At 41.0% G+C, this 72,089-nt stretch overlaps 1 protein-coding gene across 2 annotated transcripts; it reads left to right on the top strand.

Annotated features, from left to right (window-relative positions):
* The first annotated feature begins 31,752 nt into the window (after nucleotides 1–31,752).
* Nucleotides 31,753–71,147, top strand: LOC111665381 (prospero homeobox protein 1-like). 2 transcript variants are annotated; one of them, XM_023420369.2, is made up of 8 exons: nucleotides 31,753–32,176; nucleotides 33,901–33,973; nucleotides 36,044–36,456; nucleotides 36,669–37,295; nucleotides 37,785–39,017; nucleotides 43,970–44,077; nucleotides 53,114–53,308; nucleotides 67,023–71,147. In XM_023420369.2, exons 3-8 carry the CDS (start codon nucleotides 36,106–36,108, stop codon nucleotides 67,206–67,208), a joined length of 2,700 nt encoding a protein of 899 aa, XP_023276137.1. In that variant the 5' UTR covers nucleotides 31,753–32,176; nucleotides 33,901–33,973; nucleotides 36,044–36,105; the 3' UTR covers nucleotides 67,209–71,147. The 2 variants fall into 2 exon arrangements, with proteins under 2 accessions (XP_023276137.1, XP_023276138.1); XM_023420370.2 differs by lacking the exon at nucleotides 33,901–33,973.
* The last annotated feature ends 942 nt before the right edge of the window (nucleotides 71,148–72,089 follow it).

Raw genomic sequence — 72,089 nt, 5'->3', positions numbered from 1 at the left:
GATTCAACAGCATTCAATACAAAATTTAAAATGATGATTTAAGAGTCACTGGTTTAGCTACTGTAGTTTAATGAAACCTCAAATGTCTACATTATGTATCAAGCAATTTATATTTTAAACCGTCTTCTCAAAGAACAATCTGAAATATCACACACAAATGTCCCCTTTGTCTCGCCAAGATGTTTCCTGTCACAAGAAGTTCAAGCAGCCCAGCAAAACTCTTTTTAAAACGTTCACCCTAGTCTAGCAAGGACAGGAGAAAATCAAAGTATTTTTACACGTCCAAGAAGCCATTGTTCTCATCAGGACAGGTGTTTTAGTTGTGAGAGTTTCTCTGTCTGCCTCGCAGCAGTCGTGGCTGTAGCAAAGCTCTGGGCAAAGGGAAGTGAAGGGCACTGCTAGCTCTAGGCAAAGCCCAGTAGGTAGCTCACACAATACAGATACACACAAACACACACACAGGCATCAGTTCACTTAAAAAAATTTTTTTTTTACAGTTGTGTAGAGTACATTGAGCAACAACTAAAATAAAAAAAGTGAAAAAGAACTCTGAGATGGCTGAAATGAAAAAATTAGCCAATCACTGGCTGAAATTTCAAATTAGCATAATGCTGCCACACATCGCTCCCCTCCTTTACACCCACAGAGTTGAAATAGAGATCCAAAATGCCTCAGACAGAGACTCCACGTTTGAAACTAGCATAAATTACTTATTAGGTGAGAAGCAGCAGTTTCAGACCCTTGATAACAAAATCTTGTTGAAACGTCTTCACAAAACGACCATTGACTGGGACTCATTAAATTACATTTATTAATTAGGGAATTTATGTGCTTTTAGCACAACCTGCTATGTGCTGAATTACTCTTGTGTCACTGGGAAACACACAGGAAATGCAATGAAAAATGTCTAGGATTAAGAACAAATTTCCAAGAAGAGGCTGGCCTGCGCTGAGGTTTTGTTTCCTCATGCTAAAGAGAAATCCACCGAGTATTTTGTCATTGTTGTAGTCATTTCTGTTGTCGGAACTGGTCTTCAGTGCTTCTGATAATTGAGATAATTATGCTAATGCTAACGGCACCTGATAACCTGCCTCAGTTCATGGTGTCAGCGTTTCTCATGTGAACCGAGACACTCGGCGAAATGTCAGCCTGCGCCTCAGTGTGTGTATATACGTGTCGAGAAGCGATGGCTTGAGATAAAGGAGAGTTGGCCACAAGTGCGCAAAAAAACACACAAACATGCACACACACACACTCACACGTTCACATTTGCATACTTTAACACACACCCAGCTCAGATATTAATTAAAGTTCATTGCTTCGGTAATTAGCAGGGCAGGATAATACCAATATGTGACTTATTGCCCCCCCAGGTTCAGCTCTCCCTCGAACTTTAATTGAATGAGCGACATTAAAAACTTCACAGGCCATTTGGCAAGGTTGACTAAACAGTCATAAACACCAAAGGAAACACTTGAAGCACAGTCGAAAGGCCTCTCAAAAACTATAAAAAGTGTCCTCGTCCACTTGCTGTAGAGAAGCCTTAATCCAAAGCCCGGGTTCTGAATAATGTACTACAAGTTACCAGTTTATTGGGAACAGAATTCACAGCTATGCAAAGACAATAGTTTTGGTTTTGTTGTCAGAGGTAAATCATTGCCTCTCTGTTTATTAGATTGCAATAAACTTTGTAGTCACTCTACCAGGTGCAGAAGAAAGAAATGTCAAATTTAACAATTCTTGATTACGCCCATGATTTTAATGTTTTTACCAAAATTCACTTAAATTTACAACATGCAAGTGCTGGAGATCAAGCTCCTGCTAGCTTGAGATTCATAAGCAAAACACTCGGTACAAGAGGAGTAACAGACCAGAAGAACGTTCACATATTGATTGACAGCTGTGAGCTTCCGCCCCTGACTTTGGCCTCCTCTGATTGGTTAGAAGAGCAAGACCTGTTCAAAAACTTTAGAAGAGAACATCTCTGCACTACAGCAAAGCAGTTCAATGAGTCTGGGTCAAAACACAAAGCTGGTGTCGGGGTGTGTTTAACAAGACTGATGAAAACAGCTAATCTGGTCACTCCAAATTAAAAAATCCCAAATTTCATTTCTGAAGCTCTGTGCGCCATCTCACTCAAGCAAGCAAGCAAAAGTGTACATTTCAAAATGTTGAGTTCATCTGAAGTCTACTTTTCACTAGAATGTGTGTAGTTTGTAACGTATTGAACTTTTCTTTAAATCATGAGGCCTGTCAATTACCTAACTTGATCTTCAACAGCCTCATTCTTTTCTGGCTCACTCTTCCTTTCTCTCTCTCAATCCAATCAATCATCATGCCTATTGTGGATCTGCTGTCTCATGCTCAAATCTTATACACACATACACAGACACTTATACAGCCTCATGTAGACATATACAAAGGCATGCACACAATTACATACACACAGAACATACTGTTTCTGCTGCGCCTTTGTGCTCCTTTAACCTTGAGGTCTGCAAGCGCCCAGCTGTGATAATCTCTCAGACTGCCTTCATTACTGTTATAGGACACAGACACAGACACACACACACACACACACACACACACACACAATAAACACACACACGCAGAGACAAGCATCAAGGATGCGCACATACATTCAAGCCCCAACACGAACACACACAACCCTGGTAAGAGGTGGAACATTTAAAAGCCATCTTTTTTTTTTTCTCACTATTGACTTGGATCAGCATTAGTCTCATCAGATAGTCACAGCAGTGCGGTTTGTGTGTGTGTGTGTGTGTGTGAGTGAGTGTGTGTGTTATTGGCTGTCCTCCCCCTAACTGGCTAGACGGACACAGCCTCCAGGAATGTCAGACCTCCAACCTGCATTCTGATGTGGGCACCCGCAGTCCCTTGTACACCGTCGCCCATCATGCGTTGCTGAGTGAGTGTGTCTGTTTATGCACGTGTGCGTCTTTGTAGGTGTGTAGTTGTGTGTGTGTGTGTGTGTGTGTGTGTGTGTGCGTGTGTGTGTGTGTGTGTGTGTGTGTGTGTGTGTGTGTGTGTGTTTTACTCATCTTTGCACAGTTGTCTGAGTGGCCCTGGGCATCACGGTAACCAGACAGGTACAGAAACAAAGTGGAGAGATGGGGAGGAAACTTTCGACAACACATCATTAGCTAACCTGGGTTTGGTGTGTGTGTGTGTGTGTGTGTGTGTGTGTGTGTGTTTGTATAAATGTGACTCCTACAGAGACCAAATATAGAAAATGATGTTGAGGTGGTTGGTTGGTTAATATGTCAGCAAATTCTAAAAATATTCATTGATTTTTAGCCCTAACATGTGACTGTGCATACAGCAGATGCATAGTGGAGAGGTTAGACTATAATATATGGTGTGTATGTTTGTGTGTGTTGTGTGCGTCTGCCCTTTAAGTGCCAGTGACAGTGGCTTGGCATGCGATCTGCCCTGCCAGGCAGTCACCCTGCCATTTTACCTTTCGCTTTCATTTGCACTTTTCCTTGCCTTTCATCCCATCCATCCCCTCTGCGACACTACCTGCAGTTTTGGAGAAAGTTTTAGATGACTCATTCTTTCATTCCTTCAATCTTTTCAGTAGTGTGTGTCGGTCTCAATGAGTCGTGTTTACCTCGGTCTGCTTCCATATTCTTTCAAAACTGGCAGAATGGGAAAAAAACATTTGACTCCTTATACTTCAGTACTGAACAAAAAGCCGGATAAACATTGGAAGTTCTAATTAAAGATAAAAATTGAAGGTGCAAGAGGGTAATGACCTTGACTTTCAAAACTGGAGAGCAGCACCAAGGCTTTAAAAGCTCTTAGTTTTGGTTAAAAGCAACAAATTATCAACTTTAAGTGTTCTCAGAACTTCTAACTTTGGTGAGAGTTGCAAAAACTTTTTTCAAACCAAAATCGAACCATTCCCCATTACATTTCATTTAAAAGCCAGTGCTGACATCTCATAGGCACATCAGCTGACAGTATGTACCAAACACAGGCCTACGCATTTTAACAACAAAATACGCTGGTACAATTTGTCACTCTAAAGTAAGTAAAAAGTCTGTGAAAAGGAAAAGAAGAAGAAGAGTTCAACCAATCATAGCACCAGATTTGTTTCCTTTGGCTGCATTCATCTACGAAATAAATATTCGCAAGCTAGGACGACTGACAAAGGAGTAATATCATTTCAACAGGATCTGCAAATCGACAGCAACACATGACTTTGATTTTGTCGCTCTCGTTCCCCTCTCTCTCTCTTCACTCCGGCTGGTTCCTCAAGTGAGGACTGTTCTTTGAACCCCTTTGCAAAAGTAAACAGACTGGGGAAGATGTGGAAATTTGAGATTGTGAATTAAGTTAACGTTAGTATGTATGCTGGCTTTCTCGTTCACCAGTCATTTAAGTTGGCAATGTAAATTATTTTGTCCGTGTGTTGCCGATGGTCAAACGTGACTTTTTATAGAATTCATGACATTAATTATTGCAGTAAACCCATAATCATAGTGAACAGAGCAGATCACGGCACCGCCGGCTGAATAACAAAGATGAGTACATGTGCCGGCAAAATTCCTAGAGTTAAGAGGAGAGACGGTCATGCCTCCGCATCCCAGACTGCAGTGGTTTCTGCACAGTTTGCACTGATTTCAATATCAATCATCAAGGATCAGCAGGTAACAATTGAACATCGAATGATATGCTTTTAAGAGCAATGTATTGGCAAAACTGTCAATTAAAAGGGATAAAATCTCTACAAAAATGGAAATACTAGATGTATGTAGGTATATGCCCAGAATAAAAATAACATGAGGTGCTCATGTTAAAGTTCTGAGGGAAGCATGTATTAAGCTCAAGTAGGAATATGACGGTAACGGACCAAAAGAAGCTGTAACACCCCTGCCCCCAATACGTTATGGCATAAGGTGAACTTTCTTCAAGGTTGGGAGATCTGCAAACATAATGATAAAATATGGTGATAAAATAAGCACCATTTGAGTGAGGAGCACAGGTCAGTGCCATCAAGCCCTTGCTTCACGGAGGAGAAGTAATGAGAAAAAACTCATAATAAAAGTTAAGGAGAGCAGTAGAATACCTCATATTTTCACAATGCAAGCAAACCATTCAAAAGACATCTCTTCATAGATACAGCACACCTTTAAATGAAACTTCATTCAAATTTACAATAAGAGGAAAGGAGGGAGCAGCAGCAGAATATCTTTTCTTTCTTCAATGCGAAAAAAATCCTTAACCTTAAAATCTCTGAACCTTACATTTTTTACTCAAATGGCAGAAATGTCAACCACAGGACAATTAGATTCTCGAAGAAAGCTTCTATGTAACCAGCATTGGTTTGGTTTTCAAATGGTTTTCAGCTGAAGACATTGTGGCGGTACACGCTGGTTCTCGCTGGTCCACAGCACCATATTGGGCTTGGGGATTGTGCTGTGGGTGTTATGAAAATTACACCTACAGTGTTCAGCTTTGACTACTGCGTTACCACCACAAATTGTGACGCAGTGTGATCTAGTTGAATCTTTACAAACTACAGGTGCATCTCAATAAATTAGAATATCATGGAAAAGTAAATTTATTTCAGTAATTCAATTCAAAAAGTGAAATTCATATATCATATAGACTCATGACACACAGAGTGAAATATTTCAAGCCTTTATTTCTTTTAATTTTGATGATTATGGCTTACAGCTCATGAAAACCCAAAATTCAGTATCTCAGAAAATTAGAATATTACATAAGACCAATAAAAAAAAGGATTTTTAATACAGAAATGTTGGCCTACTGAAAAGTATGTTCATGTATATGCACTCAATACTTGGTCGGGCTCCTTTTGCATGAATTACTGCATCAATGCGGCGTGGCATGGAGGCGATCAGCCTGTGGCACTGCTGAGGTGTTATGGAAGCCCAGGTTTCTTTGATAGCGGCCTTCAGCTCGTCTGCATTGTTTGGTCTGGTGCCTCTCATCTTCCTCTTGACAATACCTCATAGATTCTCTATGGGGTTCAGGTCAGGCCAGTTTGCTGGCCAATCAAGCACAGTGATACCATGGTCATTAAACCAGGTATTGGTACTTTTGGCAGTGTGCAAAATTTACTTTCATCTGAAAAGAAGACTTCGGACCACTGAGCAACAGTCCAGTCCCTTTCTTGGATACAGCACTCTGTGACCTGCCAGCTTCTTTAGCAATGACCTTTTGTGGCTTACCCTCCTTGAGGAGGGTGTCAATGACTGTTTCCTGGACAACTGTCAAGTCAGCAGTGTTCCCCATGATTGTGTAGTCTGCTGAACCAGACTGAGACCATTTAAAGGCTCAGGAAACCTTTGAAGGTGTTTTGAGTTAATTAGCTGATTAGACTGTGACACTGTGAGTCTGCAATATTGAACTTTTTCACAATATTCTAATTTTCTGAGATACTGAATTTTGGGTTTTCATGAGCTGTAAGCCATAATCATCAAAATTAAAAGAAATAAACGCTTGGAATATTTCACTCTGTGTGTAATGAATCTATATAATATACGAGTTTCACTTTTTGAATTGAATTACTGAAAGAAATGAACTTTTCCATGATATTCTAATTTATTGAGATGCACCTGTAGATTCACAACAGTTTATATTTGTTCAAGTATTTATGAGCAATACAAATTAACCATTTGAAGCTTGGTTTGAAATGGTCATACAGGTTTCTTTACCAGCTCAATCAATTTAAGAGAAAAATAAGCCAGCTCACAATTCATGGCTGCATAAAAAGAGTTCACATTCTGAAAATTTCAAAAAGCACATAAAAGACAAGGTAATGACCTAGACAGTTGGGGTTGGAGAATCTGTAAAAAAAAACTTGCAGAAAGAACTGCTGTGAGCTTGGTGCCACTGATGGGACTTTCCTCTGACTTTGTACTGAAGAGATTTTAATTATATTTTTTCATTTCCCAAATTTTATTGAGAAACCTTTTCATCTCTTCATCCATTGAAGAGAAAGCAAATAATGAAATTCAAACTTTCTCACCAGCAGCCGCAAATAAAGATTTTGTGTTAATCCTTCCAAGGCAAGTTTCTCAACCTTTGGAACAGCATTCAAAGCAGTATAAACGAGTCTACCATAAACAAAAACATGTGAAAATCGAGGATAAGTGAACCGAGTGAGTTCAGTGTACATGTATTTAGACACAAAACGCCAATCTTCTCTCAATGCCCTGACAGCATCCTTGGAGAGATTTAATTTTCCCTCAAGTGCCTGCCTCCCATCTCTTAGAGAACTATGTTGTCGCTTCTCCACAAGGTTCTCCCACTCGGAGGATGCGTCTGTCTTCAGTCGGAGTTCAAGTGTCTAATCTTCTGTGTCTGAAGGTCAGCGTTTGTATGCTCTCTTAAGGGTCTTGACTCAAACAAATGAGGCAAGAAAATTAATCGGAGGCATTGTATGAAGTTTTGAGGGTGTGTGTGTGTGGTTGTGTGCGCGCAAGTATGAATGCAAATTATCATGTGTATGTGTCCAACTTGAGCCGGTGGAGGCCGAGCTCAGCTGCTCAGGTCCTGGGCCCGATGGGATTGAGCGAGGGATGAAAGAGAAACATAAAAAGACGGGAAGAGAAAAGGTGAAAGAGGGAGACCGATCACTGTGCAGAGCGGAACATTGTTCTCTTGATCGCAGTCAGAAGGTTGTGTGTGTTTCTGAGTGTGTGTTCTGGGTCTCTATACTTAATATACTATACTGTTTGTGCCTGTATTCTGATGTCTGTTAGGACTTCCAGAATGTCTTAGCTCCATGTAAGAAATTCCTCAGACAACTGACTCCAATGTCAAAATCACAATTCTGGGGTCAAAATAGGGAAATGTAGTGAGGACAACCTGCTTTTGACCTCAACATGTATTTCTAACGTGCCTTTGGGCAATACATTTAAGCCATTTCATGCATTTAGGTTAAAAACAAATCCAACAGTAGAGGAGTGTGGTTGTTAAGAAGATGAATAAAAAGCAGGGTGTTGAGGAGAAAACATACAGATTAAATATTCTTCTTGTTGTCATATACATGTAAATAAAGTTATGCACAATCATTCCCATGCGGTTTGGATAAAAAGGATGTAGCTCCTCTGTGTAATGTAGGTGCTTTAAAGAAGCCATTTAAGGGGAGGCAGCAATCTGCACTCACTGTTCTGAAAATCAAATATGATAATCTGTAGTTTATGTTTCACACTGGGAATAATCATAAATTTTTGTTTGTTAAACTACATTTTTAAATTTTGAATAGTAAAAAAAAAAAAAGGAGAGGACAGTGGCTGTTTTGAAAAATGTTTTAGCAGGAACTGACGACTGTACGGGAGCTTAAAGATGTAAAGTGTAAAATAAAAATAAAAAAGGTTCTTGTCAACTTGATTTTAGTTAATGAAGCTTCTATGCACATCCTCAATCACACGGAAAATTAGAAAAACAGAGATCTAGGTGGTAAAAGAGAACAGGAGGGGCACACTTTTTCATCTCTCTCATCCATCCATCCTGCCTTTCTCCTCTCCTCTTTTTATCCTTCGTTCCCTCACATCTATTATTCAGTCCATTTGGCAGACAGGTTCACACCTAAATAAACCTCCAACCATGTTGTCTCTCTCTCCTTTTACCGTGTTCTCCTCATTACATCCACAGCACTCTTTTATGAGTTAATTCTTCTCCGTCTCCATCCACCTACAGTAGAAGTCCCTTCTTCTCAATTGACAGATTCCTGTCTGTTTAAGTAATTTTGTTTAATTTCAAATGTTTTTATGTTAGTGTAGGAGATGCACATGTATTTTAAGGAAGGGGGAAAGGTGTGGACACAGTAAAGAAGAATTTGTCATCTCGTTCAATATTGACATTTACTTTATAATATGTGTTTGTATTGTCATCTGCACTGAATGCTAGTTATAGTCTCACTTGTTACTATCCTCTGCCAACTGCTAACCTTAACCGTAAAACATTTTGAACCATCTACAACTCCTTATCAAGGCTGATATTGTCATTATTCCAACTCTAACCGAACCCAGCCCTGCCCACAAAACTGTCTATCAAGACAAGGATGTAGAAAGTAAACATACCCAGAGAGTAGCTGGGCATCATTAAGTAGTGAGTCAGCCTCTTTAAGCCGCAGCTCAAGAATCAACAGATCAATTTTCTACTGGAATTTTCTACTGCAGACGATATGGATGTTTAGAAAAATGTATGAGGGAATAAAGAAATGAAATTACCATCATTAACTAAGTTTTGTTGCCCCTTTTCTCAGCTGCTGTGCTCAGTTGGATGTGAATTTAACATCAACTGTGATGTTATCTTAGACAAATGTGTTGGCATGTCAAAGTGACACACCCACATTCAGAGCTAACACTGGGTTTTCCCACATGTGCCGACTCCAGATGGCCTCAAAGAGATGGCAGGTAATGCCAACATCACACACACACACACACACACACACACACACACACACACAAAGTAATGACCCACCCCTGAGACCCCCCCAAGCCGGTTTCATGCTGGGATCAAAAACAAAGTCTAAAAAAAAAGAAGGGGAAATGAAAAACGGATGGCGGTGAAGGCTTTACAGAGAGAGACAAATTTACCTCACCTACAATAAGAGGAAAAATGGAAAGATCTTTGTGATGACATCAAAGCTATGCCAAGAGCACTTGCACATGCATGCTAACACACTCACGCACACACGCACGCACGCACGCACACACACAACAGCTGAACAAAATGAGAATTGAAAGAATTTTTGCTTCTACAATCACAGCACAGGCCAGCTTAATGCAGCAACTGACCCATTACTAAGGCATTGTGACTTGTCATAGCAGGAACAGCACAGGTGGAACTAATAACACTAACGATGGCTCTGTTCCATCAATTCAATTAGTCGTGCTATTTGTGACACCTGTGTTTGACAAGTCAAAATGTCTGCTGTAAAAGGCCTATTGTTCAAAAAGAGCACATTCCATATGACTGAAAAAAGTGACACAACTGAATTGCACAGTGATGCATACACATCAAATGTTCTCTTGCTGATGACTCACTGTCTGTTTAATGTAATAATTTTATTACATTAAACAGAATGTGACCACTTAAGGAGACAGGAGCACGATGATGCCATGATGAATATTGTGCATTACAATTACTATGTCAACACTATGCATGCAGCATAAATCACTGGGACTGTTCAGGTGAGGGTCTGTCTCATGTCTGGGTCACAAACATGACTGATCATCATATCCTCATAATTACAAGATTTTCTATCAAAATTATTTGACACTAGGTCGCATACGGAAGTCATCTGATTTCAATGAGAGTAATGCTCTTCCATAGCAGAGTAAAAGTTAAAAATGAAGCCTCCACTGAACACAGCTGGATTTTAGTATCTTTCTGGTCAGCCCTCTGCCATATTACTAAGCAAATTTTCAAGATACAGTATGTTGTCCCTCACTAGACACCATAGGAAAATGACTTCTCCCTTGTAGGAGCACACTGACCTTTCTGTGCTGGTAAAGCAGAGCAAACATTAAATGACAGAGCTAATTGTTTCACCCCAGAGTCCATTCTGTCTCTCTCATTCCCCTTTACTTCGACCAGCCCCTTCCATCATTTCTTCTAATTTCTCTCAATTACCGTCTCCTTATGCTCTCTCTCATGAGGACGTGTGTGTGTGACCGCGCGCACGCACGTGTGTGTGTGTGTGTGTGTGTGTGACCTTTCTGAACTGTATGGCCATTTATGGAGATTAGATAAAGTTGCCTCTTGCGTGACTCATTGGCATGCATTAAGCGAGCACAACAACAACAACACACACACACACACACACACACACACACTCACGCATGCACACAAACAGACGTACACAAGAAGACCATCTTAAATCGAGGATATAGGACCAAATTAAGGGTAAAAGCGCTCTTGGTTTTCTTCTTTTGTGAGACATCACCTGATTTTCAAAAAGCCATGTTCACTGTCCTTTTCCCTCTCTCTAATGGATTTTTGATTTTTCCAGAGCATGCAACATAATTAGCTCGTCTTTCTTTTTTATTAATGACACATTTGCTCTTTTCTTTTCCCTCGCTGTTGTTTATTCTTGCACTAAATTGGAGAGTGAAGAGGTCTTAAAAGTGCATGCCTTGTGTGTGGCAGCATGTGTAATTTGAATATGCTTAGGGCTCATTATTTTATTCCTATTTTTTTGTTTTTTGTTTTTGTTTTTTTAATAAAACCTACATAAATTTATCAGTGTGTATATTAAATGAAAAGCTGATGAAAATTTAATAAAAGGAAAAACAATGACGCAAAAATCTAAATTATGGAATACCATTTGCAGTCAAGACACTAGAGTTCAACCATCGATTGTTTTAACTAATTTTGAGACTGTGGTGCATAATCAGCAGCTCATTTGCATTTTCTTCCAATTTTTCTTTTTGCTATTATTATGGGCACAAGGGGACATTGTTTAGTGTAAACTGAAGTGAACAGTGCCTTCCTGCAGTAAGAAGCATAACCACTTTGTAAGAGACAAAATCAAGGTAAATCAGTTTAAACCAATTTGGTCTTTTGAAACATTCGTAGAAATGGTTAAGAACTAAAAACAGTGAGCTTTTAAAACATTTTAGAAAGTGAGAGAGGTCTCATGGATCAATGGGGTTGTTGAAAAATCAAAGTACACACATATACATAAAAGACACACATTAATGCAAATATGAGCAGGACCAACATGGAGAATTTCCCATGCAAGCCAAACTTGCAATCCCATCGTGAGCCTGCGAGAGCACCACAGGACTTGCAAATGCATTCGCAACTTGTGAGGGGGCAATCATTTGTGATACGATGAAAGTATATCTCATGTGAAACGCATGGACTGTGGATGAGAAGCAAATGAAATGGCTGCGAGGAAGAACAGCAGCCTCCACGTACCTTGCACTGCCACTGACATCGACATACAAAGAGCTTCCTCCCACTCAAAAACGCGAGGAAAGATGTGTTCAGCCAGTGAAGGAAATCAAAACATGACACATTTGTTTACTATGTGACCGTCGCTGATTCAGCTGGGGTTGAATTACTATGAAAATACACATTAAGTAGGAGGTGGGAGTGTGCGATGCCATACTGCGTGCCCACATGGGTGCTGCTCTTATTCACTGTGTATCTACTGTATGTGTATATGGTTGCATGTGTCTGCCTCTTTTTGATTAGTGTGTGTATGAATTGGCCGTCCTGCAGGTGCTCATGGCTAAAGTCACTGTGAGTGTTTCACAGTTATACGGTGAGGACACTGACATTGTCATGCCCTGATTCACACATGGGAAGGTCAGTACATACTGTATATATACAGTACTCGTTTTTATTGCATGTTTTTCTCAAAGGTGCAGCGACTAAAGCTTTGACACAAAGCACATCTTCGGTGTGAACCCAAGCGATTGTGATGCAATGAAGTTGGAAGAAGTTAGAATAGTAGCAACAACAACAAATGAGGTGGAAATAAATACTTCCTTCATTTTGATCACAAAAACACTTTATCTACCTAAACTACCAGCTTTGACCAAATGTTTCAATGTCTTCCCAGCTGCATCCCACTTGGCTCTGCAACACAAAGCCTCACTTGGCCTTCACTTTGAAGCATTCACTTTCATATGCTGGTGACAATTCATCCTCCCTACCAACAAACACTTGAATCTTTTGTTCCTTTATTCCTCATTTCATTTTCACTTCTTATCCTTAACAGACCTTCACACCGATTCCTTTCACCACCAGGTACAGCTCTGTCTTTCCCTCACACGGAGCTCTGCTACACAGATATCTACGCAGAATCGCACACCGAGACACAGACACCCAAATGGAATCAAGCAGAGCTTCCCTCCTGGGTCCATGTCCCACTTCCTCGCCAGGCAGTGCATGGCCATACTGCCGCCGTGCGACTGACGGACTTCTGGCACAGAATGGCAGAGTACACAAAAATCCCTCTCAAGGAGCAGATGCTTGCTTCCTATTGACATATGCCCATGAGATGGAGCAGGGTGGATGGGAAATGGAGGGGAAGGCAGGGCATATTAGAGGAGGAAGGAAGAGGGAGGAGGGTGTTAATCAGCAGGAAAGAGGAGAGAACAGAGGAAATAAGGATAGAATAAGAGAAATGTAAGAAGAAAGGTAAGAAGTGAAGGATCTGGGGAGCAGTCTCAAGTTGTTATATACTGTATATTTATGCTTTTTCAGATCAGTTGTTGCATGTTAAAAATCATTCTATGAATTTTAAATTCTTGCCTCTATTATTTTGAGTCAAATGTTACGCTATCTGTCAGACTGTCATGTTGGTTATGTTGAAGCCATTAAGGATGTGGATTTAAAGAAACGTTCTCATTTTGTAATAAATAAGAGCCCAGGGCACAGGGTCAGGTCACAGTGTCAGAGGAGGGAGTGGAAGAGAGCCGGAGACGACAGTGAGCTCCTTCTCAGCTAAATATGAACAGATGGTGCCGAGTGGTGAAAGAACAGATACGATGAGATAAGACAGGATGAGGGGATTCTGGGTAAGAGTTGCCACATTTGTATCCTCTCCATGTCATCTTTTCTCTTTGCATCATTGCTACTCTTTATAAAAGGGTGCATTAACCATATTTTACTCCATTGGGAGATGGAAATCAAAATATGTGTGCTGGTCAATAAAAGGTATGGAGAAACTTGTGGCTCCGGCAGCCTGAAAGCAGTGGTGGAAGTGGTGTTATGTGAGAAATGGACAATAATGATAGATACCAATAAACACTTTAAATTGATTTGAATATTTTCCAAGGACAAGGTTTTATTGTGTGAGGAATGTACATGAAAATAAGAGTCATGATCTGTATTCAGAATCAGTATGTTTCATCAAAGACTCTTTTCAAAGACCTCACATTAAACTGGCCTTGGTGTTTCAATCTTGTCCAGAGAGAGTATTAAGTCAAAAGTATATACAAAAGTCTTTGATTGAAAAAAAATGTGTCACCCAAGTTACAAAAAAAGAAAAGAGACTTCTGTCTAGTTTTACTACTAACTTACTTACTTACTAGGATTTGGTTATGCAGCTAGTTACACATTTAGTTCTTCCCTTGGGTTTTGAGATATTCATCTATGAGATTTCTGCCATTGCTTCAATACAATGGTGATAACTGTAATTACATGTTGCTCACAGAATCAGACTCAACACCAACATGTTGACATTTACAAAACAAGACATAGGACATATTAAAATTGCATGGAATTTAAATGAAAAGTCTGGATCAAAGTTATTACAATTCGACCTGAGCAGAATCTCACTAAGTCGATATCTTAATACAGATCAAAAATGTCAATCTTATAGTGGTGCTAAAGCAAAATGAGGGGATCTTCAAAGTCAGTGGGTTTCATGACCATAAATGGCAATTCATGAAATAGTTGTTGAGAGACTTCAGTCTGTATCAAAGTGATAGATCGACTGACGATTACACTTAAAAACTTCAGCAACGGCATCCCCATAATTTACACAACACAGAAGTAACTAGGACATTGTTAATGGAAAAGAAACATGATGCTGCAGAGTTTTTGAATGTAATTTTTCATTGCTCTGAGCACCACACCTCCATAGTAACAGGATGATGACAGAAAGTTCTGAAAAAGTAAGAAATGAAGAAGGAAGAAAAATCTGGCCACATAAATCAAAGTTATCTGGACGGCTACATAACATAACAAACCTTTAAAATCTGTTTCTTTTTCTGGTTTTCTTGCCATATTTTTTCTCAGCGCCTCATGTTCCTAATCATTCATCGTCAGCTCTGACATTTTGAAAAACGTTTGTCATTTACTTTAAGATGGTAAACACACTAAATACTGTACATACAACCAGTGCACATGTCTTTGCGCACACACACACACACACACACACACACAAACACTTCCAACAACCAAAACTGCTGCAAGGTGAAATCTTTTCATTAAAGCAAACAAACAGGAAGGGAACACACGCACACTTATAGAGCACCGTAAACAGCAATTCTAAGTCTTTCATTAATACGCACAAGAATTTAATTAACAGCTATTGATAAGCTTTGTCTGTCTTAAGGACATGTTTGTTTGTGAATATGTATATGTGTGTGTGGGTGCGTGTCTGTGTATCTTAAGGACATACTTGTTATGCAGTCATTATACGGTGATCTTCTTGATTTGTCAAGCATGAAGAGGAGAGGCGCACATACACACTCGTACAGTGTAAGATATAAACACGGTGCGTTGACGGATTAGATGGGCGTTTTTAATCATCTTAATTAAGCCTAATTGTTATTTGTTGAATATGTGGCATTTATAAAGATCACAGGGATACAAAGGCAGATTGAGCACTAATTAAAATCCTCTAACTTTTTTATTACAAGAATCTGTTAAGAAGTGATAGACGTTCAGCCTTGGTCCAGACAAACGACAGGAACACTGTATATGAGGAAATACTGAGCGAGTTTCAAGAACAGGCGACCAAGTATGATGCTACACCAAAACATTACAGTGAACTTCTGGATTTGAGACACTTTTTCTATAGTCCTGCCTTTGAATTGAGGATTTTACATGAAGTTTCATGACTATGAACATTTACACACTTACCTTTTGAGGTAATAAAAAAAACGTACGGCACGGCAGAGTATACAACTGAAACGGAAACCTTATATACGATTACTGAATACTGATTCTTCTATTTCCAACACCTGCAGATGTTATGATGTAATCTTCAATCAGAATCAGAAGAAGACATGACATTTATGATTCTAGTCTGGTACATATGTATAACATCTAAATCTTGCTGAGTTGAATATCTCTTATTTGGACCAATGGGTAACAAACTTTTTTTTGGCTTGTCACCTACTTAAAGTAAAGCAGTCTCTAGTCAGATTCCTGTGTGATGTGAGCAGTTCAGTGATCCCCCCGACACTGAGACTTGAAGAGGTGACTCAATTAGTCACAAAAAGCAAAAACTAGAGAGAAGTCCGAAAAGAAATAATATGAAATTGTGCAGCAGTGACCCAATGAAGGGATCCCTGCCTCCAGGCTGGAAACGACGGGATGAGGTTATTGGCAAACACGTATCTGAACATCATAAACTTTACTTTCAACAGTAGAGCGCGACTGCTACCAGCCACAGTAAAGACACTGAGGTTATTTAATGGGTTTTTGTACTTTAAGATACTGATATCACAAACACCTGAGCTGCATAGAGGAAATCATTAAGGTGGTTTGTGTTCAAGTTGTGTTTAATAGGCAGGGGAGTCTGTAATTGGAAAGGAAAAGTTTATACTTCACATGTAGATAATTGTGAGTGTGAGTGTGTGTGTGTGTGTGTGTGTGTGTGTGTGTGTGTGTGTGTGTGTGTGTGTGTGTGTGTGTATGTCATAAGATGAATGTCTGGTTCTTCTGTGGCTGGCAAGAGTCTTCCTACAACAGTAATTACAGACTCTCGTCTCTCTGGAAGATGATCCAGGAGAGCATGCACGCACGCACACAAACACACACATGCGTACACACACACACATGCTCCTGCCAAAAGACAACACCCCAGCACTCCCCTTCTAGTTGCACCTGAGGAAAGAATAACTGTCACCACACACACACACACACATCCTTGCACCTGAATACACTCACGTGCCAGCAAAAGGCCAGTACCGTCTGTTCCTGCCATACACACACACACACACACACACACACACACACACACACACACACACACACACACACACCCTGTACACACTCTGTTCTTATTCTATTTTTTAATTTTCTGTCTGATTTTGTACCATTTATGAGTTTATTTGCAACAAACAAATATTTTATTAGTGACTCTCACAGCAGCATGTTTAGTGTGATTTAAGATGTTGCTGTTGGTGCTGTTGGCTACGAGCCTCTCACAGATCTGTATAATCAAACTATTTAGCCTCTTGTGTGACGCAGCCTCTCATTTGGTCTTTTGCATATTGTTAAGGTTATTCATAATTAGAGCCCGACCGATTTATCGGCCGATATTGTCCTATCACAGATATATTGGTATCGGCGCATATATTCTCTGATATGCGCCGATATGATTACTTTTATGAAGAAGCAATAATGTAGTGGAAATGCTCAGTTCAAGTCAACTTATATAGGCAGCATTTTATCTATATTTGATCCTTTGTTTTCATTCAAGTTAAAAAGAATATACATATATTATATTATCTTATATATATATATATAAAATATATAATACACACACATTTATATTATAATATATATGCATATTTGTTCTTATGTTTTTTATTTATAGTTATTTATTTTTATAGTTATTTTATTTAATTTCCAGTGAAGTTCACCATTTCAGTGCACTGATGTCATTTTGGACAATAAAGTTTATTGTTCAACTGTAAAATATCCTGATTTCATTACATAACTTTTTCACAAGTGTTATTTTTTGTTTTGTTATATATATATATATATCGGCCAATCTGCAAAAATCCAATATCGTTCGGGCTCTATTATTATAATGCCTATTCATGCTGAAAATATAAAAAAGCTTTTGTGTTAAATATAGAGGCCTATACAAGCAAGAACCTTCTGTGAGTCTGATCTGCATCACAGTTTTAAATGGACATTCAGACTCCACTGTTAGATTCACAGCTGTGGCAAGTTTGACATAAAGGTGAATTTTACATTTATTTACTCATTTGTCAGATGCTTTTCTTCAAAGCGACTGACAAGTGAGGGACAACACTAAAGCTTCAGTGAAGTAGGAGACCTTGGCGTAAGTACTTAGTACTAAATCTATTAATAAGTGCAAGGAGATAAAGTAAAGAAATGACTTGAAAGTGCTTTGTGCGTGCTAGTTAGGCATGTTCGGATGTTACATTGAAGGTGTTAGGAGAGCAGGTGCTCTCAGAAGAGACGTCTCTTCAAGAGATTCTTGAAGATAGAGAAGGACAAATTTTCTCATGTTAAATGTCATATGATGATGCAACAGCCCTTGTAGAAATGGCTTGGTCTTAAACTGCAGCTAGTAATTAGAATCATTTTTGTCACAACCCTTGCAGATTCTTGTCACTCGATTTTTGCTTTGTCTTTCTTCACTGAAGAGGATAAACACATTGTAATGTCATCTTCTCTTATATAATCCGCCACATTAAGACACTCTATGCTTTATAAAAAACACTTGTACGGAAACCCTTTTGGATATCCAACAACACATTGTACAAACTGTTTTTTCCTGCAACAGCCGGGCCTTACAGTCGTACTTATTTTACTGTATTTACTTTATTTTACTAGATAATTAAATCAATTATAGTCATGTCTTAAACGAAGGTAAACATATATTGATGTTAAAACGATACCTGCAGCATTGAAAAATGTGTCTAATCCAATGCAGTGATTGATGTTTTAAGTGAGACTGTTCATGTGTGTTAGACTAAAAACAGTGGGCAGGTGTGAGTAAACACACAAGAGAGATGATATGTGAGTTGGTGGAGTGTGTATGTGCACATGCAAGTTAATTGTCTCAAGGAGTTACACAAGCCTTCATACATCATTAATGCAAACATACACACGTTTAGCAGGTTGCCAAAGTGGCGCCTTACCCAGGGGGTGCACGCACACGCGCACACACACACGCGCACACACACACACACACACACACACACACACACACACACACACACATTTAGCACGTTTCACACCTTGTTTAAAAAAAAAAAAAAACCCAAAAAAACAATGACTGAAGAATCACAGACAGATTGAAGATGGGAGGACAGGAGGAGGAGGAGATATCAGGATGAGGGAGGAAGACACACCTGTTATTAGCTTTTCTCCAGACGGTCGATCGGATGGAAGTGGGGACAGACGGATCAAAGGAGGGACATCGACAAGGATGAGGTGGAGACAGAAGGAGATCCTGGGAGAGAAAGAGAGAAATCGTACGACATTAATAATGGATGGCAGATCCTTAGAGACCATGTTCAGACATTAATAATGGATAAGTCTCAGCTGGAGGGGGCAAGGGAACACCTCAGCAGAATTTACCTGAGGAAAGAAGAACGGCAAGAAAGTATTCGAATGATGTTCCTTTAAACCCATTCGCTGCGTGAACTTAAATCTAAAATTAAGCTCCGGTCACAAGATTTTAGTTGTTACATCATGTCATGAGTGTTTTCATATCACTGCCCTATTATGCTACCTCCTTATTCCCTGTCAACCACCTGAACCCTACATGAAGAAATGGGAGTCCCTGAAAGGAAATAACATATTGCATTACATTTAGGAAAACTTTCATAGCCATGACAGCAGTTAGTTTCATCATCTGGCATGGTTTCAAACTATGTCTGTTTTGGAAACAACAAAAAACAAAACATCAGTTTAAATATAGTTGTAGCATTTACTGCAAAATGGGAAAAACGGAAACCAAAACCTGCAAATCTGTAATTAAGATCAGTGGTCATTTCAATCAGAGGCTTGAAATGATCATGATTCTGAATTCCCTACCGAGTCTGATTTTAAATGAGCTGTGAGAAAAGCTGTTTTCAGACACGTGGTTACACTGCAACCCTTAAAAGGACAAAGTAAACCTTCAATTGAAATAAAATGATTAAAAAACACCAGAACATTTCCTGAAAGACCCCAGAGCTGCAGTTTAAACTTTCCCAACGAGGGTGGTTATATGCCAGATTGAAAATCAGACGAACTCAAAAACTTTTGCACATACACACACACACACACATACACACACACACACACACACACACACACACACACACACACAGACAGATGCTTAAACAAATGTGAGACAAAAATTGCAGATGCTCCTGCACACACATATTTTGCACACTTACAGAGATACAGACTAAAACGCACAAATTAACACACACAGTTTGGTTTACTGCCAGTTCTTCATGACACTGAGAGGGGAGAAAGAGTGCTCACACACACACACACACACACACTTTCCACAACATTGTCCTGCTGCCTCTCTCTCCCTCTATGTCTGTTACATCCTCTCATCTTTATTTTACACACTCCCTTCGTATCTGCACACACACACACACACGCACGCACGCACGCACGCACGCACGCACGCACGCACGCACACACACACACGCACAGGCAAATGAGCAGCACACTTAAACTAAATGGGTGGCCTGATGGTGAATCACTGTCATTTAGCAACAAAGACCTCAGCTTGTTGTCCCCTCATCCCCCTCTCTCTCTCTTCATCTGTCTCTTTCACTTTCGCTCTCTCTTCCTCTCTTTTTGGCCAATATGGGTGCGTAATTGTTGTTGACACACACGCACGTCCCACCACACAAACACAAGTATCTCCACATTCACATGTACTATCAACGACGTGTACATGTGTGAAACCCACACGCCGTATGGGTGTATAATTACAGTGAGTGAAGCAGCACTAAGGAATAATTACAGAGGCTGGTTGCTGTTGTTGTTGTTTCCAACAAATAAACCAGAACACAAACAAGATGGAGGGGTGAGCGGTAGGTCAAGCCATCTCTGTGATGACGCTGTAATACGGCGCCATCTCCCATATCTGGATGTGTTCTCTTTCACTCTCTCTTTCTACGCTGTATGGACAAAAGTATGTGGACACTAAACATTACACCTATATGTGTAAGTATCTCATTCTAAAACTACTTTTATTAATGATTTAACCTATTGCTATGACAGCCTCCACTCTTCAGAGAAGGACTTCCACAAGACTTTTAGAACCTGGCTGCGGGGATTTTCTCCCCATCAGCGAAGCTGAGCAGTGACGTTGGGTGATGAGGGCTCGCTCACAGTCTGCTATCCAGTTGATCCCAAAGGTGTTGGGTGAGTTTGAGGTCAGGGGGCCTTCCCAAAACTGTTGTACACTGTCAGATTAACATTCCACTTAACTGGAACTAGGTGCCGAAATCACATAGATCCCAGATCAGAGTTGTCTACATACTTTTGGCCATATGCTGTCACTTTACTACTTTCCTTTTCTCTTTTTCTCTTTTGATATCTTTTTTTCCACTTCCTTCAAAGTCTAAAAGTCCACACTAACTCTTTCTCCCTCTCCCACACACATACATACATACACACACACACACACTCACTCACACACACACACACACACAAAAGACACAGTGCCCAGGCAGTCACCTGCACTGAAGGTAAATGGAGTGTGAGGTTTTACTGGTGCTGTGATTGCGGGGTACGGATCAGGAGGAAATAAGTGTTTGGTTTGTTTATGTTTATGCTATCAGACAGCAGGTGGCGGAGTCAGCACACCGCCTCTTGACCTGCACTGGGGAGAGGCGTGGACTGAGGAGTGCAAAGCAGGAGGGTGGGAGTCGAGAGTGATAGTCGCAAAAACCTACGTCTAAACATTTCTCCAAATAATTCAGACAGGAGGGAAAATGTTGACAAGTGAGATGATGACTGACAGGAAAGACTGTAAATGTACATGAATCAACAACAAACTGTCACAGGCTCAGCTAAAAGTGAATGCTATAGGAACATCAGTGCTGATATGCACAGATAATTATGTGTTTCTGTGTCAGTGCGGCACTCTTGCATGTCCATCAGAATCTGGCAAAGAATGTGTGTGTGTGTGTGTGTGTGTGTGTGTGTGTGTGTATGAGTGTGTGTGTGTGTGTGTGTGTGTGTGAAGCGGTAGGGGAGGTGCGAGGTTGTGGGTTATCCCACTGTGTCAGAGAGAAAGAGAGAAAGAGAAAAAGAGAGACGGAGGGAGCTCTTGCATGTAGAAAAAAAAGAGAGATGAAAAATGGACGATAAACGAGTGCAGTATGTGGTGGCTTTGTTCTCCTGAAGGGCTGGGTTCACCAGCAGATGAAGAGCTAACTCTTACTGGGAAATCACAGCTTGGCACAGGTCTCTGTGTTTCATTTGTTTGCTTTCTATCCCTTTATTCCGTCTCCTAACCCTTACTTTATCAGTTTTTAGTCTCTTTATCAACCTCTTTGCCCCTTCTCTTGCTCTTTCTCTGCCTCTTTTCCTATTGTTACTTAGTCGCGCTTTTATCTCTAAACCATTTCCCTCTTTGCCGACCTACCTGTTTAAACTTCTACTTTACATTTCCATCTAAGTGCATCTAGTATATCCCTACACCCTAAACGCCAAATTTTCACCTCCCTCTATCTATCCATCCATCGCCTCCTCCTTCTCTCCTACTTGCTCATCATTAATATATAAAGCCTTGTCCTGTTGGAACTAACAGGGTGTTCAAATCCAATGACAAGCGTATCGCCCCACAAACACATATGGCCAGAGTGTGACACTGTGGACAGCGACTGTAAATATGGCTGTAGAAACAGACTGTGAGAAAATAAGGAAAAAGACAAGAGAGGGAATTTGTATGAAAAAAAAATACTGAGAACAAACCGACTCTAAAGTTACTGCGTGGCTTTTCATTAAGACAAAGAAAAAAGATTCCAAAAATCAAGTTGCATGTCGAAATACATTGTCAATAATGATCAAAAATGCCTTGGAGCCTTAATATGACACAAACAGTGAGGAGACATTTGCTGCAAGGATCAGACACATTGTTCTTTGTGTGGCAACAGGTAGAACGTCATAAGAAATCAAGAAATAACTGAGTTTTTCAAATGCAGCAGGACAAGATCAGTGCAATGCCAGACCACAACTTGTGTGCTTACTTTTTGCAACAAGATGATCCTCTTAGAAACGCATTGGCACCGATATGTGCAATTTCAGCCTTATTCTCAAAAACACCCAGAGCACGCAGACATCATTCAGCCCAGTTACATACACTGCATGAACCTGAGCAATCGGCCAACTATAGAGAGTCAACCCTTTTGAAGCACTCATAACCTTATTAATGATAAAAACTAGTTACTATAGATACAAGGAGAAAGAGAAGGAGATGCTTGACAATACTTTCAGAATAGATATTTTGTTTTTGTACTTTGATAATCAAATGTTAAAACCAAAGACAGCTCAGTAAGGCATGCTCACTTTTCCAATCGGGTGTATGGAGGGCTCATACTGATGTTGGAGTGAAGGACAGAAAATTAATCTGTTATACAGCCCTCTTGAAAAAACATTTATCTTCTGAGAGTTTCAAATTAAATGGTATAATTTTACCTACAAGCAGGCAGAAGTAGAGGGGGGAGATGGTCGGAATGACGGTACAGAGAAGAGCTTTATGCTTTGCCTTTTAAAAGTATACGGCTATCAATGATGTTATTAATAATGAGCAATGCAATGTTACAATATTAGTACAGATATTATATCACAGCATTTGAAATGTAAGAACGTAAAATAAAGAAAGGAAATTCACTATTAAATATAGAAATAAAATAAAATGTGATGTGATGTGATCGTTCGAGTCACATCTTAAATACATTCCTTCTAGACATGTTTACTTCAGCTAGACTGAGCTTTACCATATAATTACCTTGTTACATTAGCTCATATATGTGTATGCACATGTGCACGCATGCCTGAGTGTGTGTGTTATTGTATTTAATACCCTAACAACCTTATTACTTGCCATGTTTTTACCTTAAACTTCTTCCTTGGTTAAACGGGAGCACAGATCAGCTTTAGATCAGCCCCAGGCGTTTCCTTACGTGCTGAGTTAAAGGGGCGGGAGGTAAAACTCTGTAATTCAATTTCAATTAACGGAGAGGAGGAGAAGAGGAAGCTTTAATTGACTGTCGTTATGGCAGAGCTGTGTGTGTGAGAGTCAGGCTGACCGTGCGCACACACACACACACAGACACACACACACACGCACGCACGCACACACACACAGATGTCCTACTTTCTCTTTGCTTGATTATACAGTTACGTTATCCAGTCTACATTGGGGCAATATGGGTATGGAGTCAATATTTATAAAGGCTTTTTGCATATTTGAGATTACCACTGTATTGTATATACTAAATTATTACATGAAATCAAATGTAAATTAAATCATTTTTGTTTGTATCTGTATATTTAAACATTTAGCTTTCGACTGAGTTTTATTTACTATATTTCTAAAAACTGGTTATGAACAAGGTACATCTGATAATAAAATGCTTGAGGGTTAATTCGTTTTTATCTTTTGTGATTTTTATTAAATAAAAAAAGTCAGTAAACTCAAACTGTTTGCTTAAGCTACATTCCCTGTCCAAAGCTTATTCTAATGTGCCAAAGGCTATCATTATAATACCCCACGCAAATATGGCAACATTATTACACTGAGGACAGTTTCATCCCCAAAGTGATGGCTACTCAAAAACGTCCTGAAAGTCCGCCCCGTGTTGCCTGCCTGTCACATTGTGTACAAAATGACACGGGTCAATGAGTAGATTGAAAAAAAAAAGAGATAGAAAAAGCCCCACAGAACTGCTTTTACCAAGTTTGTTTTTGCTCTTTTTATCCTTTGTTTGTTTGCATTATTTGTGTGGGGATTTTTTATTCGGCATCTCCTCGTCCCTCGTCATGCTTTTTTGGCTCGGCTACAAGGCTTTAATGAAAGCATTTCAAGCAAACATGTTGATTTTTGTTTCCATGGGGATCCAGAAGGCCTGACAATGTCACTGAGGCTTCGGCCAACAGACTGATGGAAAACACTGCTGCTTTTTTCCATCTTTTATTCACATTGTGTCCCTCTATTTCTCCTCAACTCTCGACGCCTGACGCACCTTCTTTTCCACTCTACTACTTGTCTCTCTTTCTTAGTTTATCACTCTTTAACAATTCCTGTAACTCTGCCTCCTCCCTTCCATCTTTCCCTTTACTATTTGGTTTTCCGTATCCATGTTTTATGCAGCCCCTCAACTCAGTTTCTCTCTTTTTCTCTGCCTTTTCTCTCTTTTCTCCTCTTTCCTTTTCTGTTTCAGACCCTCTCTGTTCTGCTCACTCTGTCTTCCTTTGTTGTCGTCTATGTGTGAAGAGCTGTGATAAATAAAGACAAACACAGCAGTATACATGTGTGTGCATGCGCTTGAGAGACGGACGCCAGCTCTCTGATAGCATTGTTAGCCTCTCCACCTCTCCTCACTCCGCTGCACATCCAGCTACAGGCTTTCTTCCCCCTCTCCATCCCTCCATCCACCCAGGCCCTGAGCCAGGAAGGCGGCTTCAGGGCCAAGTCAGGCCAGGTCGGAGGCTTCATTGTGGGGCTGCAGGGGGCGTTGGTGCTGGGGGATGAGGACCGAGGATCCAGGCCAAGCCCCGGACCCAAGACCCTGATCTGGCTTGCCAGCCGGCCCACTGAAGGGCCTTCGTGGCTCGGCACAACATCAGGGCAAGAGGGGAGGTGGAGGCTGGAGGTCTCAGCAGCAGTAATGGCAGTGGCTAGATTAAGACCTTCCCCTAGAATCAGCACAATGGAAGAGGGATACAGCGAAGCTACAGACACACACACACACAAGCAAACACACATACACACTGCCTCTATTCAGCCTTGTCCATGTCGTCCATCAGGCAGAAAAACATGAATAAATACATGAGCAGTGTAGAGCTCCACAGGACTGATAAAAAGAAAAGAAAAACACACATGAATTACAGGAACTGAAAGAAAGAATAGTAAATTGAAAAAAGGGGAACAGATGAATAATTTTGATGGTTTTGTACTGCAGTAATTGTGCTGGGAGAAAAAAAAAACGGGGGAAAGGAGGATGATGAATGACGAAAATCCTCCAAGTCCCTGAGCTCAGGAAATGGAATAATTATGAAAAGTTCAAGTTAATGGCAGAAATTAACTTTCAGATGCCTAAGAGTTGTTGTAAAAGTAATATCAGGTTTACTCTATTACAGTGATGACAACAGTGGCCTGGTTGTTCTATTCTATACACAGGCAGAGAAGTGTTTTGGTGATTAAAGATAAGAGAGAGAAACATTATGCAATAATAAAAGACAATTAAATCAGCGTTTTGACGATGAGCCAAAAAGTACACTGCTACTTTTACTTTCACTACAACTGATTGACCACTACAAATCCCTTCTTTCACCATTACCGCTGCTACAGCTCCACCGAATTCCACAATTAGAGTTTCAGTCCGCGGCTGCTGCTACTGCTACTACAGCGCAAGTATGACTGCTATTACATTTACTGTTGCTGGCACTAGTGTTACCCCACTTCTGCAACTCGCAGTTTGTCACTTGAGAACACCTGACTGGACTAAAGTACCAGCTTCTTATTAGGACTTTCAGTGACTTTTGTTTTTGAAAAAATCATCATCTGCTCTAAAAAATACATTTGTAGGCTTAATGTTGGAGCACCAGATCAGCTTGTACTAAGACAACTCATTCACACATTAGAGTTTTTCTCCAGCACGAAGCGATGAAGACACCATTCTGGATATTCAGGGGAGGCACAACACAATGTCTGATTCTTAAAAACGTAAAATAATAAACTAAGACAACATTAAGAGTTGACTAGAATAACAGCTTAATACAGTAGATCATTTCCCAGGAGATGAAGGGTGCATCAAGTAGAATTTTTCAGAGCACTGCAAACACCAATACCCTTATCTAATTTGTTCACATAATATGCAGACATTTTGAATTTCTTTTCACACATTATTCAAGGCATTAAGAGAGTGGCAGGAGAAAGGAAAGCTGAGGAAAAACAGGCAAAGAGAGAAGATGATGTGCATTAAAGTTCACAAAGTATAAATAAACCTAACCATTGTGCCTACTCAGTGTAACACACTCTGTGTTGCTTTATTGAGCGCTACTCATTCTTTGTGTCATCTAATGTTCATGTTTTTGGGCACAGAGGAGAGGAGAGGAGAGGAGCCTAGATACCTGGTAATTTCTGCAATAAGACCTTTTTACCACCTCTTACCTCTTCACCTATACTATATGTTACTTCTGTGGTCAAAGTGCGTGTGCATGCACGTGCGTGTATGTTTGCGTCACTCCTCTCAGAAAAGACCCTGGGACCCTCCTCGACAGTGAGAGCTTTTAGCTCTTCTTCGCTAATGTCCTGAATAATGGCATCTTGATGGAGAGAGAGCAGATGAAAAAGAGAGGAGAAAGAGAGAAAGGGGAGAAAGAGAGAGAGAGGAAGAGGGGACAGGGAGGGGGAAGAGATGGAGTAAAAGACAGAAAGAGAAACCACTGCATCCATCTGTCTTTACCTCCAGACCTCCATCAGTAGCAGGCCTATCATTATTCCCTCTCTCTGCCTTTCTCTGCCTTTTTATTTTCATTATTCCCTTTTTGTCTCTTTTTTCAGCATGATGATGATCCACAGAGATTTTATTTGCTCTTGCAAAAAGACACATCTCAACTTGTTTGTATGTATGTGTATGTATGTGTGTGTACGTGTGTGCGCGTGTGTGTTTGTGCGTGGGTGTGTGCACGCGCATGCCTGTCCACATGCAAGATGTAATTTTGTGACATGCCAACCTTTTAGCAAAGGGAACCTCTGATGGTTTTTAGGAAGAAAAGGGAATATGCTGTTTTTCACTGAAGCCACTACAGTAGTCCCTAAAGATGCAGAATCACTAATGGCTGCTACGTCTTGGCTCCTACAAAAACACCGACTCTACTGAAGTCTAGACAAAAAGTTTGAGGTATTCAGTTGATATGCAAAGCCCCACACATTAGATCAATATTTTTTTTGTTATGTGAATTGTTTTAAATGTTATATTACATATAAGAGAAGTACAGTTTGGTGTCGCATGGTTGCCAACTTGCTCTTTCCACCTCAGCTTCACCCAGACTTCCTCCACCTTTGTAAAAAATGAGATTTTCTGACATCAGTGAGACAAAGAGTCAAACTAACCCCAAAACCTCTGCACCAAAAACAGCCCTTAAGACATGTAGAGCTGGCGTCACTGATGCAGTGTGCGTGTCTTCTTCAGTCAATGGTTGAAACAGAAAAGTGGAACTGGAATAAAACTGTTTAAGACTTGCAAGATAAAACTGGTTCCTGTTTTGTGCCACAAAGAAATGTAGCAAATTTTCCACCATATCTGAACCTGTGTTAAATGACCGATCATCCAGGCGTCTCTACAATATACTTGCTTCAAATGTTTGATTTAGTCACTTGTCATGTTAAAGCGTTATATGGAGCACCTTTAAACCTCACTCTGTTGTTTCAAGTCTGCTCATTAAAATGTGGTTTGGGGTGAGATTCCCTCCGAGGCAAATATACAGTATGTGACTACAGTAATGTAAAAGTGTCAAAACGATGCTGTGTACGCTCAGTATTCAAAGACACTGCTGAATAAACCACACACACAGTGATTAAATATTGACACTGATTACTTAAAAATGTTACATTCAAAAGGAAAAAGAATGAGAATAGAGCGCTCAATTGCAAAGCTACCTCAGCTGTTTTTTTTTCATCCTTTTGCTGTCAGCTGAACATGAAGTGTGTTGTGCAGTCTGACCATGACTTACATTTGTTTGGATTGTCAGTTTGGCTCTTTGGTTAAATCCTGTAATGTTAGCAGCGGCCGGGTGATTAAAAACCTCACTGTTGGTACTCGGGTTGTCGGGTCACTCAGGGATGTCTGCGTTCAACTGCAGCGGATAAACTGCAGGGACAGTTCAGGGGTGACTGACCGTGACCGAAACACACACACAGAAACACACTCGCAATCCCACACACACTCTCTCTCTCTCACTGCTCACACAGTTTCCACCTTCTTTTCTCTCTCACAAATGCAAGCACACTTGCTCCATGTATGTGTATGTGTGTCATCCATTGAACAACACACTCTCTCTCTCTGTCTCACAGAAACACTGATGGGGGTCAATGCCACATCAGGCAAGTAAACATAGGGAGTTCAACTAGTTAAACATTAATACATTTTTTCTACTGTACAACTGCTGCAAATATTTTCAATACTCACCCATTTGTTTAAAATAAGTGAAAGCACATACTTGTGAATATGACCTACATTTCTTTTTCTTTTTTTTTTAGATTCTTTAAAAATGTGGCTGTTATGTAGCAACACCTCTCTTGAGAAAAAAGACCAGTGTTAGTGTTATAAATTTACCAACCGCTCTCCTGCTCTTTTTTTCTGTAAATTGCCATTATTTCCTTTTTTCCACATTGTCTCATTCCTCCCGTTTTCAGCAACAAAACTGTCCCATAAGCAAAATTAAAAGCTGCCCCCTCCTCTTTAATGAGATAAAAGGATTCTTCAAGGACATCCACACACATACACACACACCGCCCCGTCTTATTTTGGCCTCACTCTCAGAAAATCGGGGTTTTCCCCCAAATATATATTTCTACATAATCCCAGTAGCCATACTCATGTCATAGAAACTGGACTTTTGTTGTCTTCTCTAAACATGCGCATTTTCTCCTTCTCCAGCTGTGGCTCCGCTGCAGATGCGCGGCTGCACGCACACACGCGAAGAGGAAACACTCAAGTTCATATGAAAGTTACCAAACTGCAAAATGGCATCACCCAGGGCTCCGTGGCTCAAATAGGTCACAGCTTTAACAGCACATTGTTAATTGGAAAAAAAGAAAGAAAAAAAGCGAGCTTTGTGTGTTACACGATGGTGAAGTTCAGTTGCCGTCTCTGTGCTAAATAATTGGCAAGAGATCATTAGACAAACAGGGCCCGTTTGCCTCTTCATGCAAGGACAACCTGCGTAGCACGAAACACACCTCTGTCTCCTCGGGGGAAAATACTTACCGGACATTTCTGGAGTTTAATATTTGTCTTTTTCCACAAATTAAACCACACGACACTGCCGCAGAGTACTTTCAATAATTGCATAACTTTGTGTAAATGCCGATTATTCCCGTGCGTAATTAGGTTAAGAGGAGAGATGCTGGATAAGTGGCACTGCCATGCACAGCCCTGATACTGCTCGTTTGTTAGACACAGAGTCCGCTGATGGGATTTAACACTGGATAATAGTGGAGGAATTCTGTATTACTTTTAAGTGGCCTCGTCTGAAACAAGATGAACACAATACTCATAATTGTTTCATCTCAACAATAGATGCGCTTTATTAATAGTAGAAAAATCCAAGTGTTTTTCATAAGGTGGTCCCCACACACACACACACACACACACACACACACACACACACACGAAACGCACTGCACTGGCATACCTTTACATGAATAAAACACAGTAAATATCTCCATATTTACTCGAATCTGGCAAATCTCCAATCCATTTCCGCTTCAAATTGTTTCGGAAAATCGTACAAAAATGTTGATATTATATGGTTCAACTTTTCTGCGATTTGCCTTGCTTTGTCCGTAGCTTCTCCTGAGCAGCCATCTGTCTCACACCTTCCTCTCAAACAGCTTAATGTTCACTCCACCGTTTAGACAAAGAGACAGAATTTGACACTCGGCTGCTTGTTTAACAGAAATCTTCCTCTGTGAATGGATTCTTCTTATTAGCTTCCCTGAAAATTTCCTTTCCCTTCATAGATTTCGTGTGTGTGAATTTGGTTTTATTCATCTGTTGAGCGCCTGTGGATTTACAAATGATGCGTCCTACAAAAAAATGTCTGTGAAATAATTCCGGCTTTCTTTTTTTTTTTTTTCTCGACCTGCGCACTCAGAACAGAAAACGTGAATCAGAGTCAATCAATGAGCCTCGACACTGTAGAAACCTGATGTTAACTCCGCAGAGCAATGACTCCAAACTCTTAACAATTTTATTTCATGAGGCCAAACTGACAAAAAGCTGCGAGTCTTTCAGCGAAATTGTAACAAGTGAAGCTGACATTTTTATGCAGTAAATGATATTTGGTGCGGGATTCAGTGGTGTGTCTTTACGCAGCCTGTTTCCTAAAAGGCCTCACAGTGTTGGCGTTTAAAATTCACTTTAATACAGTGTTTGCACATTCCTGTGGTGATATTTAATTTTAGAGCTCTCAGTGCCTTTAGAAGGACACACAGCGGGGCTGGATTTGTGGAGACGGCTCGAAGCAAGCCTCCGCTCTCCCGAAGTGTCCTTGAGCAAAACACCGACTCCCTCTCAGCTCCGGAGGTGACCTGACTTCTGATCTCTGGAGAAGAGGGGAGTTTCCCCACCTGGAGTAGCCTATCGGCCTAATGTTTTTTTTCTCGGTTTGGGGAAACTTTCTGTGATTGACAAGGAGCTGAGCAAAGAGGAACCCGCTTGTTTCCAATTAAGCACACGCAATCACAGCTGCGTAAAGCCACGAAGGGAATGAAAAGAAACATAAACTTCATTAAAGCCTGTGTTTATTGGATTCTTAGCAATCAGAGCTGAGCTCATGCAGTGCACCTGTACATATACATACTGTTGTACCCGTTGGTAAAGCGTGAAAACAGTGAAATCAATGATCGTTGAACGAGGCTCTAAAATCATAGCTGTCGTTTTAAAGTTATTTTTTATTGAACGACACAAGTACACATGTTAAATTTACTGCTTTGATCTGTTCAATTGATGTATTTGTATCACAAACTGGGCTCTGATCTCCATTCAGTCCTTAATTAAAAAGAAAAAAATTGAATAGAAAAAAACAAATCATGCTTACAAACGGAAAAGGAACTTATGTCCTTAAAGTGTGGTTTAAGTTAAACGGGAAATTAATTGTACAATGATTTTCTGCAGCGTCTCCACTAATGAGAAAAGTTGGTGAACCTGACTTTCAGTTTACCCTCCGCATCCTCCTCTGCTCCTCTCTCCTCCCTCTCCCTCTCCGCTCTGGCTGCTCGCTGTTTTCGGGGGGCTCCTTATAAATAAAATCCACCGTCTCCGGCTCCTCTTCCTTATTGGTCAGGTGGAGCCGTTACCTCACTCAGGGGCCGGTGACGCAGCGTCTTCACTTATCCTTCATGTGCGTCTCTTCTTGTTTCTTACTGAGAGTCTTGCCGTCGGTCAGAGGGAGAAAGCGGGATTCGCGACGAGCCGAGAGTGGCGGACGGACCGGGTGCGCTCAACACTACACACTTCCCATCCCGGGAGGAGAGCGGCGCACAAGAGCAACCTCTCTCTCTCTCTCTTTATCTCTCCCACTCTCTCTCTCTCACACACGCACACACAATCTCTCTCCGAGTCTCTCCGTCTCTTTTGCTCCCTCCCGTACACACATTCACGCCCGCGCGCACGCACGCTCTGCATACGTCTCCACTTTGCCGTGGTAAATTACGGCATTGATCTCAACGGCGAGTGCGGATCTGTCTCTTGTGTTCGCCCTTTCTTCGACGGACCGACTTGGAGGAACGCTCGAGAGAGAAGTAAGAACAAACTTATTACACTTCTTATTTATCACGGTTATTGTTGTCACCAGTGGGCTAACAAAGGCTATTGTAGGCTGTGTGTGTGTGCATACGTGTGTGATTTGTCCGATCGCATCGTGTGTGTTCGGTGTAACTTAACTTCCACTGATGGTTCATGGAGACGCTCCATTCCCGTCACACATCACGGATCCAGAGGGTTTAAATGAATTTTTCTGAAACTGTTTCTGCTCATATTGACTTAATGCGCGTCAGTCTCATACTGCTTGTGACTTTTTCCGGCTCTGTGAATGTTGCTCCATGGACTAAAATCACTGATAGAAGTTTTTTTTGTCTTTTTTTTTTTATTATTCTAATGGGGTTTTGTTCACTGTTTGCTGCTGTGATTTTACTTCGGTTGTGGACACTGCCGAGGTGAACTCCGTGGATTCACGCTCCTGTCGCTGCTTTTGGACTTCGTGACAGTTGTTATAGGATGATTAACAAGTCGTTCACAGAGATGCGTTTTAAAATCCTCCAGCTCATATTCTGTTTGTCAAATTAAAACAAAGGGAGAACTTTGACTATGGATGAGAGAGAAAATCTCCCTGCTTCCAAATCAAATAAATGTCTTTCAAGAATTTAAGTCAAGTTCCATTTAATTAATCTGCAGTCAATTAATTCAGTATGATTGTCACTAAAACAAGAGCCAACAGCTTTGAATTCTTCCTCTTTACTCATGGAATTAAACTTTATACGCTTTAATTAAAAAAAAAAAAAAATTAAAAAACGACATATTAAGGTGGAACTACTTCATGTTTGCAGCGTGCGCCAGTCTACCTCTCCTGTTGCAGCAGGACTGCTGCTGTCTGTCATTACCGGGGACTAATGATTGTTTAGAGAGTGACAGTCATCTCTCTTCATTTGCCGTCAATAGCGCCGTGCGTAAAAGTAGCAGCTTGTGTTTTGTGTCGGTCTCTGGACAGCGGTGCTCTCTGCTCAGAGCGCACACAGGCAGCTACAGTGAGAAGGAATGACGGGGATCCCCTCAACACTGAGGCGTCACATATTTTTTCGTAACTCTTTTTAACTAGAATAACTCCGTTATTTTGTTCCTCTCAGATGCACAGAAGGAGATAACAGATGTGCAAATTATGACCTCCGACTAGGACAAAAAGTTTGATTTCCTAAAATCATTTTGACCCCGTTTTCCATTTTTCTAATTTTAGCCAGAAGTATTTCTATGAAGCTTAAATAATTCTAGATAGACTCCCCTGAGAGAAATTAATTTATCCATAAACCACAAAAGGGTTGCATTCATTTTAAATGAAAATTAGACTTGTGCAGTTACTCATCAGTCACTTCTCATTTCAGTTCTCAATTGCAGAGCGAGTTATTCCTGCTCTTCAAACTCAGTGAGAAAAAAAGTTTCTGTTTTGTTACAGAAACCACACACACACACACACACACACACACACACACACACACACACACACACACACACACACACACACACACACACACTCTCACACTCTCACATCTCCTTTCAATGGACCTTTCAGTGAAGCTCTTCTGAGCATGAACGCAAAAGCTACAACTATGCAAAGGTTTTACACTTGTTGTGTGTTGCTGCTGGTGTAGAACAGAACAATGTCTGACTTTGTCTAAAATGATTTTGTCAGTAATCACAGAAAAAGTGATAAAGACATTTTCATCCTCTATTGCTTTGTGTTTTATTCATTCAGACAGGAAACACTGGCTGTTTTTACACTGATACACCCTCAGTTTGACCTCAGAGACAAATTTCCAAATAACCAAGTAAGTAAATAATCAATAACCAAGTTTTCAAGCTCTTTGGACCCCCCTAATCTAAACTGTTTGTCTCTCACTCTCTCTACCACCCCTCTGTGTGTGTGTGTGTGTGTGTGTGTGTGCCAGTGCCAGACCCCTGTACAGAGTAATGCCAAGAAACCAATAATGCAAACAGTGAGCAATGTGTGTATGCATGCGTGGACTGTATGCGAGTGTGTGTCTGGTGTATCTGGGTCACTGCTGGGCACTGTGCTGAGGGGCTGAGTGTTTTTCTGAGCACCTCTCGTCTACATCACTGAAACTCAGAGTCACATTCAAACTAACCCTTCTCCCCTGCTTGGACAGTATTTCATTTGGTAATGGCCCTGCAGAAACACAACAGTGTCTGCTTTATCGGCTGTTGTTGGCTAATGCAAAAGCATTTCATTTTTATACTTGATTCAGTCTGAACGTGTATTTGAGCACGTTCACATTTTTGTCTTTCTTTAAAATCTGTCACAAATTTGTTCTTATGAAAACTGCTCAGCTCCCGTGGACGCAGCTCTACCAAACTGTTGTAGGAAGCAGCTTTAATCTGTGAAATATTTCCCTAAACCTGACCGTGAAATCATTTGCAAAACAGATGCAAACAGGTAATATGGAAAACACTGCCTATATGTGCATGTGTGTGAAGGTACATGCGCAAGCAGATACTAACTTGCACCATCTAAAAATAGCCAAAATTCATTTTTGGTGACGCTTTTTGATGTTTTTTTTCTTTGTCCATTAGATTTGAAAATGAATGAGGAAAGCAATGTTGAAAATCAGCTGGGACTTAAATTCAACTTTAGCCTGAGAATTTTCTTTCTTTGATCTTTCTTTAAAATCCCATTTTGATAGTTCAGGTTTGGATACCCTACACTGCAAGTATCTCAGTCAATGTAAACCAGATATAGGTGATATTTCTGAATAGGGATGAAGCCAGCTCTTCAACTTTCCCCACTCCTACGTTAGTTTTAAGTGTTTCCAGAGCATCAATAGATCACATTTGCAGTGTATTAGACAAGAAATATTCACTCGTCAAAAAAAAAAGAAACCTTTGATATGAAGTGCACAGAGAACTTGTCAAAACCCGGTAGTATTTATACGAATTCAACTTTTCTTGTTAAAATCAACTATTTGAAGTTCAATAACGTCAAAATTCACTGTTTTTAAATATGTAAGATAAGTAGCGACTGCTTTCAAATCATGTGATGAAGTAAAAAAAAAAAAAAAACAACACAAAAGGGAGAAAAAAAATCATTTTTCTCTTCTTGAGAGTGAAGCGAAATCCCTCTGACAATAAGAGAGCCTGTCGATTCTTCACAGCTCCTCACAAGATGCAGAAATCAAGGTTACACCTCAGGGGAGGGGGAAATGGGAAATTATGTTGGTTATTACAGGGAGGTGTTACTCCTCTGTGGGAACATCTCCTTGAACTATTTTAAAAAGTGTGTTTTATTTTCTCATACCTTGGTTTTTGGTCAAGAAATGCACTGAGTGATTTCTTTTGTATAGTGCTCAGAGTGTGATCAATAGAACTGACTGCCCCTTTTGCTTCTGTCAGGTATGTTGGTCTGTGCTGTTTGACAGTTTTGCAATAGTTCCATAAGTGGTGATTTATGTGTCATATTTATTGTCTACTCTGTATGAACAAAATGTAAAACAAGGACTAAAGACAGGTTTTTCTATTTTGGAAAGTCTTCTGACGTTGTTAAAAGCCACAAAGCATTTCCAATTCACCAGACCAATTCACTGCTTTTAATAAAGTCTTTTCTTTTCATGTTAGTGCTAGTACATCCAACAATTCAAAACATTTTTTAACTTTTCCTTCTGTACACACCAGCATTATTTTAAAAATTAAAAGTCATTAAATACAGTTACAAATTTTTATGAATGGGCTTTTCTATGACCAAAGAATGATCACTTCACGCATGATTCTGCTAAATGATAATCTCATTTGTAAATGAAAACTTTAATACTCTCTGTAGAGTTTAGCTAAATGTTTTTTCCTGAGTGATATTGAAAGGCATCATGTTTGTTTTTATTGTTGACCAGGTAACGCCTCTCATCCGTCTCTGTGAGGACCCTTGGTCATGTCCGTTTAGCTGCCCTGCGGGATGCCTGATCATGACAGCACCACCCTCCTAACCAGACAGACAAAGCGCCGACGTGTCGACATCGGGGTGAAAAGGACTGTGGGCAGCGTAATATTCACCCGCGCCAGAGAGACCCTGTTCGACAGCATGAACCAATCGCACGGCCCTGATCAGGACGGAGACTGCTCGTTGGTCGGTCACGGCCACGGGGGAACAACCAGTGATGGAGAGAAGTCAAATGTTTTGAGGAAGTTGCTGAAGAGGGCCAACTCGTATGAAGACACCATAATGCCTTTCCCCGGTGCTACCATCATCTCTCAGCTACTGAAGAATAACATAGGAAAGAATGGAGGCAGTGACTCAGGTTTCCAGGTATATACAAACACACATGATGAAACATTAAGTCAATTAATCAATTAGATGTTTTCGGTTTTGATAATTAACGGTTTTAGTCGCCATTGCATTTCACCCTTCAAATCAACCAAACAAACAAGGCACTTAATAGTCTTCAATCCCCATCCATTAAATCATTTAATTAATCCATTAATTGTTTATTAATTCTGTCCTCCTGTTGTCCATCACAGGGGAGTGGAGCTCTGTCCAGTGGAGGCTCAGAGATCCAGGCCGAGGACGCCTGCAGCAACTCCTCCCGCGACCAGGACAGCCCATCTGACTGCCTCTCTCCTGGGCCTCCGCTTCCCCCTCCATCTTCCTCCTCCTCTTTCGGACGGCCACCGCCTCCTTCAAGCCTCAACTCCCATGCTCCCTCTCAGCCCCTCTGCCTCTCCTCCTTTGACTTGGACAGGCTGTCGGATGAGCACCTTCGTGCCAAACGCGCCCGCGTGGAAAACATCATCCGCGGCATGAGTCACTCGCCGCACGTCCGGCCCAACGGCAGCGACCACAACCAAGAGAGCAACCGTGAGAATGAGAACAGCAGCAACAACAGCAACAGCAGCAACGATCACAGAGGAGACAGCAGCCACAACACCAGCAACCACAACCATATCCGGAGTGACTGTCCCTCCTCCCTCCTGAGCTCTCCAGGGTCGCGGGCCGGTGTTGTCGGCATCGGTGAAGTTTACCGGGAGAATAAGAGAAAGCAGCGTCTGCCACAGCAGCAACACAGCTTCACCCAGCTGGTGTGTTCGAGGCAGGAGCAGAGACAGGAAGAGAGACGGCAGCTCAAACTGCAACTGGAGGACATGCAGGTTGGTAGGGGATGACATTCAGGGCATCTCTGCAGTATATATATATATACATATATATATATATATATATATATATACATATATATATATATACATATATATATATATATATAAATATATAAAATAAAATGGGAGTTGATGACGGTTGATGCTTTTGTCTGCGTTATTGGAGTTTCAAGAATTTACTGAGAAACATGGCACTAGACCCTGGATTTCAGGGTCTAAAAGAAGGCCAACTTTTCAACAGTAGGAATAGGACAGTACGTACATATTTCTTGAATTTGTACCTAGAGAGAAGCAAGAACTGATGTAGGAAAATCATTGCCTGGTGTTTTGCACATTCAAAACAGAAGAACACATGACTCTCTTTAAAGTCAAGTGGGTTGCACATAATTAAAGGCATACTATAGTATTTTCATCTCTTCTTTTTATTTTCCCATGATATTTAAAAGGAGACATCTCTAACATTTTCTATCCTCTCTTGTTCAGAAACAACTGCGCCAACTCCAGGAGAAGTTCTACCAGATCTACGACTCAGAGACAGAGGAAGAGGAGGAGAATGGCGAGAGTGGAGAGGTCGACCGAGGAGGAGAAAGAGAGGAGGACGGGAACTTGTCAGAGGACAGTATCCGCTCTGACGGCCTGGAGGAGAGGCACAGGGACAGAGGGCGCCATAGCCATGACGAACTGTCTGAGCTGGACCCAGGTCTGTTCCTGGACCGGGCCCGAGCCCTCCTCCGCGAACAGGCCCTGTTAGACGGAGACATCGAGGAAGATGTTGATGGCAGGGATGAAGAGGAGCGGAACGGAGAAAGGGTGATGAAGAGGAGAGGCGGAGCAGCGGGAGGAAGGGGGGGAGGAGGAAGGCAGTTAGCAGAGACGCTGAAGCAGGAGCTGAACTGTGCCGTGTCGCAGGTCGTTGACACCGTCGTCAAGGGCTTCTCTTCACCCAAGCAGGCTGTCAGTCACCATCATGGCTGCCACAGCAACACACCAGCCGCACCCTCCTCTTCCTCTAACTCGTCCTCTTCGTGTCCTCCACCTTTCGGCCCCCTCCCCTCCCTCACCCCGGATTCACGCTTTGGCAGTGGTGCCCTGGCTCTCACTCTGAATGGTGATGGCAGTCCCACCCCTAACTACCACTCCTCAAACCCGAGGCTGCACTGCTTTGGTGATGTAATTGTCCCGAGCCCGCTGGATTCATTTGGTGGTTTGAGCAGCAGACTGAGTGGTGTACCAACGCCAAACGACCAAACAGAGGCACTGCCACTGGTGGTACGCAAAAGTGGCGGTGGAGGTGGAGGAGAGAACATCAACCCCTCTCTTCCTCCTCCTCCTCCTCCTCACCATCCCTCCCTGCACCCCTCTCCCCTCACAGCCTCCCTCGGGTTTAGCCCTCCATCGTTTCGCCACCCATTCCCTCTTCCCCTTATGGGTTACCCCTTTCAGAGCCCCCTGGGGTCGCATGGGGGTGGAGCTGGCTACCCCCCAGGGCCCAAGGACCACCATCGGTCCTCCCCCGATTCCATGGACATGACGCGGGAAACTGTCAGCCTCAGAACCAAAATGGCAGCCCTCGGAGGGGGCCATCTCAGTCACCACCACCACAGGCAGAGCTCACCGAGCCAGCATGGGCCAGAGGGTCTGTCCCTGTCCCTCATCAAGTCTGAGTGCGGGGACCTGCAAGACATTGCCGACATATCGCCCTACTCAGGCAGCACTGTATCCTTGTCACTGTAAGGTTTTGTTGCTGTGTGTGTGTGAATGTTTTACGAGTGCTTTAAACCCTCAGAAGGTTATTCTCACCGTATCAAGTTTTCAGTGGTTAATCCTCTGAGTTCAGATTAGAATTCAGATGTGTCCCAACTCCGTACTACATCAGCCCCAGACTGCAGTCCACAAATTTCATTTATTTATTTATTGTTTAATTTACTGTCCAGCTTTGCCATATAGAATAAGCATATAGTATTGAATTGGGACACATTGGTGTTATTACGTATTACGCTGAATATGTTAAATATTAGCAAAATAATACCTTTAAGATTTTGTTTGTGCACTAGGAAAGCAGAGATTTGATTTCTCTGCTCCACAAGAGTCACATTTTTACCACAGTCAAACATACTGAGACGTCTTATAGGCAGCAGCCAGTAGTCACAGAAAGTCTTTAACATCAATTAATCTGCATTAATTGGTTCCTGCTCTAACCCTCTTGTTTCCTCACCGAGTGGGGAAGATGAAAAGGGGCGCGCCGGGTCTTGCAAGAGAGGGAAGATTAAACAGGTCGCACGCTGCTCTCTCAAGCTCTTTTAAGTCTGTGCAGCAGGTTGTGGTGTTTAAAGGTGCTGAGAGAGGCTAGTGAGGTCCCTCTTCAACACACACACACACACACACACACACACACACACACACACACACACACACACACACACACACACACTCTCTTTCTCTCTCTGTTCCCACTGTCTGAGACACTTGTGCTGTTAGGTTCTCTTTCATCACAAAGACTTTGTACATAAATGCTCAAAGCAAATCATATTTTACTGTGTCTGTGCATGTGTGTTCATGTGTGTGTGGGTGTGGGTAAGACCTTGTACATAGGAGCTCAAAGCTAATCATATTTCAAAGAGCACAGCAGAGGGACAGGTGAATGATTAGCCTCATTGATGGAAGCTTTCTAAATGTGTGTTTCTGGTTTTGTGTATGTGGGCACACATTAGGAGAAGTGTAATATCTAAAATACACACTGGTTTCCTCTTTACAGTTTTTAGCTAGTTGTCTCCCGCCCTCTCGTTGTCAATCACTCCTACTCGCTTTCATTTGTTGGCCTTCTGTCTCAGTTACTCGGCAGCTGTGTGTGGTGTTGTTTGCTTCTTTTTCGTAGCACGTACACAGACGCGCGCGCGCACGCAAACACACACTCCCTTTCATGGCGTGTGCATGAGGACAGGTGTTTGCAGGTAGCTGTTTATCTTTTTGTTCCTAACCTTTCAAATGGAGAGGGCTTCTCCCGGCCACTACGCATGCACACACATTTGACTGCATACAAACAGGCGCGTGAACACAAACGCATGCACGTTTGAAGAACAAAGTGAAAAGAAAAATAAGACTTTGAACCTGACTAATAGGAACTCCTTACAGCTGTGATGAGGATTTGATCACAGTGTCGTCTTCAAAGCCAATTTAGATGTTGCTTTAATTAAAAAAAAGAAAAATTTGACACGTCTCTTGATCCTGCTGAGCCGTTTCATTCCAAAATGCTTTTCCATTCATTTGGAAGAAAAAAAAAAATCTTTGAAATTGGACATTAGTATTTCAAAGATACTGACCACCCTTCAACCCTCCTTTTTTTATTTTTTAGGTACTGTTGGTTTTTACTACACTAGTCAATTTAGTTTTTATTTCATGTTAACTTGTGGTTATAGTTACACTGTTATTCTGTTATTTTGATCAGTTGATTAATCAATGAGTGGATGAACAGGAAATCAACTAAACAATTCTTATAAAGTTATTCATCAAGAAAACAGCTTCTCAAACATGAGGACTAGCTGCACAGATCACTTGTGTCTTTTATTATTATTTTTTGGGCGTTTTTTAATTTAGATAGGGACAGCGAGAGAGTGACAGGAAAGTTGGGGAGAGAGACGGGATGACATGAGCCTAAGTGGTACGCGCTCTACCAGTTGAACCACGGGCGCATCCCAGATCACTTGTGTCTTAAATGTAGTTTTAGCTCTTGTGAAAACTTGCCAAACTTGGCTATTTTCTCAAATAGGCCATATTTTGCATAAACTCTGATCCTCTGATGATCCTTAGAAGAAAAAAATAATTTTTGTAATTTCTGTTCGAACTTCTTTGTTTTTACTCTGTTTATATTATTTTGTTCATCTCCTTCTTCCGCTCTAGTTTAAGAAGCACATCCTTATTTGATTTCCGTGTAGGGATAATATATCATGTCACTGTCGGTGGATTTAAGCCTTACAGTTAGGTTACGCTGTTTTGCATCAATCATAGTTCACCTGACAGGCACACAAACACCCACACAAAAGCAGTTACACATGCTCTCTCTCAGGTCTGTGTATCTTTAATCCTTTGTACTGAGCTGAGCAGATGTCCCCCATTTATTTATGAAATACGCCTCCCCCATCCCCACCCCCCACCACACACACCTGGCAGCAAGGTCAAGTTACAGCTGATGATACACCTGGTGTGTATCAGGATGAACACACACACCAATAGGAAAAGAGGAGGAGGCAGGAGGATGAGTAGAAGAAAAAGAACAACACTAGTTGCATTGTTTTTTCACATTAGCTTTTGTTACACACACTTTTTATTGCTTTTTATTCATCATGATATTGCTTCACACTGTTTACTCTGAGTCATGCTTGTGTACTTTAGTGTGTGTGTGTGTGTGTGTGTGTGTGTGTGTGTGTGTGTGTGTGTGTGTGTGTGTGAAAACAAGTCAGGTTGCAAAAACTGAACACAGTGTATTTACCTGAACTAAACAGCGATAGTGACAGGTTGGTATGAATGTTAACTAGGTGATGGTGTTGTTGTCCGATTATCTGACGTATCTGCTCCTAAATGAATGAGGGATGACAATTCGACTCTCTTCAGTTACTGAGGCCAAGTGAACAGTCTTGTGGTATCATGCTAATATGTAACATATAGTCAGGTTACTTTGTGTTGTAGCAGTTGAAAGTACATTACAGTGGAAAAACAGCATTTTTCAAACTAACATCACAACTGGCGAAAGTTAATTAAAACCCATTCAGCAAACTTAACTGAATCCAACCCACTAATTTTGAATTTTGATGAAAAGGATCACTGGCAAACCACGCACTAATCTCATAAAATATCTAGTCAAATCCTGAGATTGATCATTTATTATATGCCTTTTATAGTCTATGGCTTTTTTCCATTAATGTTCTTATGTTAGCATTAATATTTCTAATAATGCACCAGGTTAGAGGCACAATTTACAGCATTAGTTCTTTAAGAATCTCTTTCATATCGAAGCAAAAAAAGTATTGTAACTGTAATTATCTATAACTGAATCGATACTGAATCAAATTGAGTCGAATCAGAATTCACATCGGGACCTTGTGAATTGGAATTAAATCGATTCGGGGAATGAGTGGCAATGCCCAGCCCTAATTAATAAGAACATAAAACAATTAGTGAGAATTAAAAGGCCAAACTAAAAATTCAAATTTTTCCTCTGCTTCCTGCCCTGACGCTGCTCCATCTCTCTTTTTCTTTACACTTTATTCACTTCCTCTCGCTCCCTCTTTTCCCGTGTGCTGATGCTACTCTCCCTCTTTCAGCCATATAGGGCCCCTGGGGTTTCTGTACATGTGTGTGTGGGTGTGTCTGTGTGAGTGTGTATTTATGTGTGTATTTGTCTGTGTGCTAATTGACCTTGCAGGGGGTTCCATTGATTGCCTCATCTTCTCTGATAGATTATAGGGCTGTTAATGTGGTGGGGAAATGGCAGCGTGGTGGGGCACAGCTGTTGTCACACACACATACATGTCACACACACACATTCGGCGCCCCTGCAACCAGGGCCTCCACAATTATTATTTTCCATGTAGAGACAATGGGATTGACATTGGGGCTGCAGAGTCGGCGAGATGCTGGAGTGAATTTGGGATTTGATCCAAAGCCAGCAGGTGCTTGTGTTTGCTTTGACTTTAGGTGTAAAATGGCACACCTACCAGAGACAAGGGTCTCTCCTATCTCTGGGTTTTGGTGGTTGTGTTAAACGGTACTGCTGTCACCCTCCTTTGTCACTAATCACTACGAGGTCACAGAAATCTTCTCTCAGCACTGTTGCTCTCTGTTTTGAACAGGCTATTGTAGATTATGTTTTAAAAATAATTTAGATATAATTAAGGGAAGGGGGCGGAGTTTCTTGTAGTTCCTTGTCCATCTGTCTAATTAAAGTTGCTCAAAGATTTTCAGACACCCTCAAGTCTATGGGTCATTTTTAGGTTCTACTGTGGCCAGGCTGGTTGTGCTGGAGCCTTTTTCTGTCTGAGCACACATGAATGGCTCTTTCAGACTTTTGAAACCGGTCTGATTATGCAAAGAGTTATATCAGTGTTTGTGATGCTACACAGCCCAGCATCATTCTTAGGAGCTTGGCTGAAGGTTGCTGAAGCCTCTTCCGTCATGCATTTGGTGAGAGGCAGGGTTCATCCTGGACAGGTAGCTAGTCTATAACTGAGCCCATTGTGGTTCTTCTAAATGATACTGTGGTAACCAGCAACTCCCATTTAGGTCCATTATCATTTTCCTGACAAGTGGAAACCATGCAACAAGACGTTCTGTCTCAACTGAAATGGATGTTGTCTGGTTTCTGGTAACAACAGAGGGCTGTAGCTAGGTTGTAAGATAACAGTTTGAGTTTGGTGACACCACACTTCCTCACTAGTGAGGTTTAAATGCAGAACTTAAATGCCAAACTGCTTTAGCGGAGACGCAGGCACCATTCTGTGCAGCATACAACAACTGTGATTGTTGCCGTGTTACAGCCAACACAACAGAATTTCGCTTAAACTCATCACTTAATATGAAGTTGATGATAATGTGCACTGACTGAGAGAAAACAATATATTTTCAGATGATTTACTGGTACTTGCTTGCTGGCTCCTTAACATCTTACTTTTCAGATTCAGGAGGGCTTGTCTCCTAACCACCTGAAGAAAGCCAAGCTGATGTTTTTCTACACCCGCTACCCTTCTTCTAACATGCTCAAGATGTACTTCTCCGATGTCAAGGTAAGACCTCACCTTCCTCCTCTCTTTTCCGTGCTGTTTCTTTCCAATTTCTTCTCTTTTATGAACCTCTTATCACTGTTTTCTCCTAATTCTTTTTATCCATCTCCATCACATTCAAGCCTCTCTTCTGTGTCATTTTTCATCTGACTTTTCAAGATCTTTTAATTTCACCCTGAATTCAATGTTCTTATTTCTCTTGAGATTGTAGGAGATGAAGTGCTTTTTTAGACAAGGTTTAAAACAATGAGACACACAGCTTAACCTTGATAAACTCCGTGCAGGCACACACACTCTCTCATACAATGAACTGAAAATCAGCAAATAAATGAATACAAAATGTTTGCAAAGGCATGAGTCCTGCCTGTTCTGATTTTTAGCAACTGTGTTTCTTTCTTGAGGTTAAAACTATACATGTGCTAATAGGACAAACTGTTATCATTTCATCATGCAGAGCACATTAAGAGGCAGATCTGTGTGCACAAGTTTAACATTTTGCTTAAGTTGGTCATGGATTCTTAAAACTAGATAGAGAAAAAGTCAGGTTTGCCTTGTCAAAATCAATTCCTCAATGTGCATAACTGCCGAAACAGAAGAGAGAGAGAGCAGGAAGTGACTCATACCATGACTCGAACAGACAAGCAATATGAGAGGCCACGTGGTCACTGTCAGGGTCGGAGCGTGAACAGAAAGCGAAATTCAATGCATCTTCAGAATGAGATCTCAAAAATCACATCAGTGTGATTTTCAGTGACAGATGCAGCAGACGAACTATTTGTATTTGTGTGACGCATTCAGTCTTCAGATTTGGTTAGAGATGGGTTTTTAATGTTCACGATCATTTTCTCTCCACACCAACTTTCACTGTCAAATAGTCTCACATTCACCTGTTTTAGACTTGTGCGCATTTGATGATCTGGTTCAATTTTGTTTGTTATTCCGTTACTCTGTATATGTGAGTGTGAGAGAGAGAGAGAGAGAGAGAGAGAGAGAGAGAGAGAGACCCTACAGCGCAGATGGGTGCTCCAGTCTGTCACGTCTTTGTGGCATAATTAGAGTTCCTGGCCTTAATCGGCCCGGGGTTGGGAAGGGGGGTGACGACGCCCATTTTCCCTCTCACACACATACTGTAAGCCCCCCACCACTGCAATTACACAGACACACAAACACACACACACACACACACACACACACACACACACACATCGGCCTCAACCTCTAGCTCCCTTTCACCCGAAACACATACATACACACTTTCACTCTCACTAACACAACATGAGAAGTTAAACTGTTTTTTAAACAGAGACGAGTCAAATACTCAGTCTAAGTGTTGGCAGATGACAGGATACTCAGGTAGAAAGAAAGAAAGAAAGAAAAAATAAATAAAAAGGAATAAAAGGAAATGAAATCATTAAGAAAACAAGAGAGTGAATAGCAAGACAAGGAAAATGAGTAAGAAGGAAAAAGAAGATTATGGAAAGTGTGTGCTTGTGTGTGTGTGTGTGTGTGTGTGTGTGTGTGTGTGTGTTGTGTGGTGTTTTGAGAAAATGAGGGAACGCGGGGAGAGGAGGACAAACAAATGAGAGGGATGACAACAGAACAACAGCTTTAAAACAAAGGCGCTGATTGTTTTGTGTTTACAGGCTGCTATGTGTTTTGCAAAAGGAGCATACGGCTCCTCGACGGATTCAGGACACTGTATTCAAATGAGCAGCAACACACACACTCGTATAGACACACACACACACACCAGCTGCCCTTTGGCTCATATCTGTGGTGACCACTTCCTCAGGACAGTGCCACATCCTTATCAGCTGCCATGGCAACAAGGGTCGCTGGGACACCAGGTTGCTAGGCAAACACAAGGTTGCTAAGCCTACCTGCTCCCAGTTTGTGCGACTCTGATTTGTCATTAACTGGAATCCATTAAGTAATAAAAATGGGCATCATAGTACCCAGCTATAGCTCTCTTTAGTGTTAATGATGCAATAAAAGCAGAAAATTATGGATTTCATCAACCAATTATCAGATATATGCCAAAGTAACATGCTCTAAAACTTTAATTTCTCCAAAAAATCTAATTCTGTCATAGTGACACTGATAATTCTAAAAATGTCAACCGAAGAAACAAAACTAAAATAAATTAAATGCAAACTTAAAATGTTTCAAAGAATTTTCTTCAATGCATTAAACATTGCATTATCTTCAGGCTAAATATTATTTAATACATTCACTCTGCAAGGACGGAAACATATGTTGCATAGTGACAATCCCAGCTAGAAGCTCTTCATTCTGGAAGAATTTCTGACTTAAAATCTTACATTTTTCTGTGTCACAACGACACCGTTTTGAGAGCAGTGAATGTGCTGAATAAATTAAATTAGGTGGTTGCACACAGATGCTGGCAGTAGAATTTTAAAGCTTCACTTTTTCTTAAAGTCTACGGAGAAAAGAAAAAATAAATAATGAAAATCAAGAATATCTCGGAACTTCTGAATCTCAACATTAATAGTAATGAGCTAAGTGAGCTAATGAGTTATAATAAATGATTGTGTATCCCCAAACTTCATTTACTAAAAGTCTGGCCAACCTTCAGTTACAGGAAAAGAAAAATGAAAACACTTTAAAACTATTATGTGCTGACATTGACAATTTTCCATAATCAGCTTACTTCCCCTGTCTAAGTCATACTTTCCATTATCTGAGTAATATGCTTAATATTTATGTGGCCAAATAAACTGTGGCTTTGGGGTTTAATTTGGAAAATGAATAAATTAGGACTAATGAGTTAATACACACGCTCAGTTCATCTCGTGGAGATTGATATTAGCTTTTAAAATTAATCTAGTCTCCAATCTGTGGGTTTATATCCAAACTGATATTCAATTAATCTCTTCATCTCAGCAAACATGGATTTAGATTAGGAGATGTTTGCAGTGCTTTGGCCTGCCACTTTGCTCAGCAGATGGACGGTTTTACTGCTTCGATCTGTAACTGCAGTCAGAACCGCACACAGGACGGGGATTTAATGGAATGAAAAATGTTTCTATTGGAATTTATTGTATGAGGTTTAAGGACTGACAGTATACAGTGTCGCAGCTTGTAGACAAAGCAAACTTGTGTAGATGGTTTTACATCTTTTTCTGTCTCCTATCTATACATTTAGTCAAATTTACAGCAGCAATGCATCTCGTGCGTGAGTGGTCAACCGGAATCCACAGTGCAGGCGGCAGATTCTGCTACTAACAAAGAAAACTACTAAATATAGAGGTAATTATAGACCACAAACGCTTAGAATGACTATTACTCCAACAATGCCAACAAAGAGAAAAGCAGGATTTGATTTAATGAAAAATCTTCGTAAATGAAACCCATGAAAAGACCAAAACCTACAATCCGTTAGTATGTCTCTCTATAATTTGCACCTTTCCTATCACATCTGTGGCACAGGGGCCCAAACCTGGTTCCTACTGAAGATCTAAATATTACAATATCACAAATATATAGTCTATCATTTTTAAAAAGGTTAATTAATCTAAAACAGCTGAGCACTGTCATGTTCAGCAAAAATCACTCAAACAATTTTCAGATGTGTAAGAATACACCTTTGATGCTCTAGTGAGTATTTACAGCAACAAGTCTGTGTATGTGGGATTGAGGCTAAATAAACTACAGTGTGTATTCATGCTAATGAAGGAACATGTCGATCAGTGCAACAGTGTGGCTCGCTGATGTGTTCTCTCATCGGTTTTGGAGCTTTGTTGCACAGAAAAAATAAGGTATATCCTGCTTTGTCCATACAGATAATATGTGTCAGCAGGAGCAATTAATTGATGCTTTTGGTTGTTACATTGAATTAGTTGACAATAAGAAGAATGTGACGTCTCAACAGCATTATCCTTTAAGAAAATGTCTCATCCTTCATATTTTATGCAAATAATGATTTACAGTCAAATTTAGATTTAATTGAGTCGTAATCCTAGTTAATCCATCGTATTTATCTGTGGGAGGAACTCTGCAGATATTATTTTCCTTAATAAAAAAATGAATCATGCATAATCCTATTTGTGTTGAACAAGGCTGTTCTTTTCAAGGCGTGTGTGTGTGTGTGTGTGTGTGTGTGTGTGTGTATAGGACTGAGTAGAGAGAGCACCCTGTTGCTGTCTGTCTGTGTATGTGTGTGTCCTGTTTCATTGTCCCATTGCATTCATTACCCTCATCATTACCATATTTCCAAAATCCGGGTCAATGTCTCTTTTTCTTCTTCTCTCTCTCACTCTCTCTCTTACTCCTCCCCCCTTCCTCCCTCCTCCTTCCCAGGGAACAATAAGTAGCATGTGTTAGGAGGATCAGGCAGATTCACTGTAAGGGAATTAGGGCCCTGAATGGCTTCCCCTAATTGGACTTGAATGGACTTTGTCTATGGGAAACTGGTTCTTAAAGATGAGCCTCTTACACACAATGTCCCCCTCACTTGGTGTGGGAAGTGGGTTGAGCTGACAACTGTTTTAGGCACAGATGAGCAAGCATTCGCGCACACACACACACACACACACACACACACACACACAGGAGCTTAATTGCATAGAGAAAGCTCTTGCCTTCTGACCAGACAATCATATATGTTAGCATGAGACGCTGAGGTCGCTGCTGTCTCGTCTTGAGAGAGTCAGTGAGAGTAATTAAGACCTTGTTAAGACTGGAGGAGTTAGGATTAATTAGAAGCTCGCTGGCTCAGGGAGTTCCTCCAGACTCACACACACTCTCGCTCACATGTTCCCGGCCAGCTGAGGATTTCTACATACTGCACACACTCGCAAACACACACATGCGCACGCACTGAACACGAAAGCAGCAACACATTCATCAGCGAGAGCTCTTAAGACTTGAGAGTCTGAAATGACATCTCGATGCCGCCGTCTCAGCAGGAATCAATTAGCATCCAACCCGCCTCTCACCCGTCTTGTCAGTTAGAGTTACACAGCCAATTTGGCAACATCAGGACATGAACCAGCAACAGCTCATCTACTGACACTGATATAACTGAACTTCAGTAATTACCATGTGCGTTTCCACAAAAGCATTTAAATCTGAATTGTGGGGACTGTAGAGGCTCAACATGCACTGATGTGACAGAAGAGATGTGTAGCATGAAATGATGTAGCTATAATTTTACTTATTTAGAACTGTGTGGGAAAACGTTGAAACAAGCTTTTTTTTAATTGCTCAGTATTTTCATTACCAGAACAGCTACTGAGCAGCAGGTTTAAAGTGTAAGGAGTTTGTAATAATTGATAGTTTAGAGTTTTAGAGTTTACCTGAATAAAACTTGCAAAATAATAAATAAACTCAACAGTGCAAAGAACACAGGATTTTGTGTCCAAAAGACAACAAAATGGGCTGAATTCAAGTTGGTAAATACAGTATTATGGTTAACAAATACAGTGAAACTCATTTCTTTAACATTTCATTGTAAAGACAGTCAGCCAAAGTCATGAAGAGGCTGCTCACACACACACATGCACGCACACACATACATACGACTTTCGTGCAGTGTATACTGTCGAGTAAAGCAGAAATGCCTGAAAACATAATTTGAAAAAGTTCCTACAACAGCTTTTCCTCCAGGATCCACAGGAAACCTTCAGTGTTAGAACTCAGTGAATTTATGTTGATCGTGCACATTCACGCTGTCCTCTATAAAATGTGCCGAGCCATGACGAATCTGGTTGAAGTGGGCAGATTCTTAAAGGATGTGTGTGTTTGCCCTTCCAACATGGCCTGGGGGGCCTGACGACACCCACCATCAAGGGAAGGAGAGGGGAGTCGGGGCACCCTGACACTTTCTCTGACACTCTCTTTCCCCCTTTTCGTTGTAAACAGAAAATGGCATTCCTCAAGCTCAGCGTTTTGCCCCCCCCCCCCATTCTCTGTCTGTCTTTTGTCTCTCGCCTCTCTTGTTTTGTTTTGGTTGTTTTGGTTTTTGCTGATTGTGATGAGCTGGACGGGACCAGTGGGTGGGAGGGCAGGTGGTCGGATGGTTGGGTGTATGCATATGTGTTTGTATTTCCCAGTCCTGTCTACATATTAAGTAATTCCTGAAAGAGGCCTTTTGTCCTTTTCAAAAAACAAATTATCGGGTTGAGAAACACTGACACCTGCACCTTCTGTTGCAACTTGACGCCCCCCCCCCAGAAAGACATAAAAAGACATCAGACGGGGTTGTAGTTTTGCCTGCTGTAGTTTATCTGGCCAGACTGCACAGTGTGGCAACAATCTCCTCACAAGCTCTCTTCAAACCAACAATCCATTTTCTTATCTGGGGTCTGCGCAGACCCTCGCAGATCTTTACATCACGCTGCTCAAAGCGGACCCTTAAATGCCTTAAATTATTATCAAATATTAAAATTGTTGCTGATTACTTTCTCAACTAAATTATTAGCTCTAATCTGAGTGTTAAAATAGTGTCCATTTTTTTTATTTTTTATCTGACGACACCATCTTTCTCACTTCCTCGACATTTCTGCTAGACTTGGCGGGTTTAATAAAGTTTAAATTTCTATTAGTGCCAATTAGTGTATAAATTATGTTAATAAATTTATGGGATGTGCGGTGGCCTTTGACACTTTGCAGTGGAACGTCTTTGGTAAGGAATATTTGGAAGTCTATACAGTACAAAAATGTTGATAAATATATATAGTTCCCAGTGTTTTTACATAGGTTAATGGCTTTGTGTACATATGTTGTTTGCGTGCCAGGTTGCTGTTTGTGTTTGTAGATGGACAGATGACATCGTCTTACGTGTGCAACTGTGTGCACTTGTGTTTTAATTGCTGAGTTATCACGTTCCCTTCGTGCAAATCTTTTGTGGGTCAAAACACACCCCCACCCCCATCATCCCACACACACACTTTCCCCTCCTGTCTCTATGCTTTGTAAAACCAACTCCTGTTCCTTCTGCTGCAGACATACACACACACACACACTTACACACCAGCCCCCCCAGTTATGCTCCATTATGTCACCCCTCTGACCGCTCCTGAAAAAATATCTCTTTTCCTCTGTCATCCTCTGCTTGTCTCTCTCTCTCTCTCTCTCTCTCACTGCATTCCTTTTTCCGTGCTACCTCACTCCATTCATTGCTCTCTCACTCTGTCTCCCTCTTTCTTTCCCCCTATCTCTCTCGCTCATCCCTTGTTCCTGTGAGACAATGTCTTGTAACAATACCAAGCTTAATCTCCGTGTCAAAGCCGTTTTTCCCCTTCACCGAACACACACACACAAACACACACATACACTTTCACTGGGGCTGTCACTGTGTTTTGTTTTTTTTTTTCTCCGCCTTCAGTTACTTATGAGGAAGAGATGCAAATGCAAGTAGATATCACACACACACACACAAATACGACTATTATGAAAGCCTACAAATGATTTAATCCAACAAATTTAGCAGATAGTCAGAGCAGATCAGAAAAACACTGCTCCCTCATTTTCCTCATTCACACAGTACTTACAAGGTGATCAATATTCTATTCATAAATGGAACTACAACAATTTTTAGTAAATATTTTTGATGTTTCACATTTAGTGCTGGAATATATTTAATGAGTAAAAGTGGAGGGCAAATATTCCATTATTCTGATTTTGTAAACATTATTTTTTGGGAGAACAAGTGTAAATGTCTTGTATTCTCAGCGTATATTTGCAGTGCTCTGTTCAGGCCTGCGGGGTAGAAACAGTGTTTGTTGAGTTGTTTAATGTTGGTTCTGCTCAGTCTGAAAGCTCATTCTGGCGCAATAATAAAATATATTGAATATTTGGGTCATTCATGTTTGATTAGGAAGGTTTCTAGGGGCAGATTTTTTTTTTTTCCAACAAAGACCCTCAAGGTTTAGACTTTGCTTTAGTGGCTAATGAGGTGGATAAATGGAAATATTTTTTTACTGTGTGTGTGTGTGTGTATGGCTGCGTGTGTGCGTGTGTGTGTGTGTGCGCGCGTGTGTGTTAGTTAAGAGTTAATTGGAGGAAGGGTTTCTGTTGCTCATTGTCTTCAAATGCATTTACACACAAGAAAATACAAGTAAATTAAAACAGTTTTCTCCTGTTCAGATTGCCGAATTTGAATGATATTCCCACTGTATAGAAAATTGTTCAACCGAAACTAAAGCACATGCTAAAACAAAAGTTGTTTGAATTCAAACTCACACATTTAACATCAACTGGATCACCTAAAGAAGAATATGAAAAGCATACAAACTCAGACAAACTCAAGGTTAGTCTGCTAATTTCCTTTCAGCGATTCCTGTGTTTAAGGCGCCTGTTTCATCAGTTTTGAAGTACAGAAAGACCTCAGCTCAGTGCTGATAAAGTTTTCTTTGAGTGAAAAAGAAGATTTTCAAGGACTGACCTTGTAAGAAGAGTTTCTAACTGCGTTTAAAATGCACTCTGTACAAAAGTAATTTCATTTGTAAATGTTGTACGCATTCATACAGAGGCCCAGTTCCAGTCAAATTTGATGACATACCACCATGCAAATAAGTACCAAAGCAAACAGGCTGTTCCATTGTAAATCGACAGCCCCATCAAACAGGAAGCAACATTCAGTGCTTAATCTACTCCATCTCACTGTGAAACTAAAATCTGTTATAACCTTTTACGATATGTTTAAAATCTTTCATAGCCTTTGTAAATCACTACAATCTGTTACAAACATTTTTCTTTTACATTTCCAGAAGAGCTAACTGTTAGTATCTCATGAATAAATGGCCATAGTTGTCATGTGTTATATATCAATATGGTTCAATATAAAATGTTTCCACACTAAACATCAGTGTTTGGCGTCTATAGACCAGAATGCATTGGAGTAAAGGGGGAGAGGTTACCCCTGTTTTGTTTGGGCTGCCCATTGGAATACTGAGAAATGTAGGAATGTATTACAATTAAAACAATATAAAATGAACTTCTGAAACACAGTGGAAATTAAATCTAAATTTATATTGCTTATTTAATGTAATTCATTTTCTGTGTGTACTATTCCAGTTCAATCGCTGCATCACCTCCCAGCTGATCAAGTGGTTCAGCAACTTCAGGGAGTTCTACTACATCCAGATGGAGAAGTTTGCCCGACAGGCCATCAACGAGGGTGTAACCGCTTCAGAGGAGATGACAGTCGGCCGCGACGCTGAGCTCTTCAGGGCACTCAACATGCACTACAACAAGGCCAATGACTTTGAGGTAAGATGGGCCAGATGTTGGGATATAATGATCTGTTCAGAGTTTGGAGGGACGTAACAAAGCTTCTTCAGCTCAACAGAGTAAAATGGCAAGAAAGTTTGTGCATTTAATTGCTAACTTGTGAAAGTTATCTTAAACCCTCTCAAAACATTTTTTAACATGTAAAAAAAAAGCATTTTACTCAATACAAAGCTTTTTTTTTTTAATTCCTTGCAAGGTTCCTTTGCTGGAATTCAGGATAGAGGGCCAGTTCGCCTTCAGTCTAGTCAACATGTGATTGGTTTTCTTTCCAAAATATTTCAGCTGTTACCTTTCCTTTATCCACTGCACATTGCTTCGGAAAATTAAGACTCTCATCATTTGCAAACTGTTTCTCTGTTTCTTCACATTCAAAACTGAATTAAAACTGGATTCAGCATAACTTGCGCCCACTCACACAAACGTCCTCTACCAAGTCAGCTGTTCGGAGCGCAACAGTCACCTCACAATTCTGCTGAGGTGTGGATGTCGCAGTATGTGTGTGTGTGTGTGTGTGTGTGTGTGTGTGTGTGTGTGTGTGTGTGTGTGTGTGTGTGTTCGATGAGGCGAAAGAGGACGCCGCTCGGGGCGCGGGTGTCCTTGTCAAAGCGATTTGCAGAAGTCACATTCTCTCCCTCACTTTTTCTCTCCCAATATCGGTCTAAGGGGACCTGAGGGGCCTTCAACTATCCAACGAAACATCAGCAGCATTTAGATGTCCATTAGCGCACACCTCACCACTGACACACACACACACACACACACACACACACACACACACACACACACACACACACACACACACACACTCACTCTTTTTTTGCTTAGGGAGATGAATGTTGAAGCTTAAATGTATAAAGAACAAGATTTGCAGACACAACACACAGACAGTCATACACACGCTGACTTTAAGGTATCTGAATATCCTCTTTGGACGAATGAATAGCAAATGCTTTGCATGCTTTGCATAACGAGAGTCAGGTAGCTTTTTACAGGTGTGTATGTAAAGAACCTGTACAGGAAACAGACACACACACATGCAAATAATTGTTGTGTTAATTTGTGTTTACTCTGGCCCGTCTTCAGTGGGGTTATTTTTAAGGATTATAGGGTAGGGTTCATACTGAGGTGAGGAATCGGGAACCATGACGGTGGCTTCGCCTTTCAACCACATAGCAATTATACTTTAAATTGGTGCCAACAATCCTTGAAAGCTTATCACACATTTTTAAGTTCGTTTGTCAGCCTTCCGGCTTTCATTACTTTTGCTTAAGTTCATTTCAGTTCAATATGAAAATCAAGGTGAGGATACTTGATACCGGAGGCTGAGATAGATAAACTATTAAGTTGCATTTGTATTTTTTTGTTTTACCCTCATAGTTAGGATATTGTAGTAGTTATCATTTTGCATTGTCTATTGAGAATGTAAATGTGAGATAATTGTTTGACTTGCAGATCTGATTTTCCAAAAAGGCTATGTGAATATAATGGTTTCACTATCTTTCTTTGAACATATGCACCATCAGCAATGGGGTTCTCCTAACAGTCCCCGACAATTGACTGCTAACTGCTGGAAATAAGCAACTAATGATTGATTTCAATATTGATTAATATGCCAGTTATTTCCTCAGTTAAAGAAATAATAAATGAAACGTCAGAAAACAGTAACTGTTAAAACTTCCTGAGGCCCATGCTGTCTTAATATGTCTTCAAGCAGTTTTCTTTGTCCCAGCAACAGTCCAAACACCGAACATGATCAGATTACTATGACATAATAAAAGTAGTTGGCAATTAATTTCATGTCAACTGACTAATGGACTAATTGACTTGAAGTTTGAGATACATCCAAGTAGTGGTAGTTGTAAATCAGAAACAAAAACAGTAAACATCTCCTGAAGGATCCATCATTTTCTGGCTCTCGGTGTTTTAACAAGCAGAAGCGTCTAAAAACACATGCCCCTCCTGCAGAGGTGTGGACATGACACTTGATCAGAGCCAAGAGAGAACTCAGCTGGATCTATTTGGGTATTAAACGTACTGACACACAGACCAGGGAAGACCAGAGACAATGAGAAGATGACTGCCCTCAATACTCTGAAAGTTCATTTACATACAGTGCTTGAAAGGTAGAAAAGTCAAACTTACAACTGTTGAAAAAAGGTCTAGATTTGGAGTTAAAGAGCCAATTTGCAGCACTATTAGATATAACTGTAATCAGGAGAAGATGCTGATAAGGACTTTAGTAAAAGAACATGTGCGTCCTCTGTGCAATAATGTGTTCGCAAAGGTAGGTATAAATTTCCTTCTCTTACTCTGTCCCCTTTCCTGCCTGCCTCCTTCTCTCCCTTCACCTCCCTCCATCCCTTCCACCATCCTTTCGTCCGTCCGCCCTGAGGGAACATTACTGGCTAGGGACCCTCTCTCTCGCTCCTTCTCTCTCCCTCTCTCTCCCCCTGTCAAACTCAGAGGCGTGAAACTGGAACCACAGCCGATTCAGCAAGTCTCCCGACACACACACACACACACACACACACACACACACACACACACACACACACACACACACACACACACAGTCAGTCTTCTCCTTTTGCCAAATTTAGCATCATCAGAGTTCCACCTTGGTTTGTCCCCCATCACACACCCCTCCCCTCCTTTCTCCTCCTCTTTTTGCTCTTTCCTTGCTCCCTCTCCTTCCTGCTGAATCTGTCCTCTGTCAGTATGTTCTCTCCGTCGCCTCCTCTCCTTCTCCTCTTCTTCTTTTGTCCCCCTTTCATTTGTTCTCGACTCCCTTTCTGTCCACTGCTGCCTCTTCCTCCTCTACTCTTGTCCCTTTCTCTCCCCGTCCTCCACACTTCTTCTTTTCTTTCCTTTTCTCCAACCGTCTCACCTACTCTTCCTCTGACCTCCAACTTTTGTCTTATTCTTTCCTGGACTCCCTTCAGATCTACATCTTATCTTCTTTTTCCTCTCTCCCCCTACTTGTCTCATCTTCTCATCTTTGTTCCCCTCAGCTTTGCTTTCTACAATACAAATCTGTTCTTTGTTAAATTATACAGTAAAAATTGGTCGTGCAAGGTTAAATAATTTCTTTTTTTCTTACGTCTTCCTGGTTAAAAAAGAATTTAATCTTAGTCGACACCGTCTACCTGGTGAAATTAGAAAGTGTTCTTAGGTTTGACGGGTTATTAGGAAAAGGTTGTGTCATTAGTCAATGTACACCTCTAGCATTTTAAATAATAATTGCAGATTATTGCTGTGGAAAGGTGAGTGTAATTTGTCGGGAGTTTGTGTGTGTGAGTGTTGTCTTCCAAAGCTGGCGTAAACAGGCCTCAGTAATTATAGCAGCTTCATTAATTACCTCCTCCTCCCCTCCTCTCCAGCCACATTCTTTCAACTCTTCTTTCTTGTTTACCTCTGTCTCTCTCTCTCTCTCTCTCCCTTTCTTTCTCTCCATCTTTGCTGCCTCCCATTTCCTCCTTCCCCTCCCCTCCCTTACAGTCCCTCTTCTCTGAAACAATTTTGTCCTAATTGCGGCTCTGCCCACTAACTAATGAGGAAGGCAAAGAAAGGAAGGAGGCTGGGAAAGGAGACAGGGAATAGTCTCATCTTCAAAAAAAAAAGAATAGGGAAAACAAAAAGAGACAGAGAGAGATTTTCTTTGCCAGGACACTCAGGGAAAGGTGTCAGCTTCCACCTTCTGCCAAGAGGAAGAGGAACGTTTCCTCTTTCTTTTTTTATATTGAAAACTGATTGATGAGTCGTTGGTTAAGTCTGCCAGCAGCACTGGGCAAGGCACTCTTAACTTGCCTGAGTGTGTGTGTGTGTTAAAGTTTTGGTATGATATTTGAAGTACACCTACACTTTGGTGACTTAGACATGCCAGAGCACATGCGCAAAATCTCCACCAAACACACACACACACAAACAAAGTAAATGTGAAGCAAAGAATAGAGGCCTGAAGTCTTGTAAAGGGATGAAGTTGTCATAGTTGTGTGTGTGTATGTGTGTGTGTGTGAGGAGGGACAATGAGACGGTTTTATGAAGCCTTCTAGAGGACGTTCTCATCTTTCCAGTTCAAGGATCCTCACTGGCTCTGTCAGCACCAAACGACAGCACAGCTGCGCCTCACTCTCTCACACACACACACACACACACACACACACACACACACACACACACACACACACACACACACACAGATACTCATTTGTGTTCATCTGAAAGAGCAGAGATACCTTCCCTTGAAGTGTAGGTGTGGTTGCCATCGAAATCTGCCCTTTGACTTGAACGGCACAAACACACACACACACACTTGGAGGCCGAGTGGTCACACACTCACATTTCAGGGCTATCTTATTTCATAAGCTGTGCACTTCATGAAAGGCTGAAGTTCTCATGTCTTTCTCCGCCGTTTTAGATTCTTTGTTATCCTTCCTCTCCCCTTATTCATCTATTCACTCATCTTTTCCGCTTCCTCTTCATACGATTCCACTGAAAAAGGGACAGAGCGCAACTCTCAGGAATCGTGGGTTTTCTATCAGATTCTCTCTACAAATACAAAATGCTCTACAGCTTTAAATCAATGCCTTGGTGCTTAAGTTTGGGTTCATTGGTTTATTTTTTTTTTATTGTGAACAGTGATGTTTCAGTGAATCAACACACTGTAATATTAAAGCTTCATCTGTGTCAATCCATTAGCCTTACATTTATATTTTTCCCCCTTACGTTTACTCCATCCTTCTGTTGACCTAAACTTTCTTGTCTTCTATTTGTAACGTACCCAGAAGGCGCACACACACTCGGAGAAACGGATCAGCCTTTAGAGAGCCGGTGAAATTCAAACACTATACCTATCCTGCTTTCTTTTCCTCTCCTCCCTTTTTCTCAACTCTGATGTGTCATTTTAAGCATAGAGCGTTTGGCACTTAGGTCTTACACACTAGGGTTCATGTGATGATAGTTTTACAAGGCTTTTACCACTAGAGACATTGCTGGAACCAAGCTACTAATTGATGATACTTTACACAAGGTTTCAGTTGCTAAAAAACAACTATTTTCTATGCCAAGGAATTCTGAAAATTAAATATTTAATGATGAAATATCTTAACGGGGAACCAACACATCTGACACTGAATTTTAGACTGTCATGGGACACCAAAAGCCTCTATTCAAATACAAAATAGAAATAACTCAGCTATCTTCGGGAATCCTTTCAGACTGGGGGATTCCCATCAACAATCTGTGTAGATCTGATGACGTCTGCAGTAATTATGAATAAAAAAAAATTAAGAAAAACTGCTTCACATCTGCTGGACCAAAGTTAAATGTGACCTTGTCTTGTAGGTCAGGGTGGGTGGATTGGTGTGCAAAGCTTCAAATTTTGACACAGGACACTGGGATTTGGATCATGCAACATATCGTTAGCTGTAGAGTACTGAAGCGCTAAAGACTAAGAACAGGTCAGAAGAGTGAAAACATCATTTTGTGCTTTATCTTTGGAGTTATCTTTTTCAATATTTAACCGAGCTGTTGATTATTTCATTTCCTACAAAACTATTTGCTAAAGCCAATTATAAAAATATATTTTGCGGAAACATGGTTTAATACACACACACACACACACACACACACACACACACACACACACACACACACACACACACACACACACACTTCATGTGAAAGCACACTCTTTGCTGCTGTCAGTGTCATTAAGCAAGTATGAGGACTAAGTAACTCAAGTCCTCCTCACTGTCTCTTTCTCTCTGCTGTTGGTTGACAGAAAGTGGTATGGTACAGACAATGCCACCTGCCAGTTTCTGTCACTATAATTATAGCTGCAGTGTGTGTGTGTGTGTGTGTGTGTGTGTGTGTGTGTGTGTGTGTGTGTGTGTGTGTGTGTGTGTGTCTTAGTATTCCAGTTGAGAAGAAGAAGGCATCATCTTTGTCACTGAGCCTGATTGGAGTCACGAGGGGGCAATGTATGTGTGTGTGCGTGCGTGTGTGTATTTGTATGGTCTTCCTCTATATCTGTGTGAATCTGTGTGTGTGTGTGTGTGTGTGTGTGTGTGTGTGTGTGTGTGTTGTGCATGCAGTGATTCCCTTCCCCTGCCCCAGCTGTCTCCTTAGCTTTAACAATAGGCCTGGTAACAAAGACGTGGCCTTCAGCCTCTGTCATGTGATACTAGTGGTCTGCAGCCTCTCAGTCAGATGACCCAGGCTATTGTCCTCTATGGATGACACACACATACACATGCACACACACACGCGCACAAGGAAGCAAAGAACACACACACCATTCCAAGGAAGCACAGCACGTGTATGAACAGACACACAAATGGCAGCATGCAGAGACACGAAGACACACACAACAGCTGCACACAAATAGAAGATGCACACACTCATGAGATAGTGAGAAGAGAGAGACAAACACACACACACACACACACACACGCACACACAGACGCAATCTCAGGACGCAGACCCTTCCTCTCAGTCACATGCAGTCTGAACAAAGAGAAACTTCATAGCCATTGTCCTGGTGATAGTGAGATCAGTGACTGATTGACAAAAGAGCAGCAGAGAAAGGAAACATATTGCTGATGTCCTGGAGGAACCTCCAGTCTCCACTTTTACCTTCAATTTCACACTTTACGTGGCAGCTACAAGAAACTTGTGACCCTGAGGTCAGAATATTGTTGAAATAGGGATGAGAAGGATTTACCTGCCATCAAACTGATTATTTTTCTAAAAAGCTATGAGGTGTTTTATTTATTTTTTTAACTTTGTCTTCCAGTGCTTTCCATTTCCTGCTTCACTTGGGAATGGCAGCTATGTGCCTGGTGCAAATATGGGTGACTGTGTCAAAGAGCACCTAACCAGCAGGTTGTTGTCAGTGCTATTTATGTGCAGAATGTATGATGCAGCAGGGACGTAGAGCAACAGAACTGAATTCCCTGACTGGCTGGAGAAATGACAAATGCAAAGGAATATTTCCACATCTTCCCTAAACAAATGAGTGTCATCTTAAGTCATAGACGGCAAGTCCCAGTGACAAGCCTTAAATTTGCTTTAGAAGTCTCTGAATGAAAACAAGTGGATTTTTTTCACAAAAGTGAGACCAAGTCCGAGATCAAAACATGGGACTTTGCTTTTCAAGTCTAACAGAAGAAGAAGAAAACCCTACTTGTAACATGAATGCTGTATATATATTCTGTTTTTATTATAAAGTTATCAACTGTACTGAAACTGGACTCCACTGTACATGAAGCAACACGCCCCCACCAATGCAGCCTCTTACATTTTCTTGCAAGTCTAATGTCCTTCTTTTTCTGACTCAACCAAAATCTGAATTGACTCCAAGTCTAAAGCCCCTACTACTGAACCAGAAGCAGCAGCTTGTGGTTTTATCAGATTTACAGCTGCACAACTTCACATTAAAAGCCATTCCATGTTAGATTTCGCTAGAGGGGGACAGTTATAGACAGTCAGCAAGTATGCACGGTAGAAGGAGTGGTTACGTGTGCAGGTGCGTCAGGAGCTTACAAGGTAAAGGAGGAGAACACGCCTTTATGCAGAAGAGGTGTGCACCCTCAGACTATCAAACCAGAATACAATGTTTTGGACACAAATAAAGGAGTGTCCTTCAAATGCATGAATCAGTGTTTACAGAGAGACTGGATGCAACTAGAAAAGCATGCTCAGTCCACTTTCCCCAGATAAATAGAGATTGAAATGGGAAAAGAGGATTTCAGATACAGACAAGGGGAAAAATTTAAGAATATTTTTCTACAAACCTCCAAAGCAATCAGAGTGTTTCCCTAACTTCCTTAATGTTTGTCTCCGTTTAAACTGAATACCTAAAGCTAAGCTAGAGGTAGCACTGGGTATAAAATACTGTCATGCATTTTAGGGAGGCTGAGGGATCTTTGTGGGACTGTTAAGCCAAAATTGAATCTCAATACAATAATACAAAAAGGCAAAATTAATTTGTCATACTATGAATTTTCATGAATTACTACTTGAAGGAGAGAGGATGAAAGGAGAAGAGAGGGGAGAGAAAGAGTGAAAGGACACGCCATTCTGGTGTGTGTATGTGTGTGTGTGTGTGTGTGTGTGTGTGTGTGTGTGTGTGTATGTGTGTTTGTATTTTCCTGCCAGGGTGTGTGTGACTAAAGCCACGCTTGATAGCAGGGAAAGCAGGAGAGTGAGTGAGAGAGAAGAGGAGGAAAAAGGAAGCAGATGCTCATGTGTTGGCACAAAAATGATATGTCCACTCAGTCTCTCTCTTGCGCACGCACACGCACACGCGCACACGCACACACACACACACACACACACACACACACACACACACACACACACACACACAGAAGGAGCAGCAGATGAAAGAGTTCCAGTATTGTCTCAGTGATAGAAAAATACTCCACTGACCAACAGTAAAGTGGAGCTCAAGGCCACAGAGCAAATGAATGGCAACAAAATGGAGTGAGTGAGGGGTCGTCTGAAAAGTACAAGTGAGCTGAAAAAATGATCAATGATGAAATGATGCAAATAAACATGAACTTTAAAAAAAAAAAAAAAAAAAACACTTAACTGCCTAAACAAAGCTGAGCATGTGTACACACACTGAAGTAAATAGTGTCATTGAGGGAGGAAGGTAGATAGAAAAGAAAAAAAGAACACACACACACACCCACACCCACACCCACACACACACACACACACACACACACACAGTTTATTTCTGTTTGTACACCTTGAGAATGAAACATATGGTGTTTGTGCAGTGATTTCTTAAGAGCCCTATGTGTATGTGTGTGTGTGTGTGTGTGTGTGTGTGTGTGTGTGTGTGTGTGTGTGTGTGTTTTCCCTTTTGTGCAAGGCAGTAAGTGAGGATGGAAAAGTAAAGGAGAGATAGGCAGGTGGGAAGACGTATGGAGAGGTGAATAGGTAAAGTCAACTGAGGACACGCAAACACACACACAGCCCAGACGTCTGCATCAGTCTCATGGTGACGGCATGAGGAGGAAAAGAATAAATCTTTTTTGATGGAGGGGAGACGCAGAAAGAGGAGGGGCTTATATTCAGAAGAGAGGAGGGCAGGACACAGAGGGACAGGAAGGAGTTACACTGTTGTGGACAAAGTGAGGATACTCTTGACGCTGTCTGTGTTGATGTTCTGTCTGTGTGTAACTATGTGGAATCTATGTTAAGTTTCTTTATTTTAAATGTGTTAAAATGAGACATTGCATCTATAAAGAAGTAACCTACTTCTAAAGGGCTCTCTATTATTCTAAAAATAGTTTTTAGTACAACACTGCCCTTTTGTGCTCATGGCCTGCACTGTAAAAAATGATAAAATTAGCAAAGTAGACGTCACTGTTGCTATGAGCTTATTGCTGTGCTGTTTCTGCACTTCAGGTTTTCAAGTGATGGTTTGAGTTTCTGCAGGTGGCGCTCGTTTTTGTTATTACTGCTCATGCTAAGAATGCTATCATCTCTCTGTTTATTGCAAACAAGCATCTGCTGTTGTAGTGTATAATAACTGGGAAAGAGCAAAACTACACTGAGTTACACCACGTAAGATAGAGCAATGCAATGAATGTTTATATTTATGAATCCATATAGTATTTGTTCATAAGACTTGTTCACAAGAAACTTCCTGTTTTGACAACCCATTGTAAACCTTAAAGAGAGGCAACGACATTGCTAAAATGCAACTGAGACAGTGAAACTAAAGGGTAAAGATTGATAAATCAGAAAATGCAAATGACAATAGCATACGAAACAGTGGAAAATGACTGAGGACAAGCAGTAACTGCAATGGGAAAAGCAAGAAAAAAACAAACAAAAGAGCTGAAGTGGCATTAATGCAGGTGACTTTTCTTGAAGGCAGCAAATGTTTCCGTCAGCACTTCTCACTTCAAACATGTCAAAGTACACCACGAGGTTGTGTGTGTGATGAAAGATAAACGGTTACATGAGCTTATGATTTATCACAAGATAAAAAATAAATAAGAAAATAAATTTCCAAGCAGAGATGAGGAACAGAGGAGCCAATAAGGAGGAGGACGAAGGGAGAGAATGAGAGGAAGGAGACAAGGAATAAAAGAGGGAGGGAGGGAGGGAGGGAGGGATAGTGTCCCTGTAGGCCTCTTTGTTGGGCAGTGATTTAGAGATTTACAGGCTCTTGTCCTTCTGCGTGCGTGCGTGCGTGCGTGTGTGTGTGTGTGTGACAGCGTGCATCTGTGTGAGTCTGTGTGTGTGTGTGTGTGTGTGTGTGTGTGTGTGTGTGTGTGTGTGTGTGTGTGTGAAGAGAGAGTAATTGAGCCTCCCTTCATCCAATATTTACCCACCAAACCAGAGCAATCATGCGAATTATGTTTACTGGGAACGAAGTGTCTTTCTTCCTCTTTATCTTTTTTTCTCTTTCCTACTTTCCTCATTCCTCACTCGCTCTCTCTCTCCTGGCAACTAGACATCATATCGAGATCCGAGCCAGGGCTAAATCACACACACACACGCACGCACGCGCATGCACACGCACAGGGGAAACAGGCCCATCTGTATTGATGATGGCCTAATTTAGATCTCTTTATTGGACTGATTTACGATGGCCAGACAAATCTGGGCATCTGGACCCAAGTGTGTGTCTGTGTGTGTGTGTGTTTGTGTGTTGTCCAGTTGAGCTGATACCCAAACCGGACACTCAATATCCTCCCTGGTTCATTTCATTCTTTCTGCTTGTGTTTCCGTACCTCTCTGTGAATCAGCGGTGTCCTTTACTCTCCACGTCGTAGTCTTGTTTCAGCACTCTGACTCCTCTCCCTACTGTAATGATGACGCACTCCACCCTGAAACATTTTAAAAACACACCAATCATCATACTGAACATGGTAGAACCAGTGTTACAACAAAAAGACAAGACCTGGACCTTTCTAGGTCAAGGCCACTCAATCTCTTATTGTCCCACTGTGCATGTTGGTTTTTGACTTTGCAATTGCAAAAGTTGAGGTGTTTGATTAAGGGTAATATTCATTCACAGCATCTGGGTGTTTCCTTGATGCGCCTCATCAGAATGAATGTATAAACAGAAGCTCACATGTGAACATCACCCTAAGTAAAGAGGTCAGAGATCTTGAGGGGGAAAAAAAATTAAGAAAAATTGTCCAGGGGAGACATTAAAAAGAGAAGTTTTGTCTTTTTTTAAGATAAGAGTAAATTTGAACAACTAAGGGATGAAGGGATGTAATCCAAGAGGGAGAGGTCGCCTCAAAGGCACATTCATCTTCAAGATCAAGCTCAGGTTTCAACTTTTATTTGTCCCAGTGGGCAGTTTCACAGCAGCTATTAAAAACAGCAGCTTGTCTTTGGGGCTTCTTAAATTTTTTCAGAGATAAAACAATGAGTTTTAGCCTTTTAAAATTGCATAAATGTTTTGGCACCTGCTGAGATTTAGTGATTAAGCCTCATTTCAATTTTTCTTTTTAGTAAAAAGGGAAGATTCCATTCATTGCAACCATGTCTTATTTTTGTAGTTCTGATTGTGTTCACCATGTTAATTGTTGCATCAGTGAAAAGGCAGACCAGATAAGAGACACAACTAGCTAGTCAAAATGCTGTTCATTATAAATATCCATCACTATTTTCTGGTGAGTTCCTGGTTCAACCTTGATCTAACAATCTTACTGGAGTTGTGCAGACACAAATTCGTGTGCAATGAGGGATAATCACGAACATTTTGAAAGTACCTACTTTTGGTATCACCTGTAAATAAAGCAGTTAGTTGGTCTGGCAAAACTATTGGCGTCTGATTGTCTGACTGTTGGTTTCTTGCCCTGTTGGACTTCATTGAAGAGCAGTTACCACGTTCCTAGATCTCATTCGAGAGTACGACATTATCAGAACTGAGATGATGGCCACAGAAAATACAAAATACAAAATCAAGACCAAAGTTGCAATTAAGTAAAGAGTATGTGTGTGTATATGTATGTGTGTGTGTGTGTGTGTGTGTGTGTGTGTGTGTGCGTACAGTAGTGTCTACACCAAGACAGTGACAGAGGGCTTCATTGAAATAACTGTGGTCTCAAGGGGCCAGCTAAAAAGAGCGAGAGGGTAGGTGAGGGTAGACAGAGTATACGAGAGTCCAGGGAATCATTTAGGGTGTGTGTGTGTGTGTTTTTATGTGTGAGTGTGTGTGTGTGAGTGTGAGTGTGTGTGTGTGTATGTGGAGGGTGATTCATCCGTTCTGGTGGCGTCTAACCTTGGCATGTCCTGCCACGCGTGACGGGGTTACACCCAGATGGCACTCTGCTGTCCTCTACACGTGTGTGAGTTTGTTGGTGTGTAAAGGAGCATGTACTCATCTGGAAGAGTCAGCCTTGTGTGTGTGTGTGTATGTTTATGTTTGCATCTGCACGCAGAAAAAGAGACAAAGAAGAAGAATAAAGGGGGGTGGGGGGTGGAGAACCCTCGTCAGGTTGTTTAGTGTCTTTGTATGATCTTGCCCCCGGGAGAAAGGGTAGAAAAAAGACTCAAAAGTGTGTGTGTGTGCGCCATTGTTTTGCTGTCAAACACTGCTATGAGCACATACGCAGCATTAAACCCCTCCCAACACACACACACACACACACACACACACACACACACACACACACACACACACACACAAAGCCTTGTGATGACAGTATATTTATGCCTACTTGTGGAAAGGACAATTGGACCCCTGCAATCCCTTCGTTCTTGTTTAAACTCTGTCACACACCCACACACACACACAAACAGTGACAGATCACAGACAACTGTCCACCTGCCATTGTCAAGGACTGAGTGTGTCATCTGTCATTATGTGTGAGTGTGTGTGTTCACACACACAGCTGGGGGCTGTTAAGAAAGGGGAAGTACATTTAGGGGAAGTTCACCGCTGAACAAGAACTTGTTACAGAAATAGAAATATATGGACACCTGAAACACACGCACACTTACCCTGATTCAGATCCAGTTCAGTCACACAATCACTTTTCTAAAAGCAAACCCTCTGTATCCGAGTACTTGTTCTTCAACATTTTTTATTCTTACAGATTATTTTTGCTTTGCAATGATAATTTTGGACAGTTGGATGTCTCTAAGGGACTTTTGATGGCTGTGGCTGCTGACTGAAAAACTGTGTTTACCTTTGTTGTAGAGCTTTATGGTTTGGGTCATTTCCAGTTAAGCTGTAAATCTTAATGATATTTCCAACTTTGTAGCAACAGGTTGGGGGAGTTCCTTTTTCAGTACAACAGTGCCACTTCACACAAATTACACGGAGTAAAAGAAAAATGGTTTTCCCCGTTTGGTGTGGAAGAACTTGACTGGCCTGCACAGAGCCCTGACATGATCCGACACCTTTGAGATGAACCGGAACACCAACTGCGAGCCAGGTCTCCACACCAAACACTGTGTGTTGGACCTGACAGTGCTCATGACAGTTTATGTAATGTACTCCATTTTGCTCATACAGAAGTAAAACTGCTCTGTATATTGAACTTTTTTATGGTGAAGAATACTGTGTTGTAAATCTAAATTTAGGACAAGAAAGAAGAAGGCGAGTGAGGAGAGGTTCCTCTTCAGTTCAACCAATCAAACAGACACATGATGACTCATGATTTCCTTTTTCTTTCTCCCTCTTTCTCCCTCTTATCCACTTCAGGTTCCAGATCGATTTCTGGAGGTGGCCCAGGTGACTCTTCGTGAGTTCTTCAATGCCATCGTGGCTGGCAAAGACGCAGACCCGTCCTGGAAGAAGGCCATCTACAAGGTGATCTGCAAACTCGACAGCGAGGTTCCTGAGGTTTTCAAATCCCCCAACTGTCTACAAGAACTCCTCCACGACTGACTAGGGCGAGGGAGGAAACACGGCAAGCAAGACAAACCTCCAAGAACTGTGAGAAGACTTTAAGAAAAGGCCTCTGAAGGCGCACAGTTAGACTAGGTTAAGGTCTTCAGTGAAATACATTTGAAGGAGTTTGACTTTCATAACACGATGCAGAGACTTGAAGTTCTTCTACTTGGAGGCTTCTGGAGAGGTTTGTTGGTGGTTGTTTTTGGTTAGCCCATCTTTTAAAGACAAACGTGCCCTCAAGATGTTTTATAAAGAAAAAATATTCCTCTTCACTGAGGTAGAGGGCTGAAACTCGTGAGTCATACGATACTCAAATTAACAAAGTGTGTTGAGACTTTTATAAATTAAAAGCAAAACAGTGAAAATTGAACCTCCTTGCACTTACAGAAAAGCTCCTCCTTGCCAAAAACCCGATCTCCTCTTTCTCCTCCATCTCGTCCAAGCTCGCTCTTCATCCTCCTTCAGGGATGAGGAGGATTATGGATCAATCTTCAGCCCAAGATTTGGGATCAGGAGTGAACTAAAAAGAAAGATGATAATATATAGAAATCTTTTTATTGTGGATGTTTTTAAGTTACATGGACATTTTGGAAAAAAAAGTGATGTTTCTGTAATTTTTCTCCTTTGTATGAGCTTACAGCTTCTCAGTCACTTATACAGGCACACACACACACACACACACACACACACACACACACACACACACACACACACACACACACACCTCTTGAACAGAAAAGCACAGTAGCAATCCCAATCCCAGACAAACTGGGCAAAAAACAAACTTAGTTTATTTCCCTTCATTTCCCTCCTCTTTTTACTTCTTCCTCTTCTTACTGTACTGAGACTTACTGGTTGTTTGTCTTGACTGTGTGGCTCTCCCTGCCCCTCCCTCGCTGCCCCTTTTGGCTCATGTTGCATTCAGGCACCCAGAGCGTCGATGACAAAATACTGTTTAAGAAAAAAAAGGTTTATCCACATCTGAGACAAACTTGATGAACATATTATTGTAAACTGTTGAAAACCAGATTATGGAGAGACCCATTGTCCTCATCCATGTTTTCTCATTTACTGCACTGATTTTATTTAATTACAAGAGCCTGACCAACACTGGATTTTTGAGGCAGATGCTCTCACACACTGTCAGCACTTATGGGGAATTCAGTAGATATGTTTAAGACCTTCTGAAGGTTGCTTGACTGAAAAGTATTTGACTTTTTTGTTTTGAACCACTGCTTTATCTCCTACACACCTGTCTGTTTACAGTACACTTTCTGCACGACAAGGAGCCCTTAAGTGTTGTTATCTGAGATTTATGACCAAAATATGTACTGAGCAGGATGTTTTACAGGAAAAATACACGTCAGTGCTCTCTGGTGGACAAACTATGTAATGGTGACTACATAACCAAAAACAAAGTGTCAGTTATCAGCCAATATATACACCACTATAAAAATGCCAACGGCAGCCTCCACCACTTCTGGCTTTTTAATTATAATATTTGGAAAATATAGCACTGATATAGGATAATGGATAAATGCTTAAGACATGACAGGTGCTGTACAAATTTTCATGTCATTGTGTGTGTTTTATTTAATTTCTGTTAGATGCTTCATTTGTACGTCATGTTTCACAGAATCTCAAAATCACATTTATGTCAGTTTTTCACTTTATTTTTTAAAGTAATGTTGATTTACACAGGGCAGTTTGGTAAAAGTGTTTGTTTAATTTCTCCATTCATTCCAGTTTCATCTGGTTCTTTGATCAGAAAGATGAAGAAGTATCATTTAAGTATTTGTAATTAAGTTTAAGTATTGATTGGACTTTAAAAATAAACACTTGCACTGAGGATTGTAACACATTTAAAAACTCAGATGGCTGACTGTGGTACAATCAGATGTTCTTAGTTTTAAGTTTGTATCTCATACATTCAGAAATGTTCAATTTTAACCCCCTTCATCATTGACACATTCGATTTCTTTAGATATTTCTCTCTGCTCTGGGCGGCCAAGAGGGGCAGCTACACCAGCCAGGTCATGTGTGAAGTGTTTAAGGTTTTAACAGCAGAAAAAAAATACATACAACAAAATGCTGATATTTGTAGCTTGTATAGATGTAATAATTACTCTGATCACTCTGATACTGTTATTTATAATTGAAATAATTATTCCTATTAATGTTATTCTGATGATGATGATTATTATTAATGCTTGCTACAGATTTGACCAGTGGTTTACTCATTGTTTATCCATCACACTGCAACATGAAATAAATTATTCTTTGAAAAAAAAAAAAGGAGGGGGAGGGGATGTTTGGTTTGTACGTGTGTGATTGTACTTTTCTCTGTTCTATTCGCGCCCAGCAGAGGTGCAGAGGGCGTTGACCGTTTGCCTGTGCCTTCCCACACACACCAAATCACCATCAACCCAAGCAGTAACTAGGCAACATGATGGCCACTTTAACTCTGTCCATGCCCTCCCTCCCTCTCTCTGTCTCTCTCTCTCTCTCTCTGGATTCTGTATAGGGGACATGTGATCCCTTGTTGTTGTTGCTGATGAATTGAAAAGAGGAGCGCTGTGTGATTATTGTCAGCACAAAAGCCTCAAAAAGCTGCTGACGCCTAGATTAGCCAGTACAAAGACACAGGGACAGACACACACATACACACACACACACACACACACACAAAAAGACATAGGTACAGACACACACAAAGGCACAGGGACGAGGCCCGTCTGCCCTCATTGCCCTACTATCCCTCTCACTCCTCCATCCCTTCTCTGTTCATACTCTCTCAGCCCTTTATCACTGATATTACTCTCTTCTCTTCCCCATTTTTACCTCTCCAGTCTCTCCCCTCTTTGCTTCCATTCTCATAGCTTTCACTTCATCGACCCTCCTCTCACACCACTTACCTCCCTAACACACACAAACACACACCATGCCCTCTGTGTGTTGGCGCCAAACACTAACTGGCATCACACAATGCCAACCAGCATCACCAGCATGAGATAAAGTGCCAGCACTCAATGTGCCTCTCTTTTTTCTCCTCTGTCCTCACACTCTGTCTCTGCCTCTCTCCCTCGCTGTCTATCTCTCTCTCTCACACACACACACACCGAAAATATGAGGGGAAAAAACAAGGTGTGTATAAAACATGGCTACAAGTTGTGCTGTGCTCATGTTTAAATTAAATTCCAACAATGATATGGCAGCATTTGCATGTAATAATGCAGCTACTGCCAGAAGTACGATGCTGATAATAACATAGTAAAGCAGTTTATAATCCCATAAAGTTATGCCTCCTGTAATAAACCAGCTTCTATGAAGATTGTTTTCTCTATGAAGAAGTCAAAGGGGAATAAAGCAAAAAAAAGGAAGTTACCCACCTTACAAAATAAAAGCATAGACTTCTACAAAAAGGCCTTTTTGAGACAGAGCTACTGTTACCTTTGATTTTTTTTAGCGTACAGTGTTTGGCAGGACGATGATTGCCTTAAAGGTATGGATAATAATCAAAATACTAGGGGTTAGTTTTTATTAGGTAAATTTATGTTGTTCATAACTGCAGTTAATTAATCAACTTGCAATTCATGTTAAGAAATTTAAGTCAATTTTAGAGACCAGACTTGGAATAAAGGATAATACAGCATAATCTAAATGTTTACACTTCTGAATCCATGTCTCCTTTTATTTCCCCATTGATGCACATAGGTCTGGTGTTGGGCTCACTGCCAGCCGGAGAAACTATCAGCCCAACCGTGATCCCAACCCAGCGCTGCTGTCTAGGTGGGATTAACAGAGGGACTGCACTTCTCTTGCGCCAGAGCCAGGAAAACAACGAGGGTGGTCAACAAGCATGGATGAGATTAATGCAGCTGTACAAGTTGTTGCAAGTTAACTTTACAAAACTATAAACTCTTACAACCATAACAGCTTTGTGATCAATGTGAAACACTGTTCCTTTCAACTGCTGCTGCATCCAGCTACATCAGTGGGATGGATGTGTCACTTTACTGATTGGTTAGGACAACATGAATGCACGGTCAGACTGAATAATGACGGAAAGTTAAATGGTAACTAAGTCTGATGAATAGGTTAGATTTTTAACACATTATATATGGAACTTTCAAACTACAGCAAGGATGATAAGTTAGTGTGGTCTTGGGAAGTTGCTTAATCTTGTTGTTACTGGGATGCAGCACACAACAACACAGATGGATGTCATAAAGACACATAAAAAAAAAGAAAAACTGTAGCAGATTTCAGCTTTAAGAATGAAAAACACAGATATACAGACGGGGGGGGGGGGGGGGGGGGGGGTGAGCAGTATCTTGTGCATTAGCTTACGCTGCCAAAGCTTTTCATTAGAACAGGAGGGCTGAACAGGAGGTGGGGTCACTCTTTGCTCTATATGATCACACACACACGCCGTCTGCCTGTGAAAGCACATCTGAGCAGCGCAACAATAAAACAGCTGTGTTTGTGTTGGCCTGCTGATTGTTTCATTCTCAATCACCCAGTCATACGCACAAACGCACTAACAGAGACACAAGCTCGCTGACTGTCCGCAGAGATGGCATGACAGTGATACATCTTGGGTAATAGCCACTGTTATTATGGAGTAGGGAGAGAGTTTATTATGGAGAAAATCACTCCTCAACATAATTTTATTAGCTCTGACTCTCTTCTCTGTGTTAACTGCTGCTACAGTGAACTGTGGTGTGTGTATGTGTCTGAAAGAAAGAGTTTTTTTTTAAAATAAAAAACGACTACATTTTTAGGATAAAATTTAGTGGTCAGCTTGTTGGTCTGCATTCTTTACTCTGGGAACAAAGAAATCATCACATATGTCTTCTTTCTTGTGGTCTTTTT

The sequence above is a fragment of the Seriola lalandi genome, unplaced genomic scaffold, assembly GCF_002814215.2.
Source record: "Seriola lalandi dorsalis isolate HSWRI2012SDOR001 ecotype SW California unplaced genomic scaffold, Sedor1 jcf7180002054630, whole genome shotgun sequence".
Classification (NCBI taxonomy): Eukaryota; Metazoa; Chordata; class Actinopteri; order Carangiformes; family Carangidae; genus Seriola; species Seriola lalandi.
This window is presented reverse-complemented; position numbering and strand designations above follow the sequence as displayed.

What these genes read in the sequence shown, in the direction of transcription:
- LOC111665381 (XM_023420370.2), top strand. Translation starts at nt 36,106, where the DNA reads ATGCCTGATCATGACAGCACCACCCTCCTAACCAGACAGACAAAGCGC. An exon ending in GCAGTGACTCAGGTTTCCAG is followed by an intron (nt 36,457 to 36,668) that starts GTATATACAAAC and finishes TGTCCATCACAG; the next exon opens with GGGAGTGGAGCTCTGTCCAG. An exon ending in CGCCCTACTCAGGCAGCACT is followed by an intron (nt 39,018 to 43,969) that starts GTATCCTTGTCA and finishes CTTACTTTTCAG; the next exon opens with ATTCAGGAGGGCTTGTCTCC.